At 38.7% G+C, this 72,089-nt stretch overlaps 1 long non-coding RNA gene across 1 annotated transcript; it reads right to left on the bottom strand.

Annotated features, from left to right (window-relative positions):
- Positions 1-49,658: 49,658 nt before the first annotated feature.
- Positions 49,659-51,784, bottom strand: LOC133784096 (uncharacterized). The gene is made up of 2 exons (XR_009871129.1): positions 51,544-51,784; positions 49,659-49,888 (listed from the first exon to the last, which is right to left on the bottom strand). It is a non-coding gene; the product is annotated as an uncharacterized LOC133784096 (long non-coding RNA).
- Positions 51,785-72,089: the final 20,305 nt, after the last annotated feature.

Genomic DNA, 72,089 nt, shown 5'->3' with positions numbered 1-72,089 from the left:
TCCTCACCCCATTCTTTCTTAGGTTGTTCTAGAGGGGAGAATGGCGCCTTACTCCGGCAGTAAGGGCCATCATCTTTCCTTTGTCACCCATTGTTTTAGCTCCAGCAGCTGCTCGCATGAAACGTTGGATGTATTCCTTTAAGGATTCTCCCTCCTTCTGGCGTATCTCGACCGGCTGGTTGGCCTAAGTGGGGTGTACGCGACCAGCGTAAAATTGTCCGTAGAATTCCTTCATGAACATTTCCCACGATACTATACTAGCAGGAGGGAATTTAAAGAACCACTCCTGCGCAGTGTCAAATAGGGTGGCTGGGAAGATCCTGCAGTGGGCATCGTTCGATACCTTCTGGATGTCCATTTGTATCTCAAACTTGTTTACATGAGATACTGGGTCCCCATACCCATCGAATTTCGGTAGTACTGGCATCTTGAATTTGCTGGGGGTTTCTGCTACATCAATCCTCTGTACAGACGGAGTACCTCTCCTCCGATCATACTCGATGTGGGATGTTCAGTTTCCCACCAGCTGCTGGACAACCTGATTCAGTGCATCAATTTGGGCTTGTACAACGCATGGGATTGCTGGGGCGACTGGTGCCAGAGGAGCGTAATCATCGTGCTTCTCGCGCCTGTCATTGAGCATGTCCCTCAGGTCATCATATCTGCGCCTTTGCTCGTTAGTGCCTAACTGATCAAAGACGTTATGATGTCTAGGCTGCCCCCAGCGTTTTGGCTCGTAGGCCTATTTTCTCTTGGTGGGGGGTTCCTATCTCCACCTCTTCCTTCATGACCTCGACCAGCATTTCTCCTGCCAGAGTCGGCTTCATTATAATCATGGACATCTCTAAATTGGGACCGAATATAGCGCAACGGGCTGGTCACGTTGTTTCCTCCTCTAGCTGGCATCTCCCGAGCGTCAGGGGGAGGCCTGCGTTGGTCGGTGGGTCCCCATGCATTATTATGCCGTGGGGATCCCCTAACCGCAGAGCCTGACTCGGTGTGCCGTCTGTTAGCAAAAGGATGTTGCCCCCTGCTCGGTGGATTTAGATCATCGACCACTGGATGTCTAGGGCTTCGGGGAGGCTGCCCGACCCTATTCTACCTCTGGCGCTGGGGATTGCCTCGACCAGCTTGAGAGGGTGGCTGCTGCTTAGGATTGTGAATTGGGATATCCTGTTGAGCAGCAGGCAGTTACTCCAGTCTTTGAGGGCTTGCTGGATCAAGTGGAGGACTTGGATTTGGGGCCCGTTGCGGTGGTGCATTTGGTGGCTGATCCGGTTGAGAAGCCAGTGCAACTTGTCCCCGAGCCAATTGAATGGCTGCTTCTGAAGCGGCTGTGGCATCTCTCTGCCGACGGTCCATGTCTGCCCGCCGCTCATTCAGTTCCTGACGCTGACGCTCAATTTCCCTCTGCTGTAGCGCCAAGGTCTCCGCCGCATTCTCTTGATTGGCTCTCAGATTGGCCAACTTGTCCTGCAACACACTTAGTGTTATCCTCAGCATTTCAGAATCCATTTCCTCCTCCTCAAAATCCAAGTGTGGCTCATTTTTAGCCACATTTGGACGAGGAGGCTGAGTGGATGTAGCGCCAGAAGTCTGCCCAGTTCTCTTGGATGTCTTAGCCATTTGATCTTCTTGAAGTCTAGAATTAATCTCTCAATGAAAGCACCAAAATGTTGACCCTTGATTTTGCCAATGACATAGAGTCAAAATAAACGATAAAGAACAAGAGGGAAATAAGAAGAGAATCAAATGGAAAGAAAATGACACAGACGATTTATAATGGTTTGGCCCCAACTAGATGGTAATGACCTACGTCCACATAGTGTTCTTATTGATATTGAATTCCAATCTTGTGATCAATGAACTAGGGTTCACGAGTTTCACAAGCCTTGAGTGGATTACAATTTCGGTGGATAATCACACTGTGCTCTTTTCTCTGAATACAAAGATCAAAAGTTCCAAAGTCCCCACTTGAGCTCTTTCCATCTTATTTATAGGCTCAAGGGGGTTACATGGGCCGATGGGCCTTAATGACAATTAAGATTAGTGTATCAAGGTAATAAAAGGAAATATAATAAATATACTTATTACAAGATTGAGTATCCCAAAGGAAGTAAATGAAAGTGTGCGACCAGATTGGTCGCACCTAATCGTGAGATTTGATGAATCAATAATTTTCTGGTCGATAGTCCAACAATACTCATTCAATTAGCATTGCCACGTCCCTACCAAGTGTAGGTCAATCCTGCCATGTCACCATGAGCCATTTTTGGGTAAACAATAAGATAAACTTAGATACATTTAATCATCAATACTAATAATGAAAACACAATAGAATGATAAAATACAAGATTAGGTTTAGAGAGATACAACCTTTGTATTAAGCAACTTGAATCTTCAAACTTTGAGGAAATACTAAGGCTTATACACAATAATAATATTGTTGTCCCAAATCTCCATACCAAGCCTTTCCAATTGCTTGAAGTTTCAACTAAATAGAATGAGATTTGGGATTTAACAAGCCTGAAAACTCATGCAAGTCAAGCAAAGCTTGATGAGTTTCTTGGAGAAAGCTTTTTTCTGTGAGAGCTAGAGAGAGAGAGAGAGAGAGAGAGAGAGAGAGAGAGAGAGGTTAGAGAGAGAGTTGGTTAGTTTGATCAAGGCTTTTCAACTCTAATAACCCATATTTATAGTGTAGGTATCTTCATTTGTCTAACCAATAAAATTAGAGCATTTAAAACATATAATTTGGAGCATTTTATGTAAATTGTATGACCCTAAAAGTCCACCCAGGAAATGTGTCACTTGCATGCAGGCGATGTATCGCCTATCAGGCTATACATCGCCTACTAACAGGCGATGCAGGGCTTTTGAAGCCCTTCACATTTTGGTGATGCTACGCCACTTAGGTGGCGACGCATCACCACCCCCTCTGACTTTGGACCTCTTCAATGGTCCTAAAATTGATCCAAAGGCTACCAAACTTTTTGGGAATGTTTGGATACCTCATTGTATCACTTTAGACCCATAAAAGTCACTTTTATATGCTTTCTACACAATCTCATGTTTTCACTTCTCCTTAAGTGAAAACCGTTGAGTGTTTTGCACCTCAACGTGTAAACATCTTAATCATTATATTTAACCAATCTCAACATTTTGATGAGATTCATTTGGTGGGCATTGACAATCTATAAACATAAAGAAAAAAGAATCGTAAAAGTCTTAGAACACCGTGGTGGCATTGATTGAAGGGACATCAATGGTCAAGTCAATATATAGATCAATATAATAAAACAAAACAAAAGAAGCAAATAAATAAAACCTATCTTTGGCATAGAATGTTACAAATGGCTAATTTAGGTGGTCAAAATATATATTCGAGAGAGAGATTTTAATATCTAAGGGACAATAGATATAATAACTTAATATTATTCATCATTCGATGCCCGTATAGTGGCCTAAAACTGGATAATTATAGGCCCTTTGAGTGTCGTTACCTAGTGTAACATGTCGGCCTTGATGGCATGTTACAAGCTAGGATGGCGCTCGGTCAGATGTGCACGCGAGGGTGCAGGCTGGTGAGCATGCTGATGCCTAGTTTGTACGGCAGTGGCATTTTCGTAAATATCTTCAATATTGCCCGGAAATGGACGGGACTTGGTAGGTTCCATATTGAAGGGTTAATGAACGCAATGGTATGATCGGATTTGGGAGATTCGAAGAATTGGCGAGCTGGAAGCCAAATATGTCTCCCAAGCAAAAATCATATATGTTCCTGGTAGAAGGCTAAAAGCCCAGAAGGCTCTTTGTAGGGGGAGCACTTGGTGTCAGCTCTCCACCACCCCCTGGCGCAGGTGCGTCAAGTGAGATACTACTAGTTGGGAGGTCTAGTAGGGCGGGCATATGAGGACCACGAGGGGACTCATATGTCTTCATGAGTAGGAGTACTCATGGACATTACCGGGTCGCCCTGGTAGTGCGTCGAAGTGTGCTGCTAGAGGTTTAAGGGTATAGTTCCCTTGGCTTTCCAGGATGTCGCTTGCATGGAACATGGCCCAAACCTTCGAGAGATGTCGTGGCACATCATGGCCATGAATCTCTACACGAGATGGCAAGGGAAGTCATTCGTGGGACTTGTTAGCATGCAAGCATTGGAGGGTGCACTATGCTTGAGCAGGACAGAGGTCCAGTGTATGCTACTATTCTGGTAGCCAGTCTTGAGGGCCTGCCAACATGCATGATGGTATGGTGCCTTGAGGATTGGACAATGGACGTATCAAAGTCCTTGATCTGTGACGTGAGCTAATCGGATAGTATCGAATGGGGCATGATGAGAGGTGTTGGGACGTCAGCTTGGTGTTGGCTCTTGGCCACACTTGCTACCTTGACTTGCGAATGTCTGGGTGAGCATCGGTGTTGGGATTTGCCTTGCCATAGTGAGAACCTATGGACAGTGTGAGTGTCTTGGCTAGATAGCCTTGATGCATGACTGCACTCATAGATGCTTGAGAGCATGACTCAGTGAGAGTTGTTCGAGAGACGGAAGTGTGCAGAGGCACACGGTCGCGCGAAAAATGTGCCCATTGTTATTCGAATGGTTGGAAGGCTGACCTTGGCTAAGAGGAGTCAAGGTGGTCAAGGTGCCACACGGGCATTTCTGCTGTCAAAATGTCAGCCCGTGACACCTAGCATCCAGTGAGAGGGTTGGCATAGTGGTCTTTCTCCTATTCCAAAGAAAGATCAATTATCCGAGAATTATGATTGCCCAACAACAATCATCGAATTACATTATTTATCTTAATATATATATATTATGAATAATAACAATTCTATTTTGTTTTCATTTTTTGCCGCAATCAATCTATTCCTCCCTTCTCAACCACTTAAAATCTTATATTTTCATTTTTTCTCAACTATTTTTCTTTAGGAAAAATTACAAATTTTCTACTAAACTATTGTACTTATTTAGTTTTACTCTTATTTTTTTTCATGGTAAATACAGCCCTTGAATTATCATCTTTGTAAAATATAATCTTTTTATTATGTTTTACATATTTTTGTCAACATAATATTAATGTAGTTCATCATACTTTAGGTTACTTCCATCCTTTGTACCCTACTATAATTATAAATCTAGTTTATATCTATATAAATTATAATATTATGGACAAATAACAAATGAAAAAGTCAATCATCTATTGTAATGACTCGAAAAACAGCAATATTTTTGTAGTGGTCAACTCATTCTAAAAAGATTAACTTATTATAAAACGGTCGTTAAACTCGCAAAAATACATGCATACACATAATAAAAATGTTTACATCACAAAACCAAAGTTAAACATGTGTGAGTCTGAGATCTTAGTATTTTAAAAATAAAACACATTCTTTAAACGATGAAAAATAGAGTACTTGGCTGAATGACCTTCTTGACTTGCATGAAAACATAATACATAATTAAAAGACTTTGTTATTTGTGTTTTCTCCAAATGACACACATTAAAGGTGATGAAGGTTCCACATAAATTGATAAAGTTCCACGGAGCCTGATTAAACCTCCACGGGGGCTAAGCCCATTCTTCCCCATAGTTCATCACCACCAGAGGAGTAAAAGCATCACTCCCCGAGGACCCTGTCACAAGATGGTGCTCCAAGTCTCATTACAAGACCATCTCTTCCCTGATCATCTCCTCCGAGTCTACGAGAACCTTCCTCTAGACTAGGAGAACGGTAGCCAGATGTCAAGCATACTGACCCTGGACTACAGATAAATTTCTGACACCCACTATAAGTGGATCATGGTGTCGACTCTGTACAAGCGACAAAATGGATATCCCACAACGCTACTTGACATGGGAAAACATGCAACAACCACTCTGATAGACAGCTTGTTGCTCTTCATCTAAATTACATTAAAAGCCTATAACTTAATCCTCATGTCTGGTATCAACCAACATTAACTTATCCTTGATGGGACCTTTAAGTTGTTAATGTTGAAACTATTCCCTTATCAATGATTTGTTCTTACCCATTAAACTCTACACATGATGTATAAAAGTTTTGAGTTGGGTTGCCATCATTAGGGAATCTATTGGTCAAGGAGTTTTAGTCTCATCCCTCTATTTGTGGAACTCACCAAATCTCTCCCAAGAGGTTTGGTAAACGGATCTGCTAAGTTTTCACAAGATTTGACATATGAAATTGATATGACACTCTTATCAATCAACTCCCTCAAATAGTCATGTCTTAGACTTATATGTCTAGACTTCCTATTATATATCTTGTTGTAAGCTCTAATCAAAGTGGCTTGATTATCACAATGTATCAAAATCGTCGATACATCAACCGTGGTTTTCGGTATCTCCAACATGAAATCTCTTAGCCACTCGACCTCTTTGTTGGTTGTCGCTAGAGCTACAAACTCGGACTCCATGGTTAAGTGACATACACATGTTTGTTTCTTAGATCCCTAAGAAACGACACCCCCACCAAGGGTGAACACCCAACCGGTTGTGGAGAGATTATCTCCTACATTGGATATCCAACTTGCGTCGAAATATCCTTCAAGTATCTTAGGAAACTTAGAATATATGAGGCATAACTCTTTAATCATTTTAAGGTATCCAAATACTCTTTCAATGACCTTCCAAAGTAAGATACTTGGATTGCTAGTAAACCTACTTAGTTTACTAATCGCAAATGCAATGTTTGCCCTAATACAATGAGCGGCATACATCAAACTCCCAATTACACTTGCATACTCTAGTTGAGCCACCGCTCTCCCTTCATGATTTTCAAGATTTAGACTTGAATCGAAGGGTGTGTTTGCCTTTTTGATATTAAGATGACCAAACTTGTCAAGCATTTTCTCAACATAATGAGCTTGACCCAAGACATACCCATCCACATTTCTTCTAACTTTGATACCTAGAATGGTATCAACGTCTCCAAGGTCCTTTAACTTGAAGTTTTTAGATAGAAACCTCTTTGTTTCTATTATACCTTTCATTTCATTGTCATAGTCATCACAAGTCTTAGAGTATAAGCACTTATCCGTGCTATTGTGTCTAAACCCATCCGAAACAATGACTTCATCAAACTTCTCATGCCATTGTTTTGGTGCTTGTTTTAAAGCATATAATGATTTAACAAGCTTACACACCTTATGTTCATTTCCACTTAGAACAAACCCTTCTGGTTGTTCCATGTAAACCTCTTCATCGAGGTTACCATTTAGGAATGTCGTTTTGACATCTATTTGATGAACATATAGGTTGTGTATTGATGATAAGGCAAACAACATTCTTATTGATGTTATCCTTGCTACCGGTGCATAGGTATCAAAATAATCTACGCCCTCATTTTGTCTAAACCGTTTGGCCAACAATCTTGCCTTATAGGATTGAATGGTCCCATTTGTGTTGTATTTTCTTTGAAATACCTACATGCAACCTATTTGCTTTGATCCTTGTGGTAGATCAACAACCTCCCAAGTGTGGTTAGAAATAATTGAATCTATCTCATCATTTATTGCCTCTTTCCAAAAGTTAAAGTCCATTGAGGACATAACTTCTTGGAAAGTTTTAGGATCATCCTCCACTAGAAGTACCATATGATACTTCCAAGTGTCTCCCTCTACTAGGCAAAGAGTGCAACGCCCTGGTTAGCAAAGACCGTTACACTGTGTGTTTAAAATAGTGCTTAACTTGCTAAGCGAGTCATTTGGACTTAAATGTGTAGTTAAAGACTAAATCAAGGTTATGTATTAAAATTTTTGGTAAACGAAGTAATTATTTTTCATTAAAAATATTAAGTTTATGCACGGGATCCCAAAAAGTGTTTACAGCTTGATAAAAGACAAATAAAATACAAATTAGCCATCTTAAGTGGAAAAATAGAGTTCAACCCTACTTTCTCCCAAGTTATCCCGACCGTGGCAGTCGAGTACGCTGCATATGTACACATCGCCCTTGAAGCTCTCTAACTCATGGCTGGTCCAGCTTACCCTCGCCCTTACCCGCACCACATAGCACCCGTGAGCCAAGGTTCAACAAGAAAACTTAAATCAATAGATACAAATGAGCAACATTATACAATCAGTAAACTTAAATCGATAAGTTCAATAAGCAATATAACATAAGCAATAAGCTTAGCAGTAATAATCTGCTCAATCAAACACACAATCCAATCTCAACAATCAATACAGTTAGTTAAGTGTGATCGACACTTTTGTTTATTTAAGTGACATTCAGTCCTGGCGCCCTTAGGTCGAGTCCTCTGGTCTTATGGCCGACCTCGGCATGCTTAGGCCGGGCTGCGTTCTGCACGCTTACTGTCGGCCCCGACGCCCTTAGGCTGGACTTTCAGAATAGATATAGTCTCATATATATTGCACAACACGCAATCAGAGGCAAAATGTACAAGCATGCCTAACTGAATAATCATATTTATAACCATAGTCATATAAAATTACAGGGGTTCAAGCCCTGATTACAACCAGGGTGCAATTTTCTTAGCTCGAGTCCTAAGCTGAAGGTATAAAGCGATCCGACCACAATCCCTAATCCCGAGCCTTAGCAGTATAACCTAGTCACAACACAATAACGATAATCATCAAGACCTAATTAAAAGCTTTGAAATAGTATACTAGCCTCCGGGACCACGAATTGTACTAAACTAGGTAGTAGAATCCTTCTCGAGCCCTTAGGTTTGAGTTCCCGAGCATAAAAACCCTATTTGGCCAACATTCTTAATTTGAGCCGCGACACCTCCCAAGGCATTTCCCTGGAGAGGCGCCACCACAAACTACCCAGCACCGCGATGCTAAGGCGGTTTAGTGAACCCCCTAGGCCTCTGAGTTCATGTGGGCCGCAATACCCCAAGAACAACGTCACAGCGCGGCCCCACAAACTAAGAATCCCCAACACTTTTCCTAGGTTATCCTCGAGCTAAACTCACCAGAATTCAATTTAAACATGACTAAACCTAAAAATTAAGTCTAGAATTCACATTAACACAACATGGGCATCACATTTACCCCAAAAACCAATCATAAATCCTTCCCCAACTCAGCAACGAATACTAGCACCAAACATAGCCATCATCTAACTTAATCACAGAAATTCAAAGAGATGACAGGCTATAAAGCATACCTCATAAGTGATTTCAATTCTCTGATCTGAACCTCAAATAATCCTAGCTTCTTGCCTTCAATTTTCCTAAGCCAATTCCTCAAAATCTCAAAAGCTTCCCAAGGTTCACAAGAGAGAGAGAGAGAGAGAGAGAGAGAGAGAGAGAGAGAGAGAGAGAGAGAGAGAGAGAGAGAGAGAGAGATGAATGAGAGAGAGAGAGAGTGTGTGAGGATAGTGTTGGATTAGCTTATACAAGATCTTTATTTATTTTCATGTATATCTAATATTAAACAAATTAATTCAAGATAGCCTAAAACATGTTTCTAAAATTGAATTCAAAGAGAAACAAAGAATAGAATACTTACAGTATACGCAGCGGAATTAAAGAGTTCTTCCTTCAGTTTCTCTAACTCTTGTATCCTCTATGTCGCAGAGTATTATCAAGAAACAGAACCGATCTTCTATTTTCTTCACAATCTTCCAATGTATCCTTAGAACCACCTAGACTAGTGTGGGAAATTCTCAACACATGAGATAGATATAGAGAGAAGAAGAGAAAATAACAAAGAGCCTTAGAAAATGACTTGTGTTTAGAGAGAATCTAAAACTATCAGAAAATCTGACTTGTGACTTATGTTTTGACTTCTCTCTAAGCACTCATTTGATAGACTCAATTAGGCCATTTAATTTAATTAAAAATCAATAAAATAATAGCCATTTTGAAGCCCTAGGTCGAAATTATCATGGGCTATAGGCCCGTGAAATTTCCTATTTGATTATAAGCCCATTGGACTTAAAATCAAGGCCTGTATTATTTTCTATTGATTTAATTAATTAAATAATTATTTAAATCCTTTATCAAATTAATTATTTATAAATTTAACCTTGATTTAAATTTATTTATTAATTTAGATACCAATTTATCTTAATTAATAAATCTGCCATAATTTCTCTTTTTTCTTCTCAAAATTACACAACTCTGTGAAACTATCCAAAATTGACCTGGTCAACTTTGATAATTCTAATTGATAATTAAATCAATTAATTGAGACTATCTAGATGATTTTATCCAATGTACAATGAGGACCATGGGACTATGAAATCAAGCTCCAATAAGTTATCATAAATCTAACAAATAAATTTACTAACTTATTAATTCCTCGTGACTCCACTATAGATTCATAATTGTACTCTTGAATTCATAGAACGCTCTATAACAAATATAGATACGCTATTAATTATCCATTGTTACAACCATAATTGTCACTCATTCTTCTATAGACGGTCTACAATGAGATAGGACTAAAATACCATTTTGCCCCTCATTGTATTTTATCCTTAAAACACCTAGTTCCTTGTAAATGATATTTTAGTAAAATAATTTAATTACTGAAATGAGATCTCTATCATTTAACACCTTGAACCAAACGAAAAGGAAACCATCGTTTCACTTCTTCATTAAAAGCTATAGATGTTCACATCTATGATTAACACTCCCACTCAATTATACTACCGAGTTCCCAAGATGTAAGTATGGGCTAGTCCGTAGGGTAAGCTGGTAACGAACAAGTCAAAGAACTCAAATAATACAATCAGTTAGAATACTAACCACTCATAATTGAGATTGAATTGACCTATGGTCAAATATATGATATGACTAGAATAGATAATAACGTATGTTTACTTATCTTATCAATTGTCAATATCGGTCCAGTCCGATGTAACAAATACATCCAATCTTATCTACTCTGCTAATGTTCAGGAAAGAACATAACACTGTAATGTGTAAGTAGATCATATCGTAGATTGGCAAGTTAGTGTAAATCCTGTGCACTGACTAATCTTAGGACTAACTTATTTTTAACATATAATCATATTTATATTCCACTGTGATTACGTCACTATAAATAAGATTAGCTATATGCTCGAGATTTAATAGAAGTTTATATTAAACAAATAATCATGAAAATAAAACACGTGAGCAAAGTGATTAACCAAGTCAAAAAATGATTTCTATTCTTTTATTGATAATAAAATGAGATTACAAAGAATTTGGGTTTTAATTAGGGCATAAAACCCCAACAGATAGACTGAGTGTTCCCTTCTGCCTTTGCTTTCCCCAGCTTCTACTGAAGTCTAGAGCCCAAAGCTAAGTCTATCTCTTGACACAAAAGACCAAGAGTGCCCTTAAATCAAACCTTATCTTAATCGCTCCCAAGGGCGATACCGTCATTTTCCACATTCCCGCTAATCCTCAAATGGCACTATAAATCCCCAATTAATATCGATACATCTAAATAATCACCAAGTAAATTTCCAATCCCCGATAAACCTGGTTATGTACTAAATTACTAAAATATCCCTAGGCTCACCCCGAGCAGGGTATTTGACCCCGTTGTGACTTTTCTGCTAACTTTCCTACTAGGATCACCTTAGGCCACACATCTGAAATATATCCTCATAACACCGTGGTCTCACTCATAAAGCATATATAATACAAATATACCATCAACATGTCAAATATTACAAGTATGCCCTAATTAGCAAAACAACCCCACATGCATATTTAATACACATAAACATGCATAAATACTCATATTACCATATAAATCATATATGCCACATAATCACACATTTATTTTCAATTGACCACATAATCATAATGGCACGGTAATCAAGACACTCAACCTTAATAACGATTTCGGGACGTTACAAAGAGTCTCCACTTAAGAAGTTTTATTTTGGGATCCACCCTATTTAAGCCTTTGGATTCTTCTAGGGGATATCAGTTGCTCTAAAACCCTTGAAGGTAACTCCTCTTGTGTTCCTTCTAATGAGATTGGTTCTTGAGGCTTATTGTCACTATAGAACAAATTCTCAAAGAACTCAACTCCTATTGATTCAATCATCACATTAGACTCAAGTCTAATAGCCTATAGGCCTTGCTATTTGAGGCATAGCCTACAAATACACATTTGATGGCTCTTGGACCGAACTTTGTCCTTTTAGGCTCCATGCTCTTGCAATAAGCAAGGCGCCCCCACACTTTGAGACACCCTAGATTGGGCCTATTTCCTTTCCATATCTCATATGGTGAAATTTGATTCTTTTAGAGGAATCCAGTTTAGAATATGACAAGCGGTAAGCAAGGTTTCTCACCATAACAAAAAAGTCAAATTTGTATGTAATAGCATAACATTTATCATTTCAACATATGTTCTATTTTTTTTTCTTTCTGCTATACCATTTTGTTGGGGTGTAGAAGGGGTTGTATGTTCATGTATTATACCATGCATCTCACAAAACACATTGAATTCATTGGAAAAGTATTCACTGCCCCTATCACTTCTAATCACTTTAATTTTCTATTCCAATTGATTTTCAACTTCGGCTTTATAGATTTTAAACATGCTAAAGGCCTCATCCTTATTCTTAATCAAGCACACATATGTGAATCTAGAACAATCATCGCTAAAGGTAATAAAATACCCATGTCCACCTCTAGTAATTATTTCATTAAATTCACATAAATCACTATGTATCAAATCTAACAAGTTATTTTTCCTTTCAACACTTGAAAAATGTTTATTTTCCATCTTAGATTTATCACATAATTTACATTTATCATGCTCACCATCATTGCATACAATTAAACCACATTTGATAACTCTTTTAATTGTATTATATCATATATGAGCAAGTCTATTATGCTACAAAGTAATAGAATCAATACCAAACATATAAGAGGAGGAAGAGCATGCATTATTATCAAAAAAATTGTCTTTGGTACACAATTTGATCATTCCATCACAAATAAATCATTTCCCCACAAAATAGTTCCCTTTGGATAGAATTAGCTTACCGCATTCAAACATCACATTGATGCCCGATTTGCTCAATAAATGCCCGCTCACAAGATTCCTACTCATATCTGGAACATACAACACATTGGTCAATAAAACCTTATTTCTGGATGTGAAGTAAAGATCAACATTCCCCTTGCCCAACACCTTGGATCTATGCTCATTACCCATTTTGTTCTCATGGACATCTCTTGATTCTTCAAAGCTTTTGAAGACCTCTCTATCATAAGTTACATGAATGGTGCCACAAGTGTCATACCACCATCCTATTGGAAACAAATTTTCTAAGTGCGCAGCGGAATGTGATTTACGGCCCCAATAGATTACAAAAATTCTATATATAAAACCATTTTATATATGCGATCCTATGATTTATATATATATATTAATCTAATAGAAGAAGATTTACCTCTTGAAGCCTATCAAGTGTCCTTGTTATCTTCTTGTACAATAAACAATCATCCTATCCAAGCACGCAAGACTCACACCAAAGTCTTTCAGACTGTAATCTCAACACAATAGGATGTGTGGGGGCACGTAGAGATTCAATAGGACAATTTAGTACTCCATTGATACTCTCAACACATGAGATCAATGAAGTTTGGGTAAAGAGAAGGGTTGAAACAATTTCTTTTCTCTTTTTATTTTTTTTCTCGAGAAAACTCTCTCTTTCACTAAGACTGAATATTACGATTTGTATCTTGTCTTAAGAGAAGTATAATATATATTTATATTAGTCATCCAGGGTTTTATTAATCAAAACAATTTTAATTAATTCAATTAAAATAGATCTTATCTATCATAATATTTGTTGACCGCGTTTTTGGCCAACGACGTGAGAACGTCAAAAACGACAAACCTTCAAGAGAATTCAAACGACACAGACGGTTTTTTAAAGAAAGTAAATAACACACACAATTTTTATAGTAGTTCAGCCCCAGTATGTTGGTAATAGCCTAATCCACTTAGAGATATGATTATTTTATCTACACTCAAGATCAGATGAACCTGTGTCAACTGAGTTTCTTCAGTGTAAATTCTCAGAATACAAAAGAGTTCTCTCTCAAGAAAAATCACTTTCTCTCTCTAGAAAACTCAGACCAAAACTTCCAATTTCCAAAAGTCCCTTTCTGATCCCATAAGCCATGTATTTATAGGCTTAGGATCATACATTGATATCCCCTAGGATCGGGATATTTTATTATTCGTATTATATTTAAATTACAAAAAATATTCAAAATGCAACATAACCCCCAATTTGTGTGAAGAATGAGAGATTCCTGCGTATGCCCAGACCGATTCTTGTTGAAGCCGTTTCTGGGAATCTTGACGTAGTCTGCTCTACCTGGTTGATGAATATCACCTTCTGGTCGGCCATACCTCTACTGACTAGTTACGCACTTGGCTGGTAGGATACACACTTGCTGGTAGGACATGCAAGTGCTGGTCGGACATATGCATGCTGGTCGGACATGTTAGTGCTGGTCGGCCATACACTTGCTAGTCGGACATGTGCATGATTGATCGACCAATGTCACTCCTGGGCAGCAATGTCACTCCTGGGCAGCAATGCCACTCTTGGGCAGTAATGTCACTCCTGGGCAGCAATGTCACTCCTGGGCAGCAATGTCACTCCTGGGCAGCAATGTCACTCCTGGGCAGCAATGTCACTCCTGGGCAGTAATGTCACTCCTGGGAAGTAGTGTCACTCCTGGTCGGATTTATCAACTCACCAGGTCGGTCATGACACCTCTCAAGTAGTCAAAACTCTTCTCCTTGCCAGGTCACCCAACCATTACTTGCCACTTGTCATTTCTATTGCCACATCATCATTTTCAAATTTTGGGGATAACAATATTAAAAATATATTTAATTGAATTTAAATTGATTCAAAACCAATCTGTTGACGCCGTTTTTCGTCAACTTAAGAAAGAATAACAATAAAACAATAAAATACCAGAAGAAGTGAATTAAAAAGAATGAAAAACAAGATCTTTTTACGTGGTTCTGCAGTTAAAATCTGCCTAGTCCACGAGTCTATATTATTAGCTCTTTGGAGTTTTCTGGAAAGTTTCAGAGAATAATTGCCCAGAGTTTTCTCTCCCTAATCTCCATATTTCGGTCCCTACAAATGAATTATCCATCTCTATTTATAGAGAGATTTTCATAATTGCTTCCCACATATTTTGAGAAGATATTCGGTAAATCAAATAATATAATGCTAATAAATGCATTATTTACTACGTACGCAATAACATCCCCTAATACGTGGGATTAGGTAACAAATTACATCATATCCCTTAAACATGGGGAATTTATAATAAATATGTTTACACGTAATCGACGAGCTTAGACACCAGATCCATGTGCCTTCGAGGATGTTTGTCTATTACGAGCTCATCATCCCACTTCGTCTATGCTCCCAACAAGTAACCATTAACGAAGTCGTCATGTTCGAGCTTACCCTTCTCGAGCTCAAACCATCTTGTCTGAGGGAAAGAGATGCATCAAGAAAATTATACAAGTGTTGAGCCCTTGCTATTGCGAGTTGCGAGTTCACCTTATAAGCTCAGAGCACCTTCGAGGCTACATACTGCTCGAGCTCATGAGGTGTTTGACTGGTGGATCACATAATGACCTTGCTTATTTTGAACTTACACCTTACGAACCTGGATTTCAAGATCAAGATTCCCATTCTCGAAATCTGGGTGTAACATTTTGCCCCCTCAAAAGTATCAGTTCGAATCCCATGAGAAGGAAACTTTTGAACTGCCCCTCTCGGAAACTGAGCCACCTAATATACTTAAGTGTGGACACGCGTTAGTCACGAGTTGCTTAATCAGAGCATTCAAGTACTTTTTCAACACGCCCATGACCCTTCATCTTTTAGCTTTTTGTCGCCATCGTCATATTTGCTCCTGACCGTTCAATCAAAGACAAAATCTAGCAAAAGGCCATGATGGTCTCGACCTTTGACTTCCTTATGGGACGTATATATAACCTCACTTCTTCTCTTCTTCACTTCTTCACTTTCCATATTTAAAGCTTCAGAGAGAAAGAAGAAACTAGAACCGAACAAATTTTCTTTTTTTTTTTTTCTTGCATGTTCTCTAAACTGAAGAGATATAATACTCTTGGCATTTTCAATTCCGTGAAAGCTTCTTTGCAACCACTTCTACAGTAAAAAATCTCTCTTTATCTACAAGCTTCAGTGTGTAAGTTTCTTGTTCTTGAACTCATACGTTTATTATTATTTTTTTTGTGCATTTTTATATTTCTGTTGCATCGTGAGCATATTTACTAGTTTTTCGCTAGTTTTGTAAGGATATTTGTAGCAATTAGTATTCTTAGCCACATTGTTTAGCTGATACGGCATAAACTTTGGATTAAAAAATCTTGGGTATCATGGGTTTCAAACCCAGATTTTAACGCAAAAAATGCAAATGTAGATTTTTTATTTTCTTTTAGACTACGGATGATATGCCTTGTAGACCAAGAAAATGGGTACTGAATTAGGGTTTTAAATCGCACGTTTCCCAAAATTGTCACCTTTTTGAGTAACCGTCAACTTTATCCCTAAAAATCTGAGATCCTTAAAATGAATTCACACTTTCCTTCCTTCGCGTCGAATACATGCTCGAAACCTGTTGACCACGATTTTGGCCAACGACGAGTAGACATCAAAATGACAATAAGCCTTGAATAGAAAATTCGACACCAATAATTTTATAGTGGTTCATGTAATGACCCACTAATCTAGACTCTTGGACCATTATCGAACTATACATACAAATTCTTACTAAAACATACATTTGCGAAAATACCATAATTTATTATAAACTTGTAGAAACAAAGTTTACTTTCATAAAATTAAGTAGGATATGGGTACCCATTGTCTTTAAAACAAAAATAACTTAAAGTGAAAAGAGTTACATAGAAAATGCGGAAAATACATGTAAAACCATAAAAAAAAAAGGTAAAATGAGACTACATCCTCGAATCGAATAACGCTCGGCCCCTTGACTCGATTCACCATCGATACACATCCTCTAAGCGTCACGAATCTTACCGCCTCTAAAGCAATTTTCCTGCACATAAAACAGAAAGGAATGAGCCTAATGCCCAGCAAGGAAAATCTAACACATAATCATAAACATAAATTTCATAATAACGTAAAGACATATCATAACACTTAATACATACACTTATTATAATGGCCATTATTACTTGGGGTCCCATAGACTAAACAAGCTTATGCCCATGAGATTAGTGGCGTCCTACTAGCTAAGTAGGCATATGCCCATAATCTTTTTGGGGTCTTGTTAGTCAAATAGGGCATAAGCCCAAGCCTACAAACATACACATTCATAACATAACACATAAGATAACATAAGCAATACACATATAGATTCTATCCTATTTTCCTTACCAAAGTTACCGGGATATGATGGACTGAGTTGGGACTTTTGGAACACTCCTAAAACCATAATGAACAAGAGTGAGTCTAAAGAAGGAAAAGAGATGAAAAGGAATGGGAAGACTAAACCATTGAAAGTCACACTTACCAAACTTATGTGCTCAAGAACTTAGATTCCCTAACCAAAATGAAGATTAAGGTTAGAGATTGAGTAGAAGACTAGAAAGAAAATAACATAATACAGAAATGAACTAGAGTTTTGGTTACCTCAAAGACTTGTAAGATCAATCTACACCACAACCGAAATACTATAGAACCTCACTTCCCAAAGTGTTTGATAAGCTTATGATGTTTAAGCTTATGATTTTCCCAAACCAGGTGTTTACACTCTCACACTCACTTAACACTAGCAGCTTCTGAACTTAGAGCAAAAGGTGAATAATGGCTGGGTACTAGGTCCTATTTATAGAGTTTGGGAATGAAAGTATCTTGATTTTACTTGAATAAAAATAATGGCTTTTTAGGTGAAAAATATTTGAATAATCGTTCAGCAGAGGCTGAAGACTCGTTCAAAAGATGCTGGACTTATGAAGGAGTTTGAATGGCTGAAAGGAAAAGAATTCAAAACTGTTTGAATTTATGCTGGAGGAGGTGATATATCGCCCCCTGTAGGCGATATATCGCCTGGGCCAGTATGCCCGAGGCGACCGTGCATCGTTTCGTGTTTTCCGTATCTACGTGCTGCGACATATCGCCCCTATAGCTGCGATATATCGGCACACGCTGAATATTTAAACACGAAATTACACAATTTTAGCTAAGTTTGAATGGAGTAAACAGCCTTGACTAAGCCCTCAACGTATTCAAAGCTGCTGACTGACCCTATAACATTCAAACTTTACTCCTTATTAAATTTAATCCTCAAAAATCTTTAATCCTTTATCACCATTCATAACATGTGCTTAAAATCCTATTGGTTGATATCTAAACCTTATAGTATAATAAATATAATCCTTAATATCAATCATATTAACCAACCTTAGGTTAAAATTAATATTCTTAAACTATAGGTTAAACTTAGAAAATCTATAAGTACTACTATGAGTGTCCAAATAATTCCCGGTCTGAACCAAAAATCCATAGTAACAAAGATAATACTAAACATACTATAATACTACTAAATAATTAGCTAAGTAAAGTTCTTGGACTCTACAGTTCAACCCCAATTTATTGGAAATATCCTAATCCACTTGGAGTTATGATATATTTAGCCTACACTTAAGATCAGATGAACTTGAGCCAACTGAGTTTCTTAAGTGTAAGTAGAAAAATACAGAGTTTCTCTCTCTAGAGAATACAAGCTTTATCTCTCTAAGCTCTCAGAAAATGCCCCAAGAATGCCCCAAGTAACAATCCCAAAGTTTCAAAACTAGAGAGTTTTTTTTCAGTCTAAAAAGATCAGATCCCCTTAAATGATGCCATGCAAATGGCTCATGGATCGTACATCAGATATATCCCTTTGACTGGGTTCTTCATTCTTCCAACAGACTTTAATTAATAAATTATAAATAAATTTATATTACAATAATATAGCTATTATTATGGGATATCTGAGAGATTCCCGCAGCAGTTGAGAATGATTCGGGTTGAAGTTGTTACTGAGGCTTTACTGAAGAGTCACTAGATGGTAACTTCTGAGATTCTGATTTGTGGACCAACCAAATCCACCCCCGAAGTGACTGATCGGCCAAGACAACTCACCGGTCGACATGGGCAAGCACCTCTCGTCGGCATAGGCAAAGCACTCCTTTAGCACACCTCTGATCTAGCATGACACATCTCTGATCTAGCAAAACACTTTACTGGTCTAGCAAAACACTTTACTGGTTGAGCAAAACAAATGACTGGTCGGCCAAAATACTCCATTGGTCGGTCATAACATTTTACTGGTCAGTCAAAAATCTCTACCGGTCGGACAAAATTCTACCTGATCGGTCAAATCACTTCCAAACCAGATAAATAATTTTCATGACCAGTAATATCACAACTCCGAAGAGCCAATATATTTATTGACTATTAATGTGTCATTGACCATGCATTGCCACTTGTCACTTCTGATTGCCACATCATCAAACTGGAATTTTGGGGATAACATTTGCCCCTCAAGTTTATTATATGATTTACTCGTATGATAAAATTTTTCTCTAGCAAAATGTTTTTGAGGTCATCCAAAAGCTTCCATCCGGTCAGTAACATTCACTTCTGTAGTAAACCCACAATTGAACTTTTCTTTTGAATTCTTCAAATTCCATTTTTTGATCTTGTTGTAGTACCTCATGAGTAAGAAAAACATGTTTGTGTCCCATGCCCTTGAGATTTTTGGTCCCTTCGAAAATAATTTATTGGGAAAACATGTATTTGGCCGATTGGTCATCTTTTTTTAGAATCACCAAGGGCACCATAAACATGCCCCCAAAGCTGCTCGGGTATGCCACCGTCTACTCGGATGTAATGGCACCATCACCCGGACACCAGGGCACCATCACTCGGACACTAGGGCACCATCACTCGGACACCAAGGCACCATCTGCTCGGACCATGCCATCCGCTCGGACCAAAGCCCAGTCGATCGGACACTCTTCAATCTGCTCGGGCATGCCCCTAGCCACTCGGAAATGCATCAATTTTCTTGGACGTGTAGCCTCAGATGTGCCTAGCTCCTCGAGAATTCCCCATCCACTTGGCACGCCTGGCTCCTCAGACACACGGCACAGCCGCTCAGGAAGATGGTGCATCCGCTCGGGCAGATAGCATGGCCTTTTGGGGGCACGCGGCACAGCTGCTCGGGAAGGCAGTGCAACCACTCGGACGCATGCCTAGCCACCTAGACACCATAGCCGCTTTGCCGTGCACCTGGCTGCTCGGACACCACAGCCTAACCGCTCGGATGCATGCCCTTATGTCCTTGGTGTTTACACAAAAAATTTATGATTCATTCACCTATACTTTACTTTTCTTTGTTAACTTGAAACATTCTAAGTCTTTTTAGACTTAAAAAGTTTTAAGTTTTTTGTGAATAGTAAAGTCACTCTGATGTATGCCTTATATTTTCGCATGAGTACTTAGTTTTCTAACTTAGAAATTCTAGACATTTCATAAGTCCATACTAAGTATACTTTCTCACACTCTTATTGCTCTAAAATTTTCTAAGCATAATATTTATTGTCACACAAATATCTGCTTCTAACTTGAATTTTTAAAAATTCCAACTTACTTAAGCTTTGTCAAACAAGTTAGCTTAATGGCCTTTTTGGACTTCGAAAATTTACAAGTCAGTCTAAAAACAGATATCTTAACTCGTGCTCTTATTGCCTGTGTTAAATTATATACCAGTATACCCCATGCGCCCCCCAAGTGATCGAGGGTTGAAAGATCCTTAGTCACTTGCTACTTGACCGAATCTGTTCGAGCAGTTGAACATTGCTTGAACGTATCGACCTATTGAATACTGTCCGATTTTACCGACCAGTTGAACATTATTCGAATAATTAACACACATGCACATTTGTAGCAAGAATCGACCACATTGCGCGTAGTCTCTTTTATTACTTGTAAAAAAAAGGACAAAACGTGTCTAATAACGAGTCTTAAACAACAAAAATTGTTCAAAAATAGATGATTGGTCAGCAAATAACCAGCTCATAAAACAAATTTAAATAACAAGTTAAACAACTTGAAATTAAACTACCACTCTGAAAGCAGTATTTAGAAATAATATATCCAAAGATGCTTGCTGTTCTAGTGGTTCCTGATCAGGCTCCGTTCACCAAATCTGATCCTAGCACTCCCGCTCTTGTCGAAGTGTCTGGGCATACCTCTCCCTTGCTCTGTTACTATCTTTAGCCAAATGTGGACCTCCACATATAGTGTCTAAAGTAAAGTCCATAGACCCGGCCTGCAAGGGTGGAGATCTCTGTCGTTTGAACCCAGAATTGTTGCTGCCTCCTTCTCCTTGGGGTGTCTCTGCCCAGTACTTTTTCAACTTGCTCGATCGGAGAAGAAATTCTATCTCATCCTTGAGGTGATTGCATTCATTCGTGTCGTGACCATAATCTCCATGGAAATGACAAAACTTATTCATGTCTCTCTTACTCATCTCTTTCCTGATGGGTGGAGGTTTCTTGTAGGGAACCTCTTCATGACTAGCAAGAAATATTTCCGCTCGGCTAGTCGAGAGAGTGGTGTAATTAGTGAACTGAGGCTCATACTTGGTTGGATTTTAGTTTGAACTCAACTTAACCTTCTTTTCTTCATGGTGGTCAGACCCGTTATTCCCACGTTTCTTTCCACCATTCTAAGGAGGGCCAGCTGATCCGCCCGGATTTTTTATGCCATTCTCCTCTTTCTCGATTGCATCATCCAATTTCATATACTTGTCTGCTCGGTCAAGAAAATTTTGAAGTGTTGAAATTGGATTTCTATGTATACTATCCCACAAAGGGATCCGATAAGTTTTCCCAGCGGATATGGCAACCATCTTCCCCTTGTCTCCTACAACAGTTGCTCTATTGGCTTCTCTCATGAATCTCTGTATATAATTCTTTAAAGACTCATCTTTTCCTTGTTTGATATATGCCAAGTGGTTGGCATAAACTGGTGGAGTCTGACCAGTGCTGAATTGTCTACAAAACTCCTTCATGAAAGATTCCCAAGAGGTAATGGAGTTTGGCTTGAATTTCCAATACCATTCTTGGGCAGTATCAGATAATGTGGTTGGAAAGACTCTACACTGGTAATCATCACTCACACCGAGCAACTCCTTTTGGTCCTCAAATTTCCCAACGTGCCTAATGGGATCTGCCTTTTCTGTATATACGGACAGCACCGGTGCTTTATATTTTGCCAGCGGCTGGGCTGCTCTAATCCGGGCACAAAATGGGCTGCCACTCTGGTGGTCTATCACATCCATTCTAGAAGGTCGTTTTGACAAACCTTGCACTGCAGCCGTCAGCATGTCAAGCTGGGCTTGGATGGCTGATGCAACTGATGAAGTTCCACGGTCTTGACCGCTTGGTCGGGCATTACCATCTGGTGCACTGTTGTCAAGTATTTCTACTTGACTGGCAGGGCAGTTCAGATTTTGCCCTTCAACCGGGACGATCCTCCTCTTGTTGGTGATAACGTCCCTTAGATCCTTCCGGGAAGCATGCTCTCCTCCCTGATCGAACACCATACTTTTCAATTTTTCAGAGGGCTTACTATGCGGGACTTGCTCTCTCCCACTACGCTGCTGGCCGGGGTGCAGTGGAGGCTTTTCAGTACGTCCCGAGTAGTCTTTTCCTCCTTGTGGGTTGTTGTCTTCTTTATCCTTTGACTGGTTAGTGTGATGACTATCAGCCTCATCACAACCATGCCCATCTTTGAACTGTGAAGTCCTCTTATCTCGAGGAGTCCTGGTCTGATCCTGCCTGGGTGGAGTCTTTTTACTGCCCGATCGGTGACTCCCTGATCTAGAAGTTTCTGATCGGTGGCTCCTGGAGGGGGTTCTAGAGTTCTCCCTTTGCGTCAAGGCAGTTCCAGATCGAACCCCATCATCTTCCCGACCAGGGGGGTTACTCCTGCTTCTGTCCGATCCCCGAGAATTGGCTCGGTCAGTGGTCCTCCGACCAGTATTATTATTTCTTGCTCCCTGGGTGGCTTCTTGTGCCGCGGCTTAAGCATTGGCTTGGGCCAATTGGGTAGCCACATCTAGAGCAAGTGCTGCTTCACGATGTCTCCGGTCGACTTCCTCCTGTCGTTGTCTGATCTCTTCGCTTCTGGCCTCCATATCGTGCCTTTGCTGCTCTAACGCAGCTCTCTGCCTGGCCACCTCTTCAGCGAAAGACTCCTGCTGAGCATTGAATTGCATCATCTCCTCTTGGAAAGCGCCTATTGCTTCCTGGAGTTGTTCAACTTTTGGAGTGGTCTCCTCGAGAAAGACCCTGGGCTAAGTCTCTGGGTTCTGTGGTCCAGAACCTTCTAATCTAGCAGGCTCTTTTGACGTGCCTGACTTTTTGGATGCCACATTGGTATTCTTGGGCCCCATCTTGATATGATAGTCATGTGTTTCTTCTCTTCAGGCTCTCAATGAAAGCACCAAAATGTTGACCACGATTTTGGCCAACGATGAGTAGACGTCAAAATGACAATAAGCCTTGAATAGAAAATACGACACCAATAATTTTATAGTGGTTCAGCCCCAATTTATTGGTAATAGCCTAATCCACTTGGAGTTGTGATATATTTAGCCTGCACTTAAGATCAGATGAACTTGAGCCAACTGAGTTTCTTAAGTGTAAGTAGAAAAATACAGAGTTTCTCTCTCTAGAGAATACAAGCTTTATCTCTCTAAGCTCTCAGAAAATGCCCCAAGAATGCCCCAAGTAACAATCCCAAAGTTTCAAAACTAGAGAGTTTTTTTTCAGTCTAAAAAGATCAGATCCCCTTAAATGATGCCATGCAAATGGCTCATGGATCGTACATCAGATATATCCCTTTGACTGGGTCCTTCATTCTTCTAACAGACTTTAATTAATAAAATATAAATAAATTTATATTACAATAATATAGCTATTATTCTGGGATATCTGAGAGATTCCTGCGGCAGTTGAGAATGATTCAGGTTGAAGCTGTTACTGAGGCTTTACTCAAGATTCACTAGATGGTAACTTCTAAGATTCTGATCCGTGGACCAACCAAATCCACCCCCGAAGTGACTGATCGACCAAGACAACTCACCGGTCGACATGGGCAAGCACCTCTCATCGGCATAGGCAAAGCACTCTTCTAGTACACCTCTGGTCTAGCATGACACATCTCTGGTCTAGCATGACACATCTCTGGTCTAGCATGACATGTTTCTTGTAACTAACTCCTTTCTTAACATACATATATAGACTCAAAACAAAGTTTAACCTGAATACGACAATACTGAAATTTTGAATTTACAAAAAATTTATTAAACAATAAATAAACTAATGTTCATAACTTCAAACCATACAATACCCACAAACTAAATAAAAACTTTATCTTACATACAAATCTTAATACTTTTATAAATAAATTTTTCGTGCCGTTACTACACCTTAACGTAGAATTAGAGATGTATCCAACCGATAAATTTAAAAGCTATATGTAATTTACTACGTTCATGAAATACTTTTAAAGCTTTATGTAAATTATAAAGTTCACAAAATACTTTTTATGAAATATAAATATAAAATCAAGCTTCTTGTTTATTTATAAAATAGCATAGCAGAACTCCACTCCCTTCAGGTCAGCCCCATATGAACAGTCATGTTGGCTCCACGAATACTCATCAACAATTTATATTTGGGGCCTCTTACCTACAATACAAAACATTATCTGATGAGCTAAGGCTCAGTAAGCAGAATAGCTACCTCATATGCATTAAAATAAATGTGCAACATGTTATGTATTTTCTTTCTTTCACTTTCCTTTCTTTTGGGCCCTAGAGGATGCTGCTGCTGGCATTACATAGGGAATCACATTCCCACCTGAACATAAACATGATAATAGGGAATTTCTCCCTCATAAACATTCATTATATAGGGAAGTACATCTCCCTCCTTACATTTTTTTGGGACGTAGGTCTCCCAAGCATCACCTCTACTTTAATGCTTTCAATAACTTGTTTGTGAACATTAAGTGTGCTTATTATTAGGAAAAATTGTTTTGCCTCAATGGAAATGATAATAATATGTTACAACTCTATGCAAAATATTACAATAGACAAGGATTGATTAAATAAAGTGTTACAACTCTATAATTGAAAATACAAATAAAAAGAAATAAAGAAGATGATGAAGAAGAAGAGAATAGTAAAATACAACTCTAAGCAAAATGTTACAAATAAAGTAATGTGTTTGAAACAAAAGTAAAGAAAAGATTACAACTCTTGAACAAGAAATACAAGTAAAAGAACAAGAGAATAAGAAGAAAACAGTACAATAGAAAGAAGAATAGAAATGCAAGAAACTCTCACTTACACAACCTAAGTGAAGAGGGTTGGGGATCACCAACTTGAACAAGGTTTAAAACCTTTGTCCAAAAGCTTATTTCCCCCTAACTCAAGCACTAAGGGATCTCTCTCAGATATTGGAAAAGCTTTCTGGAATTATCAAGCTTCAATGTGTTTCTAGCCAAGTGTTCTAATTGATAGAAATGTTGTGTCTTACAAGTGAGCTATAGGCTCCTATTTATAGAGTTTAGAGACACCCTTTGAATTTCAAATTCCACCAACCCCCATGGCTGTTACCAATGTTTAATTGGATTAATATGGAATTAAAAAAGAGATTTGGGAGTTATTTGGGTTTTTTGAGCCGTTCAACAAAGATTGAAAAAACTGAAAATTTGGTTAGTTTTGGCCTGTGGCCGCGGCCAGAGACATTAGTGGCCGCAGCCACTGGTCTCTGACCCACAGGCCGCGGCCACTGACCAATTTCAACACAAAAAATGTGCTGTTTTTCCAAACGGTTCCAAACCCTCCCAAATGATTTTGTACTCCCAAAACACATTATTTAGGTTAAAATCATAACTATAATAGCCATATCACATATGGCTTTATGAAATTCATCTCAATATTGTGTAACAACAATTTTACACAATAAAGGGTAATATTTGTAAGTTACAAATTTGTAACACCAAATATGTTATATTATTTGGATATATCTCATATATCTAAATATTGTAACTCTCTATTATATGTTACAATATGTGACACACTTTGTCACATTTATTTAATCTAAAACATTATATTATAATATAATATAATATTACATTATATTATAAAATAATATAACACTTATGCATAAGAAATATAACATTCTTAAAAATAACTTATGCATAACAACATGACAGAATAACATATAAAGCATATAAATGCACATAAGACACATAAAAGACTTGTATTGTAGATGAGGATTCTACTTACCTTGCGTCTTGATAAAACAACCAAAATTGTTAGCTTCCTGATAAAAACACAAACTATTAACTTACATAAAATCTACATGATGTAACTTTAGTTTATAATTGTTGTTATTCTATTTTTCTTATTTTATTGTTTATTTTATGTCCAAGCGTATGGTCATACTATAATTGTCCATGGCAAGATCCCGGTCTAAAAGTCGTGGTCATGGTCATGGTCATGGTCATGGTCATACGAAAATGTTCAGGTCATAGTATCAGTCCATAATAATAGGGAATACGGTCATATAATAAAAGTCCATAATAGTCCAAAGTGTGACCATAGCCTATATAAGTTTAGTATTATAAAGATACATAAAACATAGTGTATATTTTAATTTTGGCATTGTAAGTTATGACGACATGGTAAAATAATCTATATATAAATTTTGGCATTTTAATGGCATGGTAACATAATCTATATATATAAATTTTGGCATTATAACGACATAGTAAAATAATCTATATATAAATTTTGGCATTATAACGACATAGTAAAATAATCAATATATAAATTTTGGCATTATAACTGCATAGTAAAATAATCTATATATAAATTTTGGCATTATAACGACATAGTAAAATAATCTATATATAAATTTTGGCATTATAACGACATAGTAAAATAATCTATATATAAATTTTGGCATTATAACAGCATAGTAAAATAATCTGTATATATATAATAACTAAATAACTTAAATGAAAGGCTCGGGAAAGAGCTTACCTAAAAGGTTTTCGTAGGCTAGCATTACGGACAGAACTTTGCCTAGATCTTCGAGGTTTAGAACTTTAGAAGGGTGTTAAGAAGATTTTTGGGTAGAGTGAGAGAAAGAAAATGAGGTTTTGTGATTCAAAATGAGTTTTGGAGGGCTATTTATAGGAAAAACTTGGGATACTATGCTAATAAAATATTTAAAATATCAAGCATAGTGAAATAATAAAATATTCAAAATATTAAGCATGGTGGTTTGCTAAAGTCATCATTGTATCACTACTGCATCATCATGTGGGAACCATCGGGTGGACCCTGCTGTGGGACCCATGTGGACCCTATTGTGGGACCCACTATGAATAGTACCCGGTGAATAGTACCCAAAAAATGAAGACTTCTTAATCTTCTTATATTACTTAGTCCAACATTTTTTACTCATAATTTTTTCTGAAAAAGTTTCTCTAACATCCATAAATTAATTATTCTCATGTGTTAGTTAATTCAACAACTTAGAATTGTTAAAATCCCACAATACAATACAACTATATCCCCAACGGTCAGGTTACTGTTTCCAATGGTCAGATCACTATGCACCAACGGTCATAACGGCTAGTTTTTGTCCTATAAATACTTGTTTCTTCAACCATTTACTTGCACAACTTCTTCATCTCTTAACCTTCTAGATAAAATTCATCATCAAATCATGAATTTCTCTTTATTGTTCATAACTTTAGTGATTGTTTGCTTGTATTTAACATCATTCTATGGGTATTATACTAATGAAATGCCCATGAATATTATAGTTGCGTATTCATTAGTTATTCTTCCACTTTACTTAATAGCTCTAGCATTCGATTAACATTGTAATGCACTCAAAAGTATGAATAAAAACATCTTCTCTTATTTTTCATAATTGTTATAATGCATTTGTAGAAAGAAATGGGAGTTACATTTCTGGTCTAGCATGACACATTTGTGGTCTAGCAAAACACTTTACTGGTTGGGCAAAACAAATGATTGGTTGGCCAAAATACTCCACTAGTCGACCAGAACATTTTACTGGTCAGTCAAAAATCTTTACCGGTCGGACAAAATTCTACCTGATCGGTCAAATCACTTCCAAACCAGATAAATAATTTTCATGACCAATAATATCATAACTCCGAAGAGCAAATACATTTATTGACTATTAATGTGTCATTGACCATGCATTGCCACTTGTCACTTCTGATTGCCACGTCATCGAACTGAAATTTTGGGGATAACATATGCCCCCTAAGTTTATTATATGATTTACTCGTATGATAAACTTTTTCTCTAGCAAAATTTTTTTGAGGTCATCCAAAAGCTTCCATCCGGTCAGTAACTTTCACTTCTGTAGTAAACCCACAATTGAACTTTTCTTTTGAATTCTTCAAATTCCATTTTTTGATCTTGTTGTAGTACCTCATGAGTAAGAAAAACATGTTTGTGTCCCATGCCCTTGAGATTTGTTGTCCCCTCAAAAATAATTTATTGGGAAAACATGTATATGGCCGATCGGTCATCTTTTTTGAGAATCACCAAGGGCAGCATAAACATGCCCCCCCAAGCCACTCAGGTATGCCACCGTCTGCTCGGATGTAATGGCACCATCACTCGAACACCAAAGCACCATCACTCGGACACCAGGGCACCATCACTCGGATACCAAGGCACCATCACTCGGATACCAGGGCACCATCACTCGGACACCAAGGCACCATCTGCTCGGACCACGCCATCCACTCGGACCAAAGCCCAGTCGATCAGACACTCCTCAATCCACTTGGACACGCCCCTAGCCACTCAGACATGCATCAATCTGCTTGGACATGTTGCCTCAGATGTGCCCAGCTCCTTACGAATGATCCATCCACTCGGCACGCCTGGCTCCTCGGACACACGGCAGAGACGCTCGGGAAGATGACGCATCCACTCGGGCAGATAGCATGGCCACTTGGGGGCACGTGGCACAGTCGCTCGGGAATGCAGTGCAATCGCTCGGACGCACGCCTAGCCACCTAGACACCATAGCCGCTTTGCCGCGCGCCTAGCTGCTCGGACACCACAGCCTAACCGCTCGGATGCATGCCCTTATGTCCTTGCTCACCACGGCCTAGGACTGTCCGGCTCGCTGAGGTGTCAAGCTCCTACCTCAAATGAACAGAGCTGCTGCGCCCTGGGTGATGGTCGACCCGACAATAAACTTAAGCTCGCAGCTTGGAGTCGCGAGCATATGAAGGCAGGGGCTCTACTACCCTTGAAATCCTTTTTTAAGGATTTTTTGGATTTTGTTGGGCTCGCGCCCTTCCAACTCTAGACCAACTCATACAGGGTCTTGTCAGCCCTAAGGTCGCTATACCACGAATTAAAGTGGGAAGGACCTTTGCCCAGAGGTATCCTGTATCTCCTCTGCCTGAAAAGCAACCCCTCCCGAGCTCGGGGAGGAGATGGCTTCTACTACTTGTCGAGCTATCCCAAGGAGAATAAGATCTTTGAAGACATGCCCAACCATCCCCCCAACTTCAAGCTGGCCTTGTTTTGGACAGATGGCCTGGCTCCAAAATTCTATTAGTTCCAGCGAATTCGTAAGTACATATCCCTCTTTCTTTTCTTGCTCGATTAATGTTTAGGCTCGAACTAATTGACATGTATCCTCTTCTTCAGCCAACTATCATCGTCCCACTCCTACGGACACGATGAGGGAGAACAAGACAGCCTTGCTCCAGCTACTGTATGGTAGGCGTTCTCTCTCTTATCTTCTTCACAAAGATAAGCTTCGAGCCTGCGACCTCCTGGAGCAGGATCAGTCGACGGATGACGTCGCTTACCGTAAATATACCATGTGGGAGCACATGCCACTCCCTACTGATAAGCTTCCTCCGAGGAAGAGGTCAACAAGCTCGAGGGTCCGCTCCCCAGTTCGTCGCCATAAGAGTCCATTCTTGGGAAACGAAGCAAACGACAAGGCTTCAAGCTCGAGTGACAGAGGTAAAGTCATTCTCAGCTCAGCCTTGTGGTCCCCTTCCCTACTTAAACATAAACACGGCACCCTGATCCTATTCCCGGATTCCAGGGATAATTTCCATGTATGGTCTTGGGTAGACGAGAGGGTTCATAGATTTGATAGTTGGCTAGGGAAATACCAAACTATGTATAGTTTAAATAAAGTTTGGGAGGGGGTAGCCGTTCAGTATGGAAAAAATGACTATAGAGACCTTTCGAGGTTAACTTCCACATATAGGGAAGGGACTCCCCCAGCCTCCTCTAAAGATAAAGGGATTACTTGGTCGCCAAGCACAAGCTCAGAGGAGAGTTCCAGTTAGGTTTCTTGTCACTTGAATCTTTTTTTCTTTTTAGTACTTTAAGCTCGTTAACTAACGTGTAGCTCATTTATGCAGGCGATATGGACTCTGACCTCGATAACGTGCTCAATCGCTGTTCGGGAGCCAAACAAAGCAAACACCCAAGGGAGTCACAGAAGGCAGGACGACTCTCTAAGGTCCCTAAAAGGACTGAGACGACCCTTCCTCCATCGAGCTCCCAGGGCCCGAGCTAAGTTGTTGCCACCTCGCGGATGAGTTCTTGGCGAGGTGGCAAGCTCGATTGGAAGTAGAGGATGTTGAGGAGGAGGCTGAAAAGGCAAAGGAGAAGTCGGATGCCGCCGGGGGGGGGGGATGCTCCTGCTTCCTAGAAGCGAGATCATGGGCTGCGTCTTATTAATAATTTTGTAACTCTTTTTTCTTTTTTATGCCCCTGGGGTAAAAAAAATTTATAGCTCGTGTAAGAGCTATTTTTTTTTGTTTGCTCAAACATTTAAATTTGATGTCTTTAATTTTATGCTCAGCTTTTACTTTAATATTTTTGCTCCACATTTCTAGGTCAAAATATTTTGAGCATTTAATATTAATTGTTTGCCATTAGTTTGTTTATTCATACAAACATCTGTTGGATTTAAGCTCGAGTTCCAATGCATTCATGCATGGTTTGCTCGATGTATCCATGTCCGATCTCGTTATTTGTCAAGGTCGGACCTTACTTTTACCATGCACTCGAAAGTACTTATATGGCATGTAAGATAGGTAGTTTAGTTATATCTTGCTTTTCTAGTCACTTTTCCTCTTCCTCGAGTAGCTCCTTAAGGTTGTGAGGTCGAAACTATCTTTTTGCAAAATATTCCAGCCTCAATCTCGACTTAGCTCGAAGTAGGTTTATTTATGTTCCAACTTTCTTCGATTAGTTTTAGTTGGTTTGTTCCAAACCTATTTAGGCAGTGTTTGGTTTGTAATCCATACATTTGTAATTTTTTTTATAATCTGGTTGTGTCCAGATCATCTTAGCTCGCGTTTCTGGTTATATCCAGACACTTATATCGCTGATGCTTTGGTTACATCCAGATCATCTTAGCTCGCACCTCTGGTTGTATCCAGATCGCTTTGGCTCGCATATACACTTAAAAACTCTATGTCGGGTTAATGATCCAGACATTTTTGCTAGTTTTTGTGTATACAACATTTTCATGTCGGGTTAACTATCCAGACATTTTTATTTTATGTTATTTTTTTTAAACTTGTGGTATTATTGTATACCACTGATGCCCCTTTAATATCCTATAAGTGTGACCATAGATTATTGAATTAAGAGAGTTTGCAAAAAATACAACATTTAATAAAGAAAATGAATTTTGATCAAAATCGAACATTTTATTAATAAAAATTCTGTAAAAACAAACATGCTTGGTTATAATGAAACATCATTCCTACACTATTGATAGTAAGGTCATAGATGTTCACCATTCCAAGCTCGTGGTACCAATTCTCTGTTTAATCTAGCCAATTTATATACTCCAGGTCAAATAATGGACTCGATCTGGTAAGGTCCTTCCTAGTTAGGTCCGAGTACTCCAGTAGAGGGGTCCCTTGTAGCTAGGAATACAAATCTTAATACTAAGTCTCCCAATCCGAGCTGTCTACTTCGAACCTTTTTATTAAAGTATCTGGTGGCTCGCTACTGATATGCTGCATTCTTCAGTTGAGCTTTATCTGGCCTTTCTTCAATAATGTCTAGACTTACTTCGAGCTGGGATTGGTTAGAGGCTTGATCGTAAGCATGGCTTCGAATTGTAGGTATTTCAACCTCAATCAGTAACATGGCATCGCAACCATATGCCAGGGAAAAATGGGTATGCCTTGTGGAAGTGTGAGTTGTGGTTCGATAAGCCCACAAAACCTGGGGTATTTCCTCGGGCCATTTTCCTTTAGCCTCCTCCAACCTCTTTTTCAGGGAGCCTTTAAGGGTTTTATTGACCGCTTTGACCTGGCCATTTGCTTGGGGATGAGCAACAAAGGAGAAGCTTTTTATTATTCCATTTTTTTCTTCATAAAAATGGGTAAATAATTCACTGTCGAATTGGGTACCGTTATCTGACATTATTTTTCTGGGCATCCCGTATCGGCAGATGATGTTTTTTTTACCAGAAAGTCTAGAACTTTTTTCGAGGTAATTGTTGCAAGGGGTTCGACCTCAGTCCATTTTGTAAAATAATCAACCGCAACCACATCATACCTCACTCCACCTTTTCTGGTTGGTAATGAGCCTATAAGATCAATTCTCCATACCGCAAATGGCCATGGGGAGGTCATCATGGTTAGCTCGTATGGTGGAGGTCGCGGAATTGTGGCGAATCGCTGACATTTATCACATCTCTTGACATATTCAAATGCATCTACTTTGACAGTGGGCCAGAAGTATCCTTGTTTTACTACTTTTTTCAATAGACTATGCCCCCCAGTGTGGTCTCCACAAAATCCTTCATGAATCTATTCTATAATTTTTTTTGCCTCGGGTGGAGTCACACATCGGAGTAGTGGCATAGAATATCCTCTTCGATACAACCTTCCTTCAACAATAGTGTACCTCAGAATCTGATACATTAATTTTCAAGCCTTATTCCGTTCTGCTGGGAGACTGCCGGTTTGGAGGTAATTAACTATTGGGTTCATCCATGTTAGTTTGGAATCAATCATGAACATGTCTTCCTCTTCAGGCTCACTAATACTGGGGGTCAATAGAAATTCTATTGGGACCATGTTCAGTGTGTCGGCCTCGTTGGTCGTAGCGAGCCTGGCTAAGGTGTCCGCATTTGAATTTTGTTCTCAGGGAACCTGCTCTATGGTATAGAACTCGAATTGTCCGAGTGCAGCCTTGGCTTTTTCTAAATATGCAGCCATCCTTATGCCACGAGCCTGATATTCCCCTAAAATTTGGTTGACTACCAACTGCGAATCACTGTAGCCGTGTATTGCCTTTGCCTTGAGTTCCTTGGCTATTCGAAGTCCTGCCAATAATGCTTCATACTCGGCCTCGTTATTAGATGCTTCGAAGCTGAACCTCAAGGCAGAATGAAAACAATTTCCTGCTGGAGTGATTAGTATGATTCCTACCCCTGATCCATTTTTGTTGGAAGATCCGTCGTTATAAAGTCTCCACAGCTCGCGGGTTGGGATTATAACTTCGTTGTCAGACACTCTAGTACATTCTACGATGAAATCTGCCAGGGCTTTCCCCTTTATGGTCGTTCTCGGGTGATAAGTAATTTTGAACTATCTAAGTTTGACTTCCCATTTTAATAGTCTACCCGAGGCCTCTGGTTTGAACAAAACTTGCCGCAGTGGTTGGTCAGTTAATACATGGATATGGTGTGCTTGGAAGTAAGGTTGGAGCTTTCGAGATAAGTGGATCAGACTGAGAGCCAGTTTTTCCATTACAGGGTATCTCAATTCTGCCCGCAGTAACCTTTTGCTGACATAATATACTGGTTTTTGTACTTTCTTGTCTTCTCGGACGAGCACAACACTAATGGCGTGCTCGGTAGTAGCGAGATACAAGTATAAGACTTCTTCTGTGATAGGTTTTGACAAGATCGGAGGTTCCGCGAGGTGTTTCTTTAAATCTTGGAATGAGAGCTCGCATTCCTTTGTCCACTCAAACTTTTTGCATCCTGTCAAAAGGTTGAAGAATGGAAGACAACGATCTGTAGATTTAGAAACAAACCTACTTAATGCCGCCATCTGCACAGTTAAACTCTGGACATCTTTATGCTTTCGAGGTGAGGGCATATCAATTAATGCCTGGATCTTGTCAAGATTAACCTCTATCCCTCGTGCATTTACTATAAAACCTAGAAACTTTCCCGAAGATACTCCGAAAGAGCATTTTTGAAGGTTGAGTTTCATGTTGTATTTTCGTAATACTGCAAAGCATTCTTCGAGGTCATCCACATGGTTATTATTATGTTTAGAATTAACTAGCATGTCGTCAACATAAACTTCCATGTTATTACCTATCTGCTCAGAGAACATTCTGTTCACAAGCCTTTGGTATGTTGCTCCAGCATTTTTAAGCCCGAAAGGCATGACATTGTAGTAGTATAGCCCTTTATCAGTTACAAAGCTCGTATGCTCTTGGTCCGGTGCGTGCATGGCGATTTGATTATATCCAGAATAAGCATCCATGAACGACATGAGGTCATGCCCAACTGTGGCATCTACAAGCTGATCGATCCGAGGTAAGGCAAAACAATCCTTGGGGCATACCTTGTTGAGGTCGAAGTAGTCGATGCAGGTTCGCCACGCTCCGTTGGGTTTCGGAACCAACAATGGATTGGTGATCCAATCAGGATAGAAGGCATCTCGTATGAACCAATTTTCCTTTAACCTGTCGACTTCTTCCTTTAGGGCTTTCTTTCTATCATCGTCCAGGAGCCTTCCCTTTTGCTGCTTCGGGGGGAAGCTCTTATCGATGTTACGTGCATGACTTATCACATTAGGACTTATTCCCACCATGTTCGAATGTGACCACGCAAATACATCACGGTTCTCCTTTAAGAAGCGAGTTCTTTGCTATTTCGCTTTTTCAAAAAGATTCTTACCCACCTTCACTATCTTCGTGGGATCAACTTCTTCGAGCTTGACCTCTTTGAGCTCTTCTAGAGGTTCGAGGTCAGCCCTTTCTTACCCACCCATATATCTTGAAGATCATCCCATCCTTGTTCTGAATTATGACAAGTGCCTGTGCAATTGTTTATTTCTTCCCTCGGAGATGCTATAGCATTCCCTTCCTGCAAACTGGTCCCCTTTCAAAGTCCCGACGCCACTAGAAGTTGGGAACTTGATGGCCAAATGCCTAACCAATGATACTACCCCCAGCCCAACTAGGGTGGGTCTCCTGAGCAGTACATTGTAGGCAGATGGAAGATCCACCACAATGAACTCCATCATCTTGGTTACAGAGATTGGATAGTCTCCCAAGGTCACAGGGAGTTCAATGGATCCCATACAGGCAATCCGTTCTCCTGAAAAACCATACAACGTGGTTGCACAGGCTTTTAGGTCGCGAAGCATGAGTCCCATCTTTTCTAGAGTGGCTTTATAGAGGATATTCACTGAGCTCCCGTTATCAATCAGGACTCAGTGTACCCTCTTATTTGCGAGCTGGAGGGTTATGACCAGGGGGTCATTATGGGGAAACTGAACATGAGACGCATCCTCTTCAATGAAGTTTATGGATTGAGTTTCAACCCTTTGTTATTTTGGAGATCTTGGTTCGGGTTCGTAGGGAGAACCATCACCAATTTTGAGCTCATTTACATACCTTTTCTGGGCATTCTTGCCCGATCCTACGATATGGGGTCCCCCCGAGATGGTTATGACATCTTCTCCATCAATCAGAGGGGGTCGCTCATCCTCCCGAGCTCGAGAGTTACTGTTCTGGGCAGGCGGTGCAGCTACTGCCCTTTGGCTAGTAGAAGCTTGGTTGGGATTTTGGTTTCTTACATATTGCCCGAAATAACCACTCGAGATCAATCCTTCGATCTTGTCTTTTAATTGTCGACATTCATCGATTGTATGTACAATATCCCGATGGAATCTACAGTACTTACTAGAGTCACTTTTTTCCTTTTGGTTCCTCATGGAGTCAGATCGTCTGAATGGGACCTGGTTTTCATTAGCCAGGTAGATATTCTCCTGAGACTCATTAAGCTCGGTATACACTTTGTATACGGAGAAGTATCTTTCCCCTTTCTTCTTCTTTCCTCCATCTGCCTCGGGGTTATTCCCTTCGTTTTTCTTTCTCTTGGAAGGGTTGTCCCCCAGGAGTTTTGAAGTTGTGGGGTTCGCCGAGGTCGAAGCAGAGTTTGTGTTTATTGTTGTAGTTACGGGCTGAGAGGTCATATTCAGTGCTAACCTCGCCTCCTCTACATTAACAAACCTATGGGCTCTTCGAATGAACTCGGTTAAAGACCTGACATGTTTCCTTTGTAAGTCTTCCCAGAGAGAACTTCCTGGCATTACATCGGCTTGAACTGCCATTAACTGACCACTATCGTCGACATCTTGAGCTCGAGCCACTTCTAGGTTAAACCTTGTGAGGTAACCTTTCAGTGATTCATTCGGTTGCTGTCGGACATTGGTGAAGGATGAAGCCTTGGGCCTAATGCCGACCATAGCTTTAAATTGTTTCTTAAAATCTCTTGACAATTGATCCCAGGACGCGATCGAATGTCTTTTGAAATTTTCAAACCAATTTTTGTTGGTCCTGTGAGTGTGGCTGGGAACAACATACATCTGAGCTCGTAGCCCACATTGCTGGCTCGCATAATAGTGTTGAACGTGCTTAGATGGCTATATGGATTCAAATTTCTATCTAATGGCGGGACATGAGGAGTTCTAAACCCTTGAGGAAACGGGGTGTTAGAGATATGTGGGGCAAATGGCTCGAGCTCCTCATCGAACTCTTCATCCCTTTCTCGGCTATGCTTGTTCTGTAAGAGCTCGAATGCTCTCTCCAACTGTTCAATCCTTTCTTGGATAGGATCTACGGGGGGCCTAACCTAGACCTGAGGGGGCTGGTTATCGTTGATAACAACTCCAGCTCCCTGTCTCGATGAAGGATTGTAACGCCCTGGTTACCCCATAACAGTTACGGTGAATGGTGAACCAGAAATTTGACCCACTACCCGAGTCCTTTGGTTTAAAATCAATAAAAAGGAAAGGATATATTTTATTGAATACATAAAACTATCTGTGGGCCCATAAAAACATTTACAAGTTATTTACAACTCAAAATGGTCATTATAGTTTCAAAATTACAAACCCGCCGACCTAGGCGGCAAAAATAGGGTAAACCCCCTAGTTCCTCTGAGAACTCCTTGGCCGTGGTGGTCAAGCGGCCGCACATGTACACATCACCACCTAAGCTCTCCACTCAAGGTTGGGTGAGCTTTTCTTTCCCTTTACCTGCACCACATAGCACCCATGAGCCAAGGCCCAGCAAGAAAACACAATAAAGCATGATATAATATCATCAATGATCATAATAATCATTTAGGACCATCAGTCCAAACAAATAGGTGACAGTCGCAAAAGTCACTAAATTGGGTCCAGCTCCCTTTAGCCTTGTGACGATAGGGTCACCAGGGCTTTATAGATAAGTGAACTTTTATTAGTTCGAACAGGATAGGTGCATGGTGACTAGTCACCAACATAACATTCCTCATGACCTTAGAGTCATAACCCTGGAACATCGTTCCCTAGCCATGGGACAAGCAGTCACTGGGGCCTTAAGCCCTAGCTCTAGTAACTAGTCTTAGACTAGACAAGCGCTTATAAGTTCATCGACCTTAGGGTCGATCCAGCGTTAATGCCTTAGAGCCATTCAATGCTGATATCGATTAGATCTAATCTTCATTTGGCCTTGCATTCATGATGCTATGCCATTTCTGACTCTTTAGGTCAGTGTCCCTGACTAGTCAGTACATATACAAGTAAACAACATTCGCTAGAATTTAATAGGCAATCCATGTCCACATTCATCAATCAACATGCCTCAATAACAATCACGCATGTCATATATACACAGGGTGCAGTTTTCTTACCTCAGGTTCGAGCGAGAGATAATAATAAGAATGACCCTTGAGAACGATCAACCTTTTGGTTCTTTAGCGGTTACCTGGTCATAACCAATTATGGGATTCCATCAATAAAATAAATAACAAAGGGTTCCCAAACAAAAACCTAGCCTCCGAGACATCGAATACTACTAAACCGGGTAGTAAGATCGATCCCGAGGCCTAAGGCTAGCATACCCAAGACAAAAACCCATTTATGGCCAAAATGCCACTAAGGGCCGCGACCCTCCTTGGCCATGCCACAACCCACCCCTCAAACAAAGGCGACCTCCTTCAGCATCCCTCAAGGGCTGCGGCCCTCCCTGGCCATGCCGCGGCCCAACCCCCAGTTCAACCAATACCCTGGTTTTTCTTCCCTTGCGATTTTCCTTGGAACCAACCTTTCAAACCAAGCTCAAACACCACTCAAACATTCAATACAACCCATAAACTTGATCTATAACACTTCTTCATCAAAACCCAAGTTAAACCCCAACCAAAACTTCCATTAATTCCAACTATCCACAAAGAAATCATAGGCTGAAAACTAACACCAAAACAGAGTATACCCGAAAACTAATGGCTAGAAACTTACCTCAAACTCAGGTTGTGATGCTCTTCAATGGTGGAACACTCTCCCAAACTCCCAAGGTCTACTTCCCAAGCTTGAATCCTCAACAAGATCACCAAAAATCACAAAGAAGATGAAGGAGGAGGAAGGTACGGGTAAGCTTCAAGACTTGCTCTGTTTTTCCCTCTGTTTCACAGCCTAAAGAGTTTATATTTATCCTAGGGGTAAAAAGACCATTATACCCCTAGGTCAATTAAGGGTTTCTAAAGTCTCCCAAGGGAAAATTTGTCCTTTCCAACCTATCTTGTTAATCATAATTAACGCTCTCTAATTCCCACTATTCTCGATAATCTCAAACACCAATAATTTATATCACGTTACCCTTTAATTCCCAGTAACGCTCTAACCATTAAAATCACTTCGAGACTCATCCCGAGCCCCGAACTTAAACCTGTTATGACTAGACCGCTAACTAATAATCCAAGATCGTCTCATGCCGAATAGCTCGAACAAACCCACATTATAATGTGGTCTCAACAATATACCACCGACATGCATACAAATATACAATTATGCCCTCAACGGGCCAAATTACCATCACACCCCTGTAATTAAAATGTGGACCCACATGCATGCATTTAGCATCATATTATAATATAATTCACATAAACATGCATATATTCATTTAATGGCATAATTAAACAAGTATGGCCCTCCCGGCCTACTAATCCCGCCATTAAACCATATCGGAGAATTTGGGGCATTACAAGGATTGTAAATAAGAGAATTTGGGGCATTACAAGGATTGTAAATCGGTTGTTTGCAGCCATTTAGATGATCTTGTAGATCTGGGTTCAGGGGATTATCACATCCCCGATTATGGTTTAAATGTTCCCGTAGGTCAGGGTGATCTCCTCGATTCCCGACATTCCTTGGCTCTGTGTCATAAATGCTCACGAACCTAGTGTAATTCTAGCTTTTACTTACATAACTTGCTGCTTGGTGATTGCGAGGTGGGTCCCCTGCTGGTCTCCTTGTCCCAGCAACTTGTGATCGTGACATTTGGCTTCTAGTAGGTTGAGGAGCCCTGCGATCTCGGGCAGCTTCTCCTTCATTTCTTTGTCCGCGTCTAGCCTGTCGATCCTTATTTTGATGGGCAGGTCGGGGAACTTCCTGGATTGGTGAGGGATGCCTTATTGGTGATGGCGGGTGCCTTATGGGAGACGGTGGCTGTCTCCCATTGTTGGGCCTGGATGGTCCCGAATTTTCCCGGTCAGGTTCCAGGATGTTCTGCGCAGCACTAGGATTTGGGGTCCGAGTCACTGAGGGGGCTCGGTTATTCCCCATTCCCGTTTGTGCTTCTGCAGTCGGGTAGGCAGTAGCATCAGCCCGGTTGCCCCTCTGGGATCTTGGCTGAACAGGATGGGACGTTGGTGGCGGTGCTTGTTCTACCCTCCTGACGGTCGTATTCTTACAAGGGCGTCCCCTAGGACTATGAGGTGGGGCCTGAGTGTCTCGAGTAGGCGCCTGTGCTTCAGCAGCTAGTCTGGCTAGCTCTTCATTGCGTTTTGTAGCTTCTGCCAACTGTTTGCGCAATTTGCGATTCTCAAGTTCCACAATTGGAACATATCTCTCGAGATTATAATACATGTCCTCGTTGAGCCTGGGGGCAGGCGGTCCTTGAGACTTGGATGAGTCACTCCTTTCTTCGGGATTGGGATCCGCCATAGGTTGCTTTCCAGGCCGCCATGGGTAATCTTCATCACAAGGAATTTCCTCTTTTGGTATATTGGGGTTGTTTGCAGCGGCCATTGTTGACCCGATAGGCTCTCTGACTAAATAGGCTCACGTCTTGTTTAATAGCTCTCAATAAAAGCACCAAACTGTTGACGCCATTTTTCATCAACTTAAGAAAGAAGAGCAATTAAACAATAATATACCAAAAGAAGTGAATTAAAAAGAATGAAAAACAAGATCTTTTTATGTGGTTCACAGTTAAAATCTGCTTAGTCCACGAGTCTATATTATTAGCTCTTTGGAGTTTTCTGGAAAGTTTCAGAGAATAATTGCCTAGAGTTTTCTCTCTCTAATCTCAATATTTCGGTCCATACAAATGAATTATCCATCTCTATTTATTGAGAGATTTTCAGAATTGCTTCCTACATATTTCGGGAAGATATTCGGTAAATCAAATAATATAATGCTAATAAATGCATTATTTACTACGTACGCGGTAACATCCCCTAATACGTGGGATTGGGTAACAAATTACATCATATCCCTTAAACATGGGGAATTTATAATAAATACGTTTACACGCAACCGACGAGCTTAGATACCAGGTCCATGTGCTTTTGAGGCCGTTTGTCTATTACGAGCTCGTCATCCCACTTCGTCTATGCTCCCAACAAGTAACCATTGACGAAGCCGTCATGTTCAAGCTTACCCTTCTCGATCTCGAACCAGCTTGTCTGAGGGCAAGAGATGCATCAAGAAACTTATACAAGTGTTGAACCCTTGCTATTGTGAGTTGCGAGTTCACCTTATAAGCTCGGAGCACCTTCGAGGTGACATACTGCTCCAGCTCACGAGGTGTTTGACTGCTGATCCACGTAAAAAGATCTTGTTTTCATTCTTTTTATTCATTTCCCCTGGTATATTCTTGTTTAATTGCTCTTTTTTTTTAAGTTGACGAAAAACGGCGTCAACACAATCTAACAACTCACATAAGATATTTGAGTTTTTTTAAATCAGTTATCTAAATTTAAATTTCTAAAATTTAAATATTAAATTAATTTCACAAATTAATTCAAAATAAGACGACACAATTAATTCAAAACTAATTATTTTATTTAATTAATTAATAATTGCGAAAAATTACAATTAATTAAGTAATAAATATATTTTCCATAATTATCTTACAATTACGTATTTTCCCAAGAACTTATTTTCTTGACAAATATACCCATACTTGTTCTATTGATGCTCTTACCCCTATACAATGTTTTATTGAACCGATCCAAGGACCTATGGACCTATAATTCCAAGCTCCAATAAATTTAGATTATTAATTAAAGCTCTTTAATATAACAATCTTATTTATTAATCCCAATATTATTCCACTAAAAATATGGGATTGCACTCTTGTAATTATAGACTTATATTTACTGAGTACTTTATTAAGTGTCCATTGATTTAATCACTTCATGCAATTCAATCCTCCAATAATTTGTTCATAATTAGAGCAAGGTGAAATTACCGTTCTACCCCTCTAATTTCCTCTTTATCCTTAAGTACCATTAATTCACTAGCGACCAGTTAAAATTTATAAACCTTTTATAAATTAGAGGCCTCAAACTCTTTAGTTCAATAATTAACACTTAAAGGAACCATTATTCAATCTTCATATGAAGAAGGCTTGGATTCCGTATCTGTAAATCATGTCCCCAACCATCTACGTTAATGAGCCCCCAAAACAAAAGTTTTTAGCCTGATCATTCTGACAAACACTAATGAGTGAATCAAAGGGCCCAAATAACATAAACATGAGTTCATGATAAATTCAGGATTAGATCGATTTGCATATGATCATCGAGTGATATGATTATAACTCTTTATGGTAAACAATATTTTAATAAAGAGTTAAATACATATTTGGTCCAGTCCTATGCAATCTTATTGAACAAAGCACCTTCACTAAGATGCCCTACTACAACAGTGATATGGATCTAGATCACATGTATTCATAATTCTAGTGTACCGTACTAACAGTGTTTAATTAAAGATTCCATAACTTTAATATAAACCACACACTATTTAATTCATTATCTATAATCTTAATCCTCTCGTACCAATACAAGATTATAGCTACATTAATGAATTAGAAAGTTTATGGTATTTATCTAAATATTATTCAATAATAATAAACATTAATTATATAAAAATATTTCTTTTATAAATTTCATAAATAATGAGCTGCTTTCATTGCTTTAAGGGCACTATACCCAACAATCTCCCACTTTCCCTAAAGAAAATGAGGCATCTTGTTCAACCCCATACTTAGTACAAGACCCTGAAAAGACTTGGCAGATAAAGTCTTGGTTAACAGATCCATAAGGTTCTGTTTTGATGTAATTTTCATAAAATTGACGCCACTTGGTGCACTGACCTTGATGTCGAATTTTGACCATCTTTGTCTGATTTAAAATGAGAATCAATGAATCCATTGAGGTCTAGGTTCACTCCTGAGTATATCATTATATTGTTTCTCATTCTCCTAGGATACTTGAGAATGTGCTTTACACCAATCCTGAATTGGATTGATAATGACTTACCATCCCTTCTGCATAACAAATGTCAGGTCTCGTATACAACATGACATACATTAGTCTGCCTACAACTAAGGCATAGGGAATATGTTTCATATCCTTTTCCTCACGAGGTGTCTTAGGACACTACTCCTTGGATTTCTGCGTATTAAAATGTATATGCACCTTATCAATATAAAATACATGAGACAGAGCCAGAGCTTTGTTCTAATGATCCCTTAGGATTTAAATGCCTAGAAACATAGCTTAGTGCTTCCTAATCTTTCATTTGGAATTTGTCAGCTATCCATTTCTTTGACACTTGATAATATTTCTACATCATTCGTAATGAGAAAAATATGATCAATATAGGTATCTCTGTCTTATCTTTGATGTGTCCATAACTCATGATTGGTCAACATTTTGTTCAAAACTTTACGTTTTCACCGTTTCATCAAATCAAAGACTCTAAGACCTAGATGCTTGCTTTAGTTCATTAGATGGACCTTAGCAACATACAACCCTTTGTTCTTGGTATTTTTCCTTGAACCCTTCTAGTTGACCTTATACATGGTCTTGTCTCAATAGTCATTTAGAAATGCTATCTTGACAATCATTGCCCAATCTCATAGTCCAATACTAGCTGCAATAGATAAAAGAGTGTGTATAGTCTCGAGCAAGGCTACAAGTTTGTCTCAGAAAGTCTGTACTTTAAAGTATACATCTTCTTTTCTACTTGAAGATCCATTTACATCCAATGGGTTTGACTTATTCAGGTGGATCTTACAAGTTTCTAGATGCAAGTGGAATACATTGATTCCATTTCTTGGTTCATGGCATCTTGTCAGAATCATCCATTACCTTCTCTAAAGTAAATGGATTTTCTTAGTTCTTGTTTAACACAAAAAACTTATGTCTCGTGTTCATAGCGAGCAGGTTGTCCTACAAACCTCCCACTACAGTAAGGCACATGGGTATTTTGACTAGAATTAGTGGTTTCTTGATGTTGTACATCACATGGTGATACACATTAAATAATCTTATTAGAATCTGATTTCCTCAAGTACAACTTTACTTTGAGGTTTAAAGTTTGTCTTTCTAGTCATGTTCGAGAAAGGTTGCAAAAACTCTTTCCTTACTAAGACTATAAAAGTAACCTTCTTTTGTTTAGGGAGCATAGCCAGCAAATATGCAAACTTTAGACTATTAGTCCAATTTCCCAGTCTTTGTTTTCAAAGAAAATGTGAGTGGTACACCCCCATATGCAAACATGGCGTAAACTAGTTTTAGTGCTATTTCACAACTCTAAAGGCGTCTTTTCATAGACTTGAACAGAACTACATTCAAAATATATACTGCTCTTTGAAGTACATTTCCACAAAATATGAGTGGTAGCGATCAGTAGCTTTACAATGACCTAACCATATTTAATAAGGTTCTATTTATCCTCTCTGCAACACCATTCTGCAGTGGTGTTCCAGTTGCTGTTAGTTGGGATATATTTCTATTCTCTAGCAAATAATTCTTGAACATAAGTCAAGGTATCCACCTCCTCAATCTGATCGAAGTGTTATAAGTGATTTCCCTAATTGCTTTACAGCTTTTGTTTGTAATTCTGTGAACTTCTTAAAAATTTTAGATTTCCTTTCCATTAGGTATAAATATACGTATCTTGAATAATCGTCAATAAAGATGATGGATTTTCATAACCTCCTCTTGCCTGTATAATGAAAGGAATACATACATCACTATGTACTAGGTGAAATTGATATTTGGCTCTTTGGTCCTTTGCAAAGAAAGATCTCTTAGTCATTTATCTTTCTGGATAAGATATACAAACTGGAAGAATGTTAATTGTTAGCAATCTTAAAGGACTATCCTTTTCTAACAAGTTTATCTTATCAAGATTGATATGTACTAACCTAAGACGACAAATATACGTATCATCACTTTGAGAAATTTTTATGTCATTTTAATCAAGGATTAACTACTCAAATAATTCCAAATTATTTATCGATCATTCGTTAGGTTTTAAAAAACAATGACATCACTACGAACTCTCATGGTCACATTACCTTCATCAAAATTCTTTAATAAACTAAGTTTCCATAAAGAATAATAAGCATGATTAGTGGCATCAAGATCAACTATCTCAGATGACAAAACATCTCCCACTAATAGGCTTTAAAGTAAGAATCAAATTTACTTTTTGTTTTATTTGCAAGATTGGAGAGAGAACAAAATTCTTGGCTTTTATGTAATCAAAATTTCTTTGCCATATGTCTCCAATATAGCATGTATAGAATCACATATCAAAATATGCAATTCTCATTTCCGATGTTACTTCATAAGAAACATTATGCATGCCCAACAGTAAGTAATCACGAGCCTTTTCATCAGATCCTATCCAATTAAGGTACTTCTCTTTTGTTCTTTAGTTGCTATGATAGCTGGTACTTGAGGACATTCCTCTTTCAGGACAAACTTATGCTTTTCACACAAATACAATTATTAACATGAAATTATCACCATTTTAATTTGTGTTTGTTGAGTAAAACAACAATAATAAAGAGGTTATTAATTGAAGATATTGAATGTTCAAATAATAAGCTACATAACTTTAATATAAGCAAATATAAATATCGAGTTTTAATATAGTAAACGTGATGCATGAATGCAACAATTTCAAAATAACACATAAGAAACAACTGTTACTAAACCACGATAAATTAATTTGACTATTAATGAACCAGCCTTAGGGTAGGTCAAACTAATTTTAAATTAATTTTGAGACAATCTCAAATTCATAAGTGGAAACTTAAAATCAACAATTTTCTCTTTCGACTTATGAGCAACTATTAATTTGGCAAAGATGAACTAGTCCGCTCGAAAGCCTAATTTCATCTTTGTGACTGTAACCCATTATTTTAGATCAATGACTTAACTTAAGAGTGTGCCTTAGGGTCAGTCAAACTTGAAATACATCACTGATCTTATTCTCGTAGGAGAAGTCAACCATGAGATAAAATAATATTCGGAAGTCTTTCCTTAGGGAGGCTACAAACGGAGGCGACACGAGGCCCTTCCTATGCCTCTCGGTGTTCAATCAATAATGGAGACCATGGGACTTATTGTCATAATTCCCTCTCCCACTCACTATTTTAAAATATGTGTTTTCTCAAAACATCCTATGTTTTTTAATTATGATTAATTAAATTATTCCAATTAATTTTATATATGTAAATGACTTTAATTACCAATCACATTGGCCTATGTTCATTAAACATTTTAAATCAATTTTTAAATTGACCCTAAAACTATTAGGTGAACCTAGATTATAATTAATGCCTTTTACATTATAAATAAATCACATTTATTAATTTTGGTTTATGGTTCTAGCATAAGGCAAATTCCCATTAGGTGTAACTTATATGGTTTAACTATTAAACTTAATTAATTATTTGCTTCCTTTTAATCACATTAAACATAAACAAATAATCAATTATGTTGATCCTATTTAGAACATGTATCTAATCAAATGAGATGCATGCTTTAAATATAAATTGTATTAGATTCATGTATGACATGTTATATGCATGAACATGTTATCAATCATATCAATATAATTAAACATTAAGGTATTGACCGGGTTCTCTTTGTTAAATGAAATGACAAAAATACATCCAGGCAATCTTTAGGCTTCAAAACTTCTTATAATCTCCATGGGTTTCGTCCTTTGTTGTGGGCCTTAAGAATTGCACACTCAAACCCTAACCTTAGGTTCTAAATGAGATGACCTAATTTTCAAAATTAGGATTTTATCAAAAGTTTGCAAACTTTTGTTATTAAAATAATAATTTCATAAATTACTAATTAATTAGTAATGGAAAGTGGTTACCATTTATTAAATAATAATTTCATAAATTATTAATTAATAACTTATAGTTTCCAAAACTATTTTCAAATTTTGGGAAAAAATAATTCATAATTATCTTTATTTATAAGTAGTAGTTTCTTAAACTACTATTATAATTACAATTATTGAGATTATAATTAATCAAATTATATTTAATCAATAATTAATTAGTTTCTATAAACTAAATTTTGGCTCCAATTAAGGTGTTAAAATATTTCTATTTTTCTAAATGAAAATAAATTATTAATCTTATTAGTGATTTCTTAAACCAATATTTGATTTCAATCAAACATATTTTTTTCATTAAGAAATTAAATCTAATAATCTTGTTTCATAAACAATGTATTTGACTAATTAAATAGTCAAATGTTGCCAATAATAAAATTTAGAAAAGTAAACAATTCACTTTCTTAATTTTGAATTAAGGCATAAATATCTTATTTCCCAGAATTATCAATTAATAATTTAATTGGCAATAAAAAAATTTAATTAATATAGTTAAATTTTCAAAAAATTTAAAATTAATTAGTTAATAAAATAATTAATCAATTTAAATTTGAATTTTGTAACAATTACCAACTTCCCACATTTTAAGGAGAATAATATTCTGTTGACTCTTAAAATGGTCAACGACACGGAGTAAGATAAACGATATAAAATGAGATGAAAACAAGAAGAAATTCAAATGGAAAAGTAAATGACACAAACGATTTATATTGGTTCGGCCCCGATTGGATGGTAATGACCTACGTCCACTTAGTGTTCTTATTGATGTTGAATCCCAACACTATGATCAATGAACTAGGGTTCACGAGTTTCACAAGCCTTGGGAAGATTACAACTTCGGTGAATAATCACACTTTACTCTTCTCTGAGAGTACAAAGATCAAAAGTTCAAAATTCCCTTCCTTGAGCACTTTGATTCTTATTTATAGGCTCAAGAAGATTACATGGGCCGATGGGCCTCAATTATCATTAAGATTCACGTATCTAGTTAATAAAGGAAATTACAATTAATGCAAATATTATAAGATTGCACATCAAAAAGGAAGTAAATGAAAGTATGCGATCAGACAGGTCGCACCTAAGCGTGATGCTTGATAAATCAATGACTTTCTGGTCGACAATCGAACATGATTCTTTCACTTAACATCGTCATGTGCCCGCCACGTGTAGGTCAATCTTGCCATGTCGCCAGAAGTCGTTTTTGGGTAAACATTTGCATCCCAAGTTCATTTTATTGCGACCAGCATAAAGTAAACTTAGACAACCGACCTTTTGTATGCCTTGTCAAATCTGTCAGAGCCATCCATGCCTTTTCGAAAAGGGCAACCAATCATACCATTGCAGTTTCCCAAAAAGTGGTTTGACGGCTATCACGTTTTCCCATTCCTCGAAAAATAACCTCTCATCATTACCTTGGTAACCGCACTACAACCAATATGAATAATCCCTCAAAATCATTTTTTACCTTTTACTTTTCACTTTCTCCTCAAGAACAATGAAGAACAAAGCGTAAAAACCAAGAAATCTAATAATCTTGTTTTATAAACAATGTATTTGACTAATTAAATAGTCAGATATTCCCAATAATAAAATTTAGAAAAGTAAACAATTGGCTTTCTTAATTTTGAATTAAGGCATAAATGTTTTGTTTCCCAAAATTATCAATTAATAATTTAATTGGCAATAAAAAAAATTAATTAATATAGTTAAATTTTCAAAAAATTTAAAATTAATTAATAAACTAAATAATCAATTTAAATTTGAATTTTGTAACAATTATCAACTTCCCACATTTTAAGGAGAATAATATTCTCTTCTTGTTTCTTAAACAAAAAGATTAGGTTATTCATCTAACAATTCAATTATTCTCATAAATATCTTAATATCATATGTTAAAAAATATATATTTATTTTAATAAAATAATTTTCTGATTAATTAAATAATAAAATCTAACTCCTTAATGCACAATTTGTGCACCTGCGCATGTATCACGGCAAGACCAAAAAAGATCATCAAATATGATCTTGATCAAATTAATGTGATTATATGTATGCTGTAAACTAAAAGAGTTCTTTTATGCACTCAAAGTGCATTACGACATCTATGATCAAAATGATCAATATATGTTTTAAGACATATATGTACACACACGCATGGCAAAGTCCATGACTTCTCAGCAAGTTTTGTGCACATGCCACTAAATGATCCAATCAATTGATCAAAGTAAGTGATCAAATATATCTATATACACATTAATTCATTCCTCACGGCAGGGTTATGAGAAAAAGAAAAAAAAATATAATAAAACAATTTTATTAGTTTTCATCATTCAATCTTATTGAATAACATCTCATTTAGAAAGATAACTCAAATTCTAAAATAGTAAAATTATTGAATTACAAATACTACTACAAAAAAGGATTTTTAGGACTAGCATTGCGAGTCCTCTATTTAAGAGCCTTAAAAACTAAGATTTTTTTAGAACTCGCATTGCGAGTCCTAAAATATCTGGTTGAGTGCCTTTAATTAAGTTTTTAGGACTCGCAATGCGAGTCCTAAAAAATCTGGTTGAGTGCTTTAAGTAATTTTTTAGGACTCGCTTTGCATGCCCTTAAAAGTAATTTTTTTTTAAAAAAAATGCAGCTATAATTTTCATTTTGATTTAGAAAAAATATATCCCTTTGAGTGTCCAAAATGTATTATATATGTTAGATTTCTAAAATTTCAAAAGAAAATACAACAAAATAATTTTTTATTAATTACTCAAAAATATCATTCCAGTATTTAGTCTACTCGACTTACAAAATCATATTACATGATAGTTTATACTATAGTCAAATTCTATCATCACCAAATATTAAACAAGAAATGTATACAAAGTTAGTGAAATATAATTTTGATTCTAAAAGCTTCAACTATCATTGTTGTCTAGTATTGCGCTAAAGAAATGCATCTCAATATAGACCTGCACATTGTAAAAAAGTTCTTTAATTATTAGCTTCATCAAACTTTTCAAAAGAAATGCATAATCTGACTAAGCAAAGCACAACATCAATTAACAGAAATATACTACATGAAAATTTAACAAAAAAATAGGTTACAAAAAAAAACATATTACATGAAAATTAAAACATAGTAAAATACACATCTTGCACCGAAAATAGAAGAAAAAGAGAAAAGCCAACATGTCACCTAAACATTATTATCAACATTATAAAAAATAAAAAAGTTTCAGCATAAAATAAGTACATCATCAAATGCTCACGTTTAATTTAATAGATTAAAGAAAAACAATAACAAAAAGAACTAATCCAAGAGGATTCATCAAATGCATGTAAATTGATTAGAAGTAATTTGAAATCTTTGATGCAAATGAAAAATCAAAATGTCAACTAAGGAGATTCATGCAAAAGCTAAACCTGTTGTTATTCCTCACGCAAGCCAAATCAATCTTAACAAATAACATCAAAACATGGATTACAAATTATAGAAAAAGAATAACAAATAATGATGTTTAGACAAATAAAAGGTTCACGAAACAAAAACATAAAACTTGTTACCATGGCAAATATAATTAATCAACATTCCAAACTTTCAAAAAAATTGTTTATGAAAGCAACACTCCCACTATTTTAAAGAATTTCAAAACAATATAGTGAAGATTCTAAATAAATATGAGAAGGTTCCCATTCATTTTACTTATGTAAGGCACAATAGGAAGAGAGCGTAACATGTTATATTGTATTACCATGCTCAGGGGATGCTTAAGTCTCCTAGGGGCTTTTTGAGTATTGTAAAGTGACTTTGGCTACTTACAACATTGCCATTCGGTTAGGGCTTAGTTTTTACTGCTAAGAGTTTGTCTAAGGCTTGTAATAGGGGACAACTAAAAAAATTAAAATGAAATCTAGATCAAAAGAAAATTCAAATTTATCACTCTGCAACTAAAACTGAAATAATACATAATTAAATTCCCCTAGTGGCTACCTTGAATCCAAATAAATGTATATTATCAAACAATAAATAACTAAATAGATAATATGTATAGGTGGTACATGAAAAAGCCAGTGATTATAATCAACTGCATATTAACACAAACAGTGCATGCCCCAATAAAACAACCAGAATCATTATCTGAAACAACATTGCAATCAATCCGTTATTATATATCAATCTAAGGCGATTTATGTTTTATACACTTGGCACCATCCTCTAGAAACTTATCCTAGATTCTTTTGATACTAGGTCCTACAGCCAAGCCACACATAAATAAGGTAAGAAATTCTAGATTAGTGTAATTATATATATGTCCTTTGTAGATCACCATAATAGGATTACATGTAATGAAAACCTCATCCATGTTGAATGTCCAATTAAAGCAATATGACCAAATAAGGAGTGTCCAGTACATATATGCTAGGCTGATGAACAATCTGTACCCAAAAAACAAAATAGTTTTGAATAAAATTCAAGGAACTAGAATCTAAAACTTTTCATTAGGAGATATGAAGATCTTAAAATGCATATAACCTAAACATGAATCCTAAGAGTAAAGCATGTTTATGCACCCTCAATTTTTCTGGACAATAGAAAGGAAATCAAACACAAAAACTACTTAACCTTGAAACCAGCGATATCTTGAGTAACACCAGGCAGAGGACCTACTGTTGCTCTCTTATTCTTCCCTTGCACTTGGTAAACAAAACTCAACAAAATAATTTTTGGGTTCAACTTAAATATCATTCCAGACAAAATCTTAATTACATCTTACTAGGAAAGTAAGAGGACACAATTTGATGAATGAAATTAATCAAAGCAGATTCTCATTCATTTATTATCAAATTGCCTTTTACTTTATTAAAAAAAATAGTATGGTTGTTCTTTGAATTTATCATAATTAGCAAGTGAAGAATTAATTATCCAGATCTTGGTTTATCATATAAACCAATAGTGGTGGGTGAAGAAAGGTATTGGATTCTTTACGCGGTGCATAGCTACTTTTTTTCTTCTGTAATTGTTTAGTTGCATTATTCTTGATTGAATTGAGACGCTAGAGGTAGAGCTAGCTTCCACTAACAGGGTCGGAAAATATCATCACCCTGCCGTTTCATATTTGGGCAAAAGGGCTTTGTTTTTCATATTTCCACACAAAATTAAGTACAAAAAATCTGTAGAAAATTGGACAGCATATCCCCTAATTTACTAGCCTAGCCATCTGTCACAATCAACACCAACATGTCAAAAAAATCAAACAACACACATGTTTTCATCCATATATCACCGCAACACACAAAATTATCAGAACCTACTTCACTAAGACATGCAAGTTCTCAATCTTCCGTTACTTCACTACGGATGAATATCTAAGATATTCAAACTCCACTAAAGTAATACAGTTATCATTCAAAATTGTAAAATATTGAATTTTTTAAAAAACTAAATCAAATACAACATACCTCTTGCAATTAGTTACCAATCCAATATTAAGAACTTGTTAGCATAAGTATATAATAAATGTCAACCACAGAATATTAAACCACGAATCAACAGACCAATCTAGTTCATTTAAAGTGTTTAAAATTTTGGAAGCTCATTTAAGTTACCTAAAGTATCAATAAAATAACAAATAGTTTTTTTTTATTTAAAAAAGATAACCTATAAATTTTAAATGAAGAAATATTAGGAAACACTCATTTATTTAAGTTGTAATTAGAAAATTGCACATCTGTATTGGTATTTATTTTTTTAATCATATTTTAAGTTTTTAAATCAAAAGTATATTTATTTGTATATTAAAACTTTAAATTATATAATTACCCTATATTATAATCTGAAATTATTACTCTATATTAAAATATGAAATTATAATATTATAACTTAGTAATTGAAATAAGAAAAAGATACACTTTGTAATTGAAATGATATCATTTTATTAGTAGAAACACCTATATTTGAGTTCGAATACTGGTTTTCAAGAGTGTTGAGAGAGCATTAAGGTTTCTACTAGGAAGACATTGAGTGTTTTATAATTGTAATGAGAGCATAGTTCATCTTGTACTATGTGAGATTAGTGGATTAGGCAAAGGGAAATACCACATACAATCTGACCGAATTAAGTAAATCTTGGTGTGTTGTGTTCTTGTTCCCTTTCTTCCTTCTTGTTATGTTTTTGAGCTCATTTGATTTATAATTACTAGATAGATTAAACCAATCTAATCCATGAAGGTTTATTACATGAAACACTAAAAAGTAGGCAAGTCAAATAATTTCAATTAGCTTAAGGTAAGAAAAAGATTATACTAGTACTACCTAATAAGAACACTCTAATATTTCAAGCAATAAATTGGTTGGAGCATAACACTAAAATTGACCAAAATGAACAACATAACATAGTAATTGAATGGACCAATAGGTAGATTACAAAAAAAGCCAACCATCACAGTCAAGTTAACCCAAGAGATTGAAACTAAATAAAGATAAACAACTAGATTTTGTGTCCCAACTCCTAATTTGGAAGAAGTAAATAAAGATTAAAACTCAAGTAAAAAGTATTTCTTTCAAATAAATATAAATACCCTTACACATATTATATGTGTGTTTCAGTGTATGTCTTAAATCTTGCTAAAAATCCAAAATTTCAACCACAGAGAAAAAAAATTATCAGCCAAATTTTTTCAAAGAATAGAAAAAGTACATGTTTTTATTTATTGTAAATCATTGAAAAAATGTCAGCTTGAACAGACAAAACATAAAAATCATCGAAATACTTGTGTTTTGAGTTGATATTTTGTGAGCATTTTCATCTTACATTTTTCATCATTTACCCAGAATCCAAACAAAGAAGAAGAAGAACAGGTTTAAATAAAAACAAAATTAAATTAAAACCCATATAAATAGCTACATATATATATTTATATAAGCAAAAAAAATTTTAAAAAACAAAGTAACCTACTGGAATCGTGAACCAGCAGAGACCCACGATGAGAAGCACGCCGCCGCCGAGAGTGCTGGAGCTGAGAACCAACGCCGGAGAAGATTTTCCTGTCACCGTTCCTGTCAACGACGCCGAGAGTGCTGGAGCTGAGAACGCACGCTTGATGGAGGCGTTCACCACCGTCACCGTCACCGTTCACCTAGCTGCCGCCGAGCCGCCGTTCGCCCAGCACCCGCCGTTCACCACCAAGCAGCCCTAGATCGTGTGATGAATAAATCCCCAAATGGCTGATGAGTTTATGTTGTGTATTTTAACCTTATAATTTCGAAAAAGTCATAGTTTTTTTATGCTTTTTACTTTAAAATAATTAAGGACTTGTTTTGATAGTCCTTAATACTTTTTTAGGACTTGCTTCTAAAAGAATATTAAGACTCCCAAAGCAAGTCCTTAAATTTTTTAAGTGAAATACTTATTTTTTAGCTTAGATTTTTTAGGACTCGCAGATTCTTTTAGGACACTTATTGCGAGTCCTAAAAGAGTATTAAGGACTCCCAAAGCAAGTCCTTAAAAATATTAAGTAAGACACTTTTTTTTTAGCCCAGATTTTTTAGGACTCGCAGATTCTTTTAGGACACTCATTGCGAGTCCTAAAAGAGTATTAATGACTCCCAAAGCAAGTCCTTAAAAATATTAAGTAAAACACTTATTTTTATAGCCCAGATTTTTTTAGGACTCGCATTTTCTTTTAGGACACTCATTGCGAGTCCTAAATTGCATTTTTTCAGGACTCTCAATGAGTGTCCTAAAAACTTCATAAATATTTTTAAGGACTTGCAGTTATGTGCGTGTCCTAAAAAAGTGTCCCGTAAAAGGTATTTTGTAGTAGTGAAAGAACCCATACCCAACAAAACAATATGAGTGTACATTGAATCTAATTCAAAAAAATTAAGAACAAAACCAAAAACAAAGAGAACCATATAGTTAACGACCAATCCCATTCATCATGAACATATATATCAACATATATTGAAACCATGCAATGAATGTCATACAACGATTAATATATATAAATACATAGACTACTTTGATACCAATTGTTGGAAACATATTTTTTGAGTGTGCAACAGGATGTGATTTATGGCCCCAGTAGATTACAAAAATTCTATATATAAAACTATTTTATATATGTGATCCTATGTGTTGACGCCATTTTTTATTAACTTAGAAATGAAGAGCAATTAAACAAAAATAACAGAGGAAACAAACAATATAGACACGATTTTTTACGTGGTTCAGTAGTTAAAATCTGCCTAGTCCACGAGTCTGTGTTATTCACTTGTTGGAATTCTCTCAAAGCTCTCTGGAAGCAATTTTACAGAGTCTTCCCAATACAAATTTCTCCGTCCTCACAAATGAATTGTTCCACTCTATTTATAGAGTGGTTTAACGAATATCTTCCCAAAAATTTCAGGGAGTTATGATACAAATCAATTAAAATAAATATAATTAAATGCATACAGTTACTACGCACGCGTATATATTCCATGATATTTGGGATTTAATAAAAAATTACATCTGATCCCTTAAACATAGGGATTTTACAACAATAAACACGTTCACACACAACTTACGAGCTGGGACATCAGACTTTCATGCCTTCGAGACCGTTCATCCATCGCGAACTCGAAAACTCGGTTCGCTTATGATCTCAACAAGTAATGTTGTCGAGATCATCCTCTCCGGGCTCACAACGCTCGAGCTCGAACCAGCTTGTCTGATGGTAGGAAATAAATAAGGAGATTTATACAAGTATTGAACTATTGTCATTGTGGCTTCGAGCCTGACTTATAATCTTGGAACTCCTTTGAGACCATGTAGTTTCTGAGCTCACCAATTTTGATGTTATCGCTTTTACCACTTAGCGAGACTGTCCTTGACTTTCTTATTAATGCTGATTACATGACGAATATACTTATTTCAAGCTTACACCTTACGAGCCTAAGTTTTGAGATCAAAATCTCCATTCTCGAAATCTAGGTGTAACATTTTGCCCCCTCAAAAGTATTAATTTGAATCCTATGAGAAGGAAACTTTTGAACTGCCATTTTCGAAAATTGAGCCACCTACCACACTCGAGTATGGATATGCGTCAGCCACAGGTTGCTCAATCAAAGTACTTGAGTACTTTGTCAACACGCCCATGTCTTTTTGCATCCAGCTTTTTGCCGCCATTGTCACGTTTGCACCCGACCTTCTGATCGAATGCTGAATCCAGCCAAAGGCCCAGGTTAGCCTGACCCTTGACCTCCTTTTGGGACATATATGTATACAGTTACATCATCTTCCTCCTATTCACTTTTGTGTTTCAAGCTTCAGAGAGAAAGAAAAAACCAGAGCCGAAAATTATTTTCTCCTCCTTGCATGTTCTCTAAACCGAGAAGACACAACAACCCTGGCATTTTCGACTTCATGAGATCATTCTTGCAACCGCTCCTCCAGTCGTCAATTTCACTGTATCCGCAAGCCTCTGTGTGTGAGTTTCTTGTTCTTGACTCTCATATTTTTATTTCTTTGTGCATTTTTGTGTTTATTCTGCACTGTGAGTATGTTTACTAGTTTTTCACTAGTCGTATAAAGATATTAGTAGTCTTAGCCACATTGTTTAACTGATACTTCATAAACTCTAAATTCAATTTTTTTTAATAACACAGTTCTGAAACCCAGATTTAGTCTAAAAAAATACAAACATAGGGTTTTTTCAGATTATGGGTAGTGTATTGTGTAAGCCAAGAAATGGGGTTTTGAATTAGGGTTTTTAATTGCACAAATCCCAAAATTATCACCTTTTTGGGTAACCATCAACTTTACCCCTGAAAATCGGGGATTCTTAAAATGAATCTATGGTTTCCCACTCTCGCGTCAAGTACACGCTTGTAGCCTGAACTTTACAATAGTTCGGGGTTCCTCCTCAAATTTGATCTGTCCTTTCAAGACCTCGGTCTCAATCGAGCTTACTCCGTGATCTCGGGCCTACGAGCTCGAATCACCAAAACTATACTCTAATTTCTTGTATGCCTGGCCCTCACTCTTTTCTTTCTTGCTAGATGTCACAGAACTCTGAGAATCGGTGGAGGTCAGTGCTCGCAATTCCTTATTCTCCATCAACTCCTAGTCTAGAGTCTCCCTTCACTCGGAACCAGTGACTGATACGCGAGCACCACACGAGGTGTGAGCAAGAGGACATCCGAGACTATTTCTGACGTCAGATTAACGAGGCCGAGGAAAGGAAAAGGAAGAAAATTTAGGTCGTGATTTATCCAGATCCCGAGATCAGACCTATCCCGCTCGATCCCAAACTCAAAGTCACCGTTGCTTACAAGCCCTGTGCTCTTTCCTTCTCGCTGATGGAAGACCCTTCAAATCACCCTTCTACTTCTCGAGCGACATCTTTTCTGACCCTGCAAGAGGGGTTTTTCGAGGTGGAACATTATTGGAGCTTGGTCACCTCGATGGACCAAATCTATGAGATTCTAGCTCGCCACAGCCTGAAGCTCTCTGGCACGCTAATGTGTCGACTTGCAACTCCAAGCGAGCGGAGCTGCTACGCCTCGGGTGATGACAAACCCAACAACAAGATTAAGCTCGCAGCATGGAGTTGCGAGCATATGAAGGCAGGGGCCCTACTGCCCGTGAAATCCTTTTTTAAGGATTTTCTGGATTTTTTTGGGCTCGCCCCATTCCAACTTGAGACCAATTCTTATAGGGTTTTTTCTGCCCTCAAGTCCCTGTACCATGAGATGAAGTGGGAAGGACCCTCACCACAAGATATTTTGTATCTCTTTTGTCTGAAAAGTAACCCCTCTCGAGTTCGAGGAGGGGATGTGTAATGCCCCAACTTCTCCGGTATGGTTTAATGGCAGGATTAGTAGGCCGGGATGGCCATACTTGTTTCATTATGCCATTAAATGATATTATGCATGTATATGTGAATTATATTATGATATGATATTATATGCCTGCATGTGGGTCCACATTTGAATAATTATGCTATTTTGATAACTTGGCCCATTGAGGGTGAATATGTGTATTTGGGTGCATAATGTGATTTGTGAATGAGATTCCATTATTATGGAGATATATTCGAGCTATTCGGCATGAGACGGTCATATATAATGGATTAGCGGTTTTGTCATAACGGGGTCAATTTGGGGTAATAGGAATGTTTATTTGATGATAAATTGGGAATATTTGAGATTAGGGTGAAATTTCGGAGGTTTTGACTATAATGTCCCCGGGGGTATTTTTGGGACCCCGAGCACTAGGTTTTATTTGAGGTTACTTAAGCTTGAAGTAGCTGTCAGATAGAACGTACGATTAGAAAACCTCTCGTTCTCCCTCTCGATAGTTCGTTTTACCGTTTAAGCATTTTCGAAGATATCTCGAGTTCTAGGAGTCGGAATCAAGTGAGGATCAAGGCACAGCGATCCTAGGAAAGATTAGAAGCTTCTTAACCGAAGGATTTGACAGAAAACAACCCAATCAAAGGTAATCTAAGTTTAAAGTTTTGAGTTTTCCGAGTTTCTAAGCTTTGAATTGGACTTTGTGAATTGTTGAGTTTTCGGTTGGTTTGAACCTTGGGTTTTGGAGTTTTGGGAAGCTTAGGAACTTTGTTTTGATGATTGGGGATGGTTAGGTATGATTTTGGAAGCTTGGAGAAGTTGAAAACACATTTGGGAATGGCCCAGGGTTGGGGGCAGCGGCCCTGTTCTTGGGCACCGCGGCCCTGGCTCGATGAGGAAGAAGAGGGGGTTCTGTTTTGGCTGGGCCCATGGCCCTTGGTGTTGGGCACCGCGGTGCTTGCTTCAGGTATTTCTGGGGGCCGCGGCCCATGGTGCCAGGGCCACAGCCCTTGCCCTGTTTTCACCCCGTTTGCTCGTTTTGACCCCGGGAACTTAGCTATAGGTCTCGGGAGTGTTCCTACCACTTGGATTAGTTGGGATTGATCTTCCGGAGGCTAGATATTGGTGTGGAAACCTATGTTGACCATTATTATTGATGATGACCCATTTTTGGTTATGATTAGGTGACCGCTAAAGGACTAAAGGTTGATCGTTCTCACAGGTCATTCTTTTAATCTTTCTAGCTCGAATCTGAGGTGAGAAAACTGCACCCTGTGTATATGTGACATGCGTGATTATTATTGAGGCATGTTGATTGATAAATGTGGACATGGATTGCCTATTAAATGCTAGCGAATGTTGAATACTAATTAGTCAGGGACACTGACCTAAAGAGTCAGAAATGGCATAGCGTCATGAACACCGAGCCAAATGAAGATTAGATCTAGTCGATATCAACATTGAATGGCTCTAAGGCATTAACGGTGGACCAACCCTAAGGTCGATGAACTTATAAGCGCTTGTCTGGTCTAGGACCAGTTATTCAGAGCCAGGGCATATGGCCCCAGTGACTGTTTGTCACATGGCTAGGGAACGTTGTTCCAGGGTTATGACTTTAAGTCATGAGGAGGGTTATGTTGGTGACCAGTCACCATACACCCATCCTGTTCAAACTTATGAAAGGTTCACCAATCAGTTAAGCCCGAGTGACCCTATCGTCACATGGCTATAGGGGGTTGTGCCCACTTTTATGACTGTTGCGACTGTCACCTATTTGCTTGGACTGAAGGTCCTGAATGATTATTACGATCATTGTTGATATTATATCATGGTTTATTGTGTTTTCTTGCTGGGCCTTGGCTCATGGGTGCTATGTGGTGCAGGTAAAGGGAAAGAAAAGCTCACCCAGCCTTGAGTGGAGAGCTTGGGTGGTGATGTGTACAAATGCGGCCACTTGACCACCACGGCCAAGGCGTTCTCAGAGGAACTAGGGGGTTTACCCTATTTTTGCCGATTAGGTCGGTGGGATTGTAAATTTGAAACAGTAATGACCGTTTTGTACTTAGAACAACTTGTAAATGTTTTGATTAGCTCTGCAGAGTAGTTTATAATGAAAATATCCTTTCCTTTTTATTTGTTTTCCACCATAACCTGTTAATTACATTTAGAGCACGTTTTGACTAAAGGACTTGGGTAGCGGGTCAAATTTCTGATCCACTGTTCACCGTAACTGTTCTGGGGTAACCAGGGCGTTACAACTTGGTATTAGAGCAATGCCAAGGTTAGGGTTCCTGTAGACTGGCTGGGCATGTACACACATCACTGAAGTCAAGCTCGACTCATGGTTTGGTAACTATTTATGTAGTTATATGTATGACTGCTTAAATACATCATATATGCTTTACCTGTATGCATGGATCACTATGTTAAACCCGTGCCCTGAAATATTATATCCTCTGCAACTGTGTGCTTATTAGTGCTGGGAGTTGCTGGAACATACTTATAAGTATGATTGATTGTGAACTATTATGTGATACATGCTGAGTTTTAAATGCTATAGACATGTATCTGCTTATATATTTGTGTGACTGTGGAATGTGATAATTGTCTGCTTGTTCTTGGACCGTAAGGCGGCAAGAGGTTTAGTTATTACTACCTGACTGGCCGTATTGATCATTATTTTAGCAAGGTATCAATGACAGAATTATGAATCCAGGGCAAACAGACACCTCAGCTGGATAGAGTGATCAGGGCCAGAACAATAATAATTGCCAGGGTCAGGAAAATGACCCGTCTCAGATTCCACAGCCAGCTTTCGTAAACTGGCAGCAGATAGTCAGTGATCTGCAGGCTACTATATTAAAACAAGGAGAAGAGCTTTGTCTCTTGAAGCAACGGCAAGGGCCTTCAGTGGCCAGTGTATCAGAGGCACCTCCTGTGTCGGTGCCAGCAGCTGGGCAGTTGCCTGAGGTTGGGAATAAATGGGAGCCTCTTTATGAAAGGTTCAGGAAACAACAACCTCCAGTATTTGAGGGCAGTGCAGATCCTGCCAAGGATGAACAATGGATGAGTATGATTACCACTATCCTTGATTTCATGAGGGTATCTGGTAATGAGAGGGTGGCCTGTGCCACTTTTATGTTCCGGGAGGATTCCTAGATTTGGTGGGAAGTGATTACCCAGACCAAGAATGTGAATGCCCTGAGTTGGGAAAAGTTTCAAACTCTATTCAATGAAAAATATTTTAATGATGCTATCAGGGCGGCGAAGGCCGAAGAGTTTATTAGGCTAATGCAGGGAAACTTATCAATCACTGAGTACGCCTTAAAGTTTGACCATTTGGCAAAGTTTGCCATGGAGCTGGTGCCCACTGACGGGACCAGGAGAGAGAGTTTCTTGCAGGGCCTACAGCCTAGGTTAGCCCGAGATGTACGTATGACCACTGTGGCAGGGGTTACTACTTATGCACAGGTGGTGGAGAAGGCACTCACAGCAGAGAGTGCAGAGAATAGAATCTAGCGTGACAGTGCAGCCAGAAAGGAATTCAGGAGGCCAGGTCCTCCATTTGTGGGTTCAGGTAGGGGTGTTGGCCCTAGGGATCAGAAGAGGAAGGTTCCTGATACCTTCCCAGTTCCAGGTCCTGACAGGAGGCCCCGTGGTATTTCTATGGGTCGTCCAGGTGGTGGTGAAGCCTAGAAGTCTTATCCTGAGTGCCCAAGGTGCAAGAGGCATCACTTGGGAGAATGTAGGGCAAAGGCCTGCTTTTCATGTGGAGCAGTGGGTCATCTTATAAAGGATTGCCCTAAGGCAAGAAAGGAAGAACCCAGAAAGGCGGACAGCTTGGCCCCAGCTCGAGTGTTCGCGTTGACTCAAGCAGAAGTTGAGGCTTCTCCCTCAGTTGTTACAGGTCAGCTTCTTAGTGCTGGAACCCCTTATAATGTGTTGATTGATTCTGGTTCTACACATTCTTTTGTTGCTAGTAGTGTTATTGATAGACTGTGTAGGCCTTGTGATTTTTATGCTGTGGGATTTGGTACCTTGTTACCCACTAGAGAGTTAGTGGTATCCAGGAGGTGGGTTAGATCTTTGCCAGTGACAGTGGAAGGCAGAGAGTTGTCAGTGGATTTAATCGAGTTGGTTATGACTGACTTCGATATGATACTGGGTATGGATTGGTTGGCAAAGTACGGGGCAACCATTGATTGCAGAAGGAAGATGGTCACCTTTAAGCCTGAAGGTAAGGATCCTTTTGTATTTGTTGGTGATGTGCATGGACCTCGCATTCCTATGATTTCTACATTAAAGGCTAGGGATTTATTGCAAGGAGGTTGCATTGGATTCTTCGCCAGTGTGGTTGATACCACCCAGGTCGTGCCAGTGAGACCAGAAGATACCAGGTTAGTTTGTGAGTTTCTGGATGTGTTTCCAGAAGATTTTCCAGGGTTTCCACCGCATAGATAAATTGAGTTCGTTATAGAACTGGCACCAGGGATAGAGCCAGTGTCTAGAACGCCTTACAGAATGGCCCCAGCTGAGTTGAAAGAATTAAAAGTGCAGTTGCAAGAACTGTTGGATTTAGGTTTTATCAGACCTAGTTTCTCACCTTGGGGTGCGCCAGTTCTATTTGTAAAGAAGAAGGATGGTTCTCTAAGAATGTGTATTGATTACAGGGAACTGAATAAACTGATAATCAAGAATAAGTATCCTTTGCCAAGGATAGATGATCTGTTCGATCAGTTTCAAGGCAAGAAGGTATTCTCAAAGATTGACCTTCGTTCTGGTTATCATCAGTTGAGGGTCAAGGAGGGAGATATACCCAAGACTACTTTCCGTACTAGGTATGGGAATTATGAGTTTCTAGTTATGCCATTTGGATTGACTAATGCCCCTGCTACTTTTATGGATCTGATGAACAGAGTGTTCAAGGACTATCTAGACCAATTTGTGATTGTCTTTATTGATGAAATTCTGGTATATTCTCAGTCAGAGTCAGAACATGAGTATCACTTGAGATTGGTTCTACAGAGACTAAGGGAACACAAGCTGTTTGCTAAGTTCAAGAAATGTGAGTTCTGGTTATCTCAGGTATCTTTTCTTGGACATATTGTCAGTAAGGAGGGGATTAAAGTAGATCCAACAAAGATCGAAGCGGTTAAAGATTGGCCAAGGCCAAAGAATGCTTCTGAGGTTAGAAGTTTCATTGGATTGGCAGGGTATTATAGAAGTTTCATGGAAGGGTTCTCAAAGATTGCTAATGCTTTGACTGAACTGACACGCAAAAGCTAAAAGTTTGTGTGGTCAAATAAGTGTGAGAACAGCTTCCAGGAACTGAAGCAGAGATTGATTACAACTCCAATCCTGAGTCTTCCAACAGACCAGGAGAAGTTTGTCATTTACTGCAATGCTTCTCATCAGGGTTTGGGCTGTGTTTTGATGCAATCAGAGAGGGTTATTGCCTATGCTTCTCATCGGTTGTAGGAGTATGAGAAGAGGTATCCTACTCATGATTTAGAGTTAGCAGCTGTGGTTTTTGCTTTAAAGATTATGATTGTGAGATCCTGTATCATCCAGGAAAGGCCAATGTGGTAGCTGATGCTTTAAGCCGGAAGGGTCCGGGGCATATTTATGGTATGAGGTTGATAGCCAGGGAATTAGCTGATGATATGATCAGAGCTAGTATAGAGTTGCTGGTGGGCCAGTTGGCTAACATTACGCTACAGTCTACGCTGTTAGAGAGAATTAAGGAGGGTCAGCTGAGTAATCCCCAGCTGATCAAGATCAGAGAGGATGTTCTGGCTGGAGTGTCCAGAGATTATTCAGTGTCTGAGCTAGGTTTGTTGAGATACAAGGGGCAGATATGTGTTCCGTTAGACACTACATTGAGACGAGAGATTCTTGATGAATCACATACTACACCTTACTCTTTGCATCCAGGCACCACGAAGATGTATCAGGATGTCATATCGTTGTATTGGTGGCCAGGGATGAAGAGAGATGTAGTAGAGTATGTGGCTAAGTGCTTGACATGTCAACAGGTCAAGGCTGAGCATCAGAGGCCGGCAGGGTTATTGTAGCCTCTGGATATCCCAGAGTGGAAGTGGGAAGACATCACAATGGATTTTGTGGTGGGCTTACCTAGGACTGTGGGTCAGCATCATTCTATTTGGGTGATAGTGGATCGCTACACCAAATCAGCTCACTTTCTGCCAGTGAGGACTACTTATACAGTTGACCAGTATGTAGATCTCTATGTGAGAGAGATTGTGCGACTCCATGGTGCGCCTAGGTCGATCGTGTCAGATCGGGACCCTACTTTTACTTCCAAGTTCTGGGGGAGTTTGCAGAAGGCCATGGGGGTGTAGTTGAAGTTCAGTACTGCTTATCATCCTCAGACAGATGGGCAATCTGAGAGGACGATCTAGATATTGGAAGACATGCTGAGAGCATGTGTGTTGGACTTTGGTGGATCTTGGAGTAAGTATTTGCCTTTGATAGAGTTCTCCTACAACAACAGTTATCAGTCTACCATTGGGGTTGCACCTATGAGATGCTGTATGGTAGGAAATGTAGATCTCCCATTCATTGGGATGAGACAGGTGAAAGGAGATACTTAGGTCCTGAGGCAGTTCAGAGGACCAATGAGGCCATAGAGAAGATTAGAGCTAGAATGCTTACTTCTCAGAGTAGACAGAAGAGTTATGCAGATCCCAAACGTAGGAACGTGGAGTTCTAGGTAGGAGACTACGTCTTCCTTAGAGTCTCACCATGGAAATGGGTGAGAAGGTTTGGGAAGAAAGGCAAGCTGAGCCCCAGATATGTAGGTCCATTTGAGATCCTGGAGAGGATTGGTCAGGTGGCTTACAGGTTAGCGTTGCCTCCGGCGTTGTCGGTCGTGCATAATGTATTTCATGTTTCAGCTCTTCGAAGGTATGTGCCTCATGTTAATCATATTATGAGCTATGAAGATCTGGAGCTTGAGGCAGATCTCTCCTATGAGGAACAACCTGTTCAGATACTCGACAGAAAAGATAAGGTCCTCAGGAATAAGACGATACCTTTGGTTAAGGTATTGTGGAGGAACAACAAGGTCGAGGAAGCGACCTGGGAGCTGGAGTAAAACATGCAGAATCAGTATCCCAAGCTGTTCAGGTAAATTTTGAGGATGAAATTTCTGTAAGGAGGGGATAGTTGTAATGCCCCGAATTCTCCGGTATGGTTTAATGGCGGGATTAGTAGGCTGGGAGGGCCATACTTGTTTAATTATGCCATTAAATGATATTATGGATGTATATGTGAATTATATTATGATATGGTGTTATATGCGTGCATGTGGGTCCACATTTGAATAATTATGCTATTTTGATAACTTGGCTCATTGAGGGTGAATATGTGTATTTGGGTGCATAATGTGATTTGTGAATGAGATTCCATTATTATGGAGATATATTCGAGCTATTCGGCATGAGATGGTCATATATAATGGATTAGCGATTTTGTCATAACGGGGTCAATTTTGGGGTAATAGGAATGTTTATTTGATGATAAATTGGGAATATTTGAGATCAGGGTGAAATTTCGGAGGTTTTGACTACAATGTCCCCGGAGGTATTTTTGGGACCCCGAGCACTAGGTTTTATTTGAGGTTACTTAAGCTTGAAGTAGCTGTCAGATAGAACATACGATTAGAAAACCTCTCGTTCTCCCTCTCGATAGTTCGTTTTACCGTTTGAGCATTTTCGAAGATATCTTGAGTTCTAGGAGTCGGAATAAAGCGAGGATCGAGGCATAGCGATCCTAGGAAAGATTAGAAGCTTCTTAACTGAAGGATTTGACGGAAAACAACCCAATCAAAGGTAATCTAAGTTTAAAGTTTTGAGTTTTCCAAGTTTCTAAGCTTTGAATTGAACTTTGTGAATTGTTGAGTTTTTGGTTGGTTTGAACCTTGGGTTTTGGAGTTTTGGGAAGCTTGGGAACTTTGTTTTGATGATTGGGGATGGTTAGGTATGATTTTGGAAGCTTGGAGAAGTTGAAAACACGTTTGGGAATGGCCCAGGGTTGGGGGCCGCGACCCTGGCTCAATGAGGAAGAAGAGGAGGTTCTGTTTTGGCTGGGCGTCGCGGCCCTTGGTGTTGGGCGCCGCGGCGCTTGCTTCAGGTATTTCTGGGGGCCGTGGCCCATGGTGCCAGGGCCACAGCCCTTGCCCTGTTTTCACCCCGTTTGCTCGTTTTGACCCCGGGAACTTAGCTATAGGCCTCGGGAGTGTTCCTACTACTTGGATTAGTTGGGATTGATCTTCCGGAGGCTAGATATTGGTGTGGAAACCTATGTCGACCATTATTATTGATGATGTCCCATTTTTGGTTATGATTAGGTGACCGCTAAAGGACTAAAGGTTGATCGTTCTCACGGGTCATTCTTTTAATCTTTCTAGCTCGAATCTGAGGTGAGAAAACTACACCCTGTGTATATGTGACGTGCGTGATTATTATTGAGGCATGTTGATTGATAAATGTGGACATGGATTGCCTATTAAATGCTAGCGAATGTTGAATACTTGTATATGTACTGATTAGTCAGGGACACTGACCTAAAGAGTCAGAAATGGCATAGCGTCATGAATGCCGAGCCAAATGAAGATTAGATCTAATCGATATCAGCGTTGAATGGCTCTAAGGCATTAATGCTAGACAGAACCTAAGGTCGATGAACTTATAAGCGCTTGTCTGGTCTAGGACCAGTTATTCAGAGCCAGGGCATATGGCCCCAGTGACTGTTTGTCACATGGCTAGGGAACGCTGTTCCAGGGTTATGACTTTAAGTCATGAGGAGGGTTATGTTGGTGACCAGTCACCATACACCCATCCTGTTCAAACTTATGAAAGGTTCACCAATCAGTTAAGCTCGAGTGACCCTATCGTCACATGGCTATAGGGGGTTGTACCCACTTTTATGACTGTTGCGACTGTCACCTATTTGTTTGGACTGAAGGTCCTAAATGATTATTACGATCATTGTTGATATTATATCATGGTTTATTGTGTTTTCTTGCTGGGCCTTGGCTCATGGGTGCTATGTGGTGCAGGTAAAGGGAAAGAAAAGCTCACCCAGCCTTGAGTGGAGAGCTTGGGTAGTGATGTGTACATATGCGGCCGCTTGACCGCCACGGCCAAGGAGTTCTCAGAGGAACTAGGGGGTTTACCCTATTTTTGCCACGTAGGTCGGCGAGATTGTAAATTTGAAACAGTAATGACCGTTTTGAACTAAGAACAACTTGTAAATGTTTTGATTAGCTCTGCAGAGCAGTTTGTAATGAAAATATCCTTTCCTTTTTATTAGTTTTCCACCATAACATGTTAATTACATTTAGAGCACGTTTTGACCAAAGGACTCGGGTAGCGAGTCAAATTTCCCATCCACCGTTCCACGAAACTGTTCTGGGGTAACCAGGGCGTTACAGGATGGCTTCTACTATTTGTCAAGCTATCCGAAGGAGAAGAATATTTTCGAGGATATGCCAAACCATCCTCCAAACTTCAAGTTGGCTTTCTTCTGGACGGATGGCTTCCTCCAAATTCTACTCATCCCAACGCATTCACAAGTACTCATACTTATTTCTTTTTTGTTCATTTAATGACTAGGCTCGAAATAATAACACATATCCATTTCTCCAGCCAACTATCACCGTCCTACTCCTTCAGAGTCAATGGTGGAGCACAAGGCAACTCTACTCCAACTGACGTATGGTCGGCGCTCCCTATCTTATCTTCTCTATGAAGAACGGCTTCGAGCCTACGGCCTACTGGAGCAAGACCAGCCGACAGACGACTCTGCATACTGCAAGTACCTTAAGTGGGAGCACGTGCCACTTCCCACTGAGGAGCTCCCCTCGAGACGAAGGTCGTCAAGCTCACGGGCCTGTCCCTCTGTGAATGAAGCCCAAGACAAGGCCTCTAGCTCGGGTGGCGGAGGTAAAGTTATACTTAGCTCTGCCATGTGGTATCCTTCCTTGCTTAAGCATAAACCTGACACTCTAATCCTATTCTCGGATCCTAGGGACAACTTCCATGCTTGGTCTTGGGTAGATGAGAGGGTTCTTAGGTTTGATAGTTGGTTAGGCAAATTCCAAACTATGTATAGTTTAAATGAAGTTTGGGATGGGGTCGCTATTCAATATGGGAACAATGTCTATAGAGACCTTTCGAGGCTATCCCCCACATATAGGGAAGGGACTCCCCCGGCATCCTTTAAAGATAGGGGATTACTTGGTCGCCGAGCACAAGCTCGGGGGAGAGTACCGGTTAGGTTTCTTTTGACTTTTGCCTTGTTTCTTTATGATGTTTAGGCTCGATCACTAATGTGTAAATTATGTATGTGCAGGCGACATGGAGTCTGATTTAGATAACGTGCTCAACCGCCGCTCAGGAGCTAAGACAAGAAAATGCCCGAGGGCATTGCAGAGAGCGGGGCGCCCCTCCAAAATTTTGAAAAAATCTGAGGCATTACCTGCTGTCTCAAACACTCATGGCCCGAGCCTACCTGTTGATCCAAACCCCGAGGTTAGAGTATCCATCGAGATCTCGCTTCCCCTGCCTCCTCCTGCAATCCAAACTTCTCAACAGACTGCTCCGGCTCCAAAGAATTAGGTTCCCACACGGGAACGTTTGTTGTCGGTTTCGACCCACGCCCCTGAGTATATGATCGACAATGCTACGGGGACACACGAAGCCAATCTGGGCTTGGATCTATTAGCCCGAGTTGGCCAAAGTTTCAGCAACCTTGGCGCCCCTCAATGGCAGTTCCTCACCTCCTGCCGAGACAACAACACCCTTTATGACAAGGGCAGTGAGCTCTTTACCTCAGTAAATCCTTTTATTCTTTAATGTTGCTTATACGAACTTATCCTGTATGTTTAATAACCCATTTTTGTTTATATGTATAGGATTTCGCCGCGTTTGCTCAACTAAATTTTAAGTTGAACAATGATATTTAATCGAGATGGGCCTATGCTCAGGAGGCGAAGAATCTCCAGTTAAAGCTTGCTGACGAGCTCAAGTTTGCTAAGTCGACAAAGTCTAAGCTTGAGTCAAAACTGGAGGCTAAGGATTCTGAAATCAAGGAGAAAGACTCCAGAATCAAGGAGCTTGAAGAGCTAAATGCCAAGCTCAAGGAGGAGAAGAAGGCCACATTTGATATAATTGAGGGTGAGAAGGCTCGCCTCCTCGAGGAGTTTAAGCAACAAAAGGATCATGCTGTTGACATGGCCATGTACTGCATCTAGGCCAACAACGCTGGTCTCGACACCAGATTTTTGGACAACCTTGAAGACGAGTTTCTTAAGAGGTTTCAAGCTCGACTCAATGAGGAGGATGCTAGGGACGAGGCAGAGGAGGCGGTGGAGAAGTCTGGTGCTGTTGATGGGGATGTGCCTGCTTTATAAAAGCAAGGTCATGGGCTGCGTCCCATTAAGATTTTTGTAATACTTCCTTTTTTTTATATGTGCCCTTGGGGAAAAGACAATATATAGCTCGTTTTAGGGCTATTTTATTATTATTGACAGTAATTTTAATTTTTATGCATTTGATTTTCTTTCTCGAAAACCTTTATGCATTTGATTTTACGTTTAGCTTTTGCTTCAATATTTTTGCTTTACATTTCTGAGTCAAAATATTTAAAGCATGTTATACTAAAGGCTTGCTTTTATGTTTGTTTATTCGTACAAACATAATTGTTGGATTTAAGCTCGAGTTTCAATGCATTCATGCACAGTTTACTCGATATATCCATGTCCGACCTCATTATTGTCAAGGTCGGAATTTACTTTTACCATGCACTCAAAAGTACTTATATGGCATGTAATTTTAGTAGTTTAGTTATATTTTGCTCTTCTAGTCAATTCTTCTCATCCTCAAGTAGCTCCTCAAGGTTATGAGGTCGAAGCTAAGTTTTGCAAAATTTTCCAGCCTCGGACTTGACTTAATTTGAAGTAGGTTTATTTACATTCCAATTTTCTGTCGATTAGTTTTAGCTAGTTTGTTCCAAACTTATTTAGCTCGCATGCTAGGTTACTAATCCTTACACTTATAATTTTTATATTCTAGTTATGACCAGAATATCTTACCTCGCGAATCTAGTTATATCAAAACAACTTTAGCTCGCATGTTTGGATATTAATCCATACACTTATAATTTTTATAGTTTGGTTATGACCAGACTATCTTAGCTCATGAATCTGGTTATATCCAGACAGCTTTAGCTCGCGTGTTTGGTTATTAATACATACACTTATAATTTTTATAATCTGGTTATGTCCAGCCTATCTTAGTTTGCAAATCTGGTTATATCCAGATAGTTTTAGCTCGCGTATACATTTATAACCTCTATGTCAGGTTAATGATCCAGACGTTATTAGTTTACGTGTATACTTAAAACTTTTATGTTAGGTTATTGATCCAGACATTTTAATTTTATGTTATTTATTTTTTCGAACTTATGGTATGATTGTATACCACTGATGCCCCCATAATATCATATGAGTGTGACCAAAGGTTATTGAATTAAGAGAGTTCGCAAAAAATAAAACATATAATAAAGAAAATATTGTTTGATCAAAGTTTTAACATTTTATTAACAAATGTCTGAAAATTAAACAAGCCTGGTTACAACCAAAACACCCTTCCTACATTATTGATAATAAGGTCGTAGATGTTGACCATTCCAAGCTCGCGGCACCAACTCTCCGTTTAGTCTCGCCAATTTATATACCCCAGGCCGGATGATAGACTCGATCTAGTAAGGTCCTTCCCAATTAGGTTCGAGTACTCCAGCAGATGGGTCTCATGTAGCCAGAAACACACGTCGTAAGACCAGGTCTCCCAATCCAAACTTTCTATCTCAAACCTTCTTATTGAAATAGCTGGTAGCTCGTCGTTGGTATGCAACATTTTTCAATTGAGCTTCATCTCGTCTTTCTTCAACGAGGTCTAGACTTTCTTCGAGCTGGGATTGGTTCGAGGCCTGATTGTATGCATGGCTCCGTATTGTAGGTATTTCGACTTCAATAGGAAACATGGCCTCACACCCATATGCTAGGGAGAAGGGAGTATATCCCTGTTGAAGTTCGAGCTGTGGTTTGATAAGCCCACAGAACCTGAGGTAACTCCTCGAGCCACCTCCCCTTAGCTTCCTCTAACCTTTTCTTTATGGAGCTTTTTAGGGTTTTGTTGATTGCTTCAACCTGGCCATCTGATTGGGGATGGGCGACGGAGGAAAAGCTTTTTATTATTCCATTATTCACAAAGAAATGGGTAAACAGGTCATTATCGAACTGGGTACCATTGTCCGACACTATCTTTCTAGGCATCACATATCGGCAGATAATATTTCTTACCACAAAGTCTAAAACGTTTTTCGAGGTAATTTTGGCCAGGGGTTCAACCTCGGTCCACTTTGTGAAATAATCGACAGTGACCACAGTGTACTTTACTCCACCTTTGCCTATTGGTAGTGAGCCTATAAGATCAATTCCCCATACTAAAAATGGCCATGGGGAGGTCAACATGGTAAGCTCATTCGGTGGAGATCGTGGAATTGAGGCAAATTGCTGGCACTTATCACATCTTTTGACGTATTCGAACGCATCTGCCTTGACTGTGGGCCAGAAATATTCTTGTTGGATAGACTATGCCCCCCGGTGTGATCTCCACAAAATCCTTCATGAATCTCTTCTAGAATTTTCTTTGCCTCGGGTGGAGTTACACATCGGAGTAATGGCATAGAATACCCTCTTTGATACAACCTTCCTTCCACAATAGTATACCTCGGGATCTGATACATCAGTTTCCGAGCCTCGTTCTGTTCTGATGGGAGAATTCTGGTTTCGAGATAATCGACTATTGGGGTCATCCAGGTAGGTTGAGAATCGATCATGCATATGTCTTCTTCATCAGGCTCATTGATACTGGGGGTCGATTGAAATTCTACTGGGACCACGTTCAATGTATCGGCCTCGCTGGTGGCAGCGAGCCTGGCCAATGTGTCTGCATTTGAATTTTGTTCTCGGGGAACTTGCTCTATAGTGTAGAATTCAAACTGTCCGACCACAACCTTGGCTTTCTCTAGGTATGCAGCCATTTTTACGCCACGAGCTTGATATTCCCCTAAAACTTGGTTGACCACCAGTTGTGAGTCACTAAAGCAGTGTATAGCCTTTGCTTTGAGTTCCTTGGTTATTCGAAGTCCTGCTAGTAATGCTTCATATTCAGCCTCATTATTTGACGCTTTGAAGTTGAACCTTAAAGCAGAGTGGAATCGATTTCCTGTTGGGGTGATCAGTA

The sequence above is a fragment of the Humulus lupulus genome, chromosome 6, assembly GCF_963169125.1.
Source record: "Humulus lupulus chromosome 6, drHumLupu1.1, whole genome shotgun sequence".
In the NCBI taxonomy this organism is placed as follows: Eukaryota; Viridiplantae; Streptophyta; class Magnoliopsida; order Rosales; family Cannabaceae; genus Humulus; species Humulus lupulus.
The sequence above is the reverse complement of the archived record's forward strand: the minus strand, read 5'-3'. Positions and strand labels throughout refer to the sequence as shown.